The sequence below is a fragment of the Vitis vinifera genome, chromosome 1 (genome assembly GCF_030704535.1).
Source record: "Vitis vinifera cultivar Pinot Noir 40024 chromosome 1, ASM3070453v1".
NCBI classification, from domain to species: domain Eukaryota; kingdom Viridiplantae; phylum Streptophyta; class Magnoliopsida; order Vitales; family Vitaceae; genus Vitis; species Vitis vinifera.
The window spans coordinates 11040828-11112916 of record NC_081805.1 but is presented as its reverse complement, the minus strand read 5'-3'; the positions used below and the strand labels follow the sequence as shown (position 1 = coordinate 11112916).

Genomic DNA, 72089 nt, shown 5'->3' with positions numbered 1-72089 from the left:
TGTAGGTGTGATCCTCTTTCCTAAGCCGTGTTTTTCTTCTTCCCTCCTAATCTCAAGCATATTAGAGCACAAACCAGAAGATATAATCCAGAAACAAAGACATAGATTTGACATCCAATACATAGATGAATGGCCCGAGACAAAACATGATCAAAAGAACAAACAAACAAGAGACTTGGGAAGTGGAAATCCATTTCATGCTAAAATCAATGGGTTCCAAGATCAGTGGTACAACTGAAACTATATCCAAGTTTATCCTCAAATGAAAATCGAAAGAAAATGAGAAAAGGGGCATAACAATATCACATCCATACCCAAACAATCAAATTGTGATAAAAACAAGAAAGACTGAAGAACAAAGTGACAACATAACTCTCAACAAACATACTTGAAAGTGTTCCCCTTTAGCAAGATTTGTTAGGCTCCTCGTCCCTGTTTTTCTTCCTCTAAAAAAAATAGAGGGCCTTCAGACGTGTCCTCTTCTCTACTTCTTCATTTTCAGGCTTCTCCGTATCTATTTTGTCTCTACTTTGCTCCATTCCAAAAAACTTTTTGAATATCCTCTCGTAATCTACCAACATCTCATTCCTGATGGCCCCTTTCCACCTCCCCACCAAACTTTTTAATTCTCTTAAAAATCCAACCTAAGTTTCCTTCCCCTATGGTCTTTTTTTCATTTTCCCACCAAAAATTCATTTTTTTGTTACCTAAATAAACGAGTAAATAAAATAAAAATAAATAAAAAGGTATTTTGGAAATATAAATTAAAATAAAAAATATAATATAATATAATAGTAAGAATAATATTAATAATATCAGTAAAATAATAATAATCTTAATAATAATAATAATAATAATAAAAATATACAATGACTAATATATAAGTAGATATGAAAATGAACAAATAAATTAATAAATAACTAGATATAAGTGCGCAACATATATTTATAAAGAAAACATGCAAGCTACGTAAGCCCTGTAAGTCACGTAGGCCATGCAAGCCACGTAAGTCATGCAAGCCATATAAGCCATACAAATGACTTAGGGGTGCTGGAGCAAGCCTTAAAGGACTAAGCGTACCTAAATGGGCCAGGTGTGCCTAATGGGCCTAAATAAGTCTAAACAAATCGTCATAAATGTATATCTAGTATCCAGAATGACTCAAAGAGGTAAGATATGTGAGTAACAATAGACTTTCAAGAATTTTTATAAAGTATTTAAAGAGTACTTGATCAAGGTTTGTGCCAATGGGACAAAATGGAGGGTCTACAAATATGCCGTCTTCGGTAGAGATCATGAGTATAAGGAATGCGAGTAGAAATACGAGTAATGAGTGGAATGAAGTGAACTATACCGAAGAACTAAGAAAATACCAGAAATTTTGTCTTAGCACATGACCTGATAAGTCGCAAGATAGACCAATCACAATGGAAGAAATACCCTAAATAAGAGGTTATAGGAAACCAAAGCAATGGGCTGATCGACATGACAAATACAATGGAATGATGAAGACAAAGAATGGAGACTATCATCTCTAAACACTAGGAAACTATGACTTTAAATGCTAAGAATGAGAAAAAGAACGGTTCTGAAAGCTTAACAGAGAAATTGGCTCTAAGCGCCTATGAGAGTGATAGCTCTGAATGCCTATGGAAATGGTGGCTTTGAACGCCTATGCAAATGGTGGCTTTAAACGCCTATGGAAATGGTGGATCTGAACACTTATGGAAAGGATGGATTTGAATGCCTATGGAAATGATAGCTCTGAAAGCCTATGGAAATGATGGCTCTAAACGCTTATGGGAGTAGTGACTCGAACGCCTAAAAAAAAAGTGGTTCTGAACACCTATGCAAATAGTGGCTCTAAACGCTTATGAAAATGGTGGCTTTGAACGCCTATGAGAGTGGTGACTCTAAACGCCTATGGAAAGGATGGCTCTGAACGTCTATGAAAATCGTGGCTCTAAACGCCTAAGCAAATGATGGCTCTGAACGCCTATGAAAATGGTGGCTCTTAACACTTATGAAAGTGGTGGCTCTAAATGCTTATGAAAATGATGGCTCTGAATGCCTATGAAAATCATGGCTCTGAATGCCTACGAAAATTATGATTCTGAACGCCTATGGAAATTGTGGCTCTGAACGCCTATGGAATTTGTGGCTCTGAACACCTATGGAAATGGTGGCTCTGAACGCCTATACAAATGGTGGCTCTGAACACCTATACAAATGGTGGCTCTGAACGCCTATGGAAGTGGTGACTCTAAACGCCTATGAGAGTGATGGCTTTGAATGCCTATGGAAAGGATGGCTATGAACGCCTATGGAAATGATGGTTCTGAATGCCTATGGGAGTAGTGGCTCTAAACGCCTATGAAAATGATGGTGGCTTTGAACGCCTATGCAAATGGTGGCTCTAAACGCCTATGAAAATGGTGAAGAAAAATTTGATAATCTCTACACTGGGGATATGCCCCAGTATCAAAGGTGCATCAAGCTGCTAAAATGTCAAATAAAACAAGCAATTGCAAATATCGTACTGAGAAAGAAACAACACATTATGATAAAAGTCCTAAAAAAGGTGTGAACATAAATCTCTTTATATCTTAAACAGAATTCTTTATTAACTAATCCTAAACATAAAACCTAATAGATGTACATCATAGTTCAACTAAAAAAATGACTATGGCGAAAACAAATTATCTCCTAAAATCTTGACTAGGGAGTCTATCGATGCTTTCCAGGTGAAATCTGATGTGATCCATCTCAGTCTCAAGCAAAGTCATAGGTAGCCAACCACAATATCACAAATCATGAGAAAACTGAAGAATGCGCTTAAATCAAGAGGTAAATTAGCTACGAAGGCAATAACTGATCATGGAGATATCAATCCCCATGTAGAATAGGGAATCATAAATACAAGGCATAAAACTATCCATCTCATCAAAGTGAGGAATATGCCCCAGTGTCACATGAAGTAAGTAATCAATACTGACGGATCGCCCATGCACTACTGCCCCAATTAGATCTCCTCAACGAGAGAGGGATGTGCCCTAGTATGGCACCTGATGTGGGAATGAACAACATCGATTATCCATTTGTGCATCCAACAGTCAAACAAATCTTAGCATCCCAAAGGAAAGGTAACATGCCCATATAATAATGACCCAAAGTACTGGGCCAAGGTGTAATAGAGTAGATGCATAACATATGACAAAGGTTTATCATTACCAATCAAACATCCCCACAAATCATGGATGTGGGAGTCGTACAAACTAATGACAACTAGGAAAAATCCCATGATGAGGGTAATATGCCCCAATATAGGCATCTGGTGTGTCAAATAAACGAAACTGATATCACCAACTGAATACTATTTCCATACTCAAGTTTTGCCAAACATCATCTGACTAAGTAGAAAATGAACCAAATGTTACTCGAAGCATCTTCTATAAGGGAAAACACAACAACACCCATATTTCAACCAATTGCTAAGACCTGCCCAACTGAAGACTATTGAAGATAACATTTAATCTCATGGCCTCAGGGTGGTTTCATGACACGAACCGTAATGTAGGCTTAGGGTAATAGGGTGAAAGAAATGAAGGAAAACTAAGCTCAAGTATCCAATGATCAAACCCAATACCCTCGTGTATAACATGTAATGTGCAGAATAATCTCGTGAGCCAATGAACTCGATAGCAAACAATGGAAGTGTCAATGATGAAATATAAGAGAAAAAAGAAAAAGAATGGTCAGGTTGTCAATGTAGTATGCAATAGATATGGAGAGGCTAGTAAATCAAATACGTGTATCAATGTAAGAAATGAATAAATATGGAATGACCAGCTTGAAAAGAGATAATGGGAAATGAATGAGAGAAATAAGAAGATGCAAAGAATGATGACCAACTCATATTAGTGCAACCAAAGAAAAACATATCACCAAAGATGGAATGGTAGTGAAGACAGTGATCCGAAGACCCTAGTGATGAGTTACTCAATCTTCACACCCAATGTATATCAACCCTAATTCATGAAGCGAAAGATCTTATAAAACTCTCAACAAACTGTTGTCACTCTGAGAACATCAGTATCACAAGGAGTGAATGCTCTAAAAAAGGTCACATATGAGCTCAATGATAGATAACCTAATGAACAACTCTCAAATATCAATGAATGCTCATTGGAATACGCTACTATAAACAAACTTATCATCGCTATTTTTTTATTTTATTTTTTTATGAGAACACTAATATTAATAAACTGGAACTCCATTGAGCAAATAATAAAAATGAATAAACTCTCATAAATCGCCAATGAAAATTTGAATCATACACAAACCCTAGAAGTATGTTGACTCTAATCACTAACACATATATAAAGCCCCAACCCTAAGGTCACCTTTCAAGCTAAGGTATCCAAATCAAAGTCAATGGGTGGAATGAAGGGTGTGACATGACTACCTTGATGCACTAAAAATGCGAAAAGTCATCGATTAAAGGAAATAAAGATAGTGAGACGAAGCAAGAGAAGACAAAACACAAAAATAGAAGGAAAATGAACAATAATAAAACATAATTGAAGTGGAATAGTAAGAAAATGGTAACAAGAAAAAGAAAATAGATCAAAGAGTTGAAACTCACGAGACTATCCAAGTAAAACATGCATACACAACCAAGGGCCTTTACCTAGGTGATGAAAGGTAAGCAGAGCTATAAAAAAGAAAAACTATAATGTACTCGTGAGGTTCAAGGGGCTAGTAAGGGATTATACGTGAAATGGGTGCGACAAGATATAAAGCTAACCGAAATGATGACCACCCATTCTTTGACTACGATCTTAAACGTAATATTTCTTCAGTTGATTCACGTTGGTTGCCTCTAAAAATTGGTTTCCATCCAGGTTAGTCAACCATGTAGCCCCTTCTAGAGTTAGTTCTCGAATAACATAAGGTCCACTCTAACTAGGTCTAAACTTCCCCCTAGGGTCTCTAATCAAACCTTTAAGAATCCTTAAAACCAAATCTCCTTTCTGTAATGGCCTAGGCCTGACTAAACTCCGGAAGTCTGTCCAATTGTCTAATAATATCTAGGGGGCCTCGGTCTGGTGGCATTGATGGCATTAACATCCCTTGATCTCTATCCAATAGCTGGTTTCTTCCCCTTCGAGTCTGAATGGGAAGAATCAAGCCACAATCCTCTAGCAATACCCTTTTCAATACTATATAATGCATGTACCAAAGATCCAAAGTCCACGTGTGGGAATCCCATCAAATGCCTAGCAAATCGAGGCTATAAGCTCCTCATAATCATACTGACCAATCCCTCTCAGATGGCCTATCAATGATCTAGGCAATCTCCCCCTCCAACGGGAAATGAATGATGTGAAAGTCTCATCGGGCCTCTACCTCAAGGCCTCCAACTCCCTCCGTGAAACATCTATGATAATGTTAAATGCAAACTGTCGTAGAAACTCCTGGGCTAAATCGTCCCATGTATGACAACGTCACACATCCAAAAAAGCAAACCAACGTTGGATCGCCCCACTCAAGGACATGGGGAATAACATAATCATCTGAGCCTCATCCACACCGTGAGCCCTCATCATAATACTATATAGTCTCAAATGAATGCGGGGGCATCCAATCCTCATGTATCGCTCAATCTCTGGCATCTTGAACTTGGTCGATAGATTGGCCATTGGTAGTCCATCAAAAGTGAAATCTTTAAAAATTATTTAAGAATGAAATTTTTGAAAATTAGAACGGAAATAAAATTATTTGAAAAATCGGAATTTTGAAAATTATTTAAAAAATGATTTGTGAAAATTGAACTTTGACATGTAAGGATAAATAATAAAAAAAAATAAGAGCACGTGTGCTTCAAAGATGGCTCACCAAAGGTGGCCATGCATAGAGAGCTTTTATGCATTCAAGATGACATGTCGAAATTCTTCCAATTGGGGTTTAGGATGCCTTATAAGGTCAAGATGTTGTTGGATATCTAGGATTCAGTGGTTGATTTGGGCCAAGACATTATCAGCATTTCAAAAAAGAATTAACAAACTTTGAAACTCGAAAATTATAATATGAGATTAACTAAATTAATTAACTAAAACTCTAAACCAACTACAAAATAAAAATTGATGGATCAAAGACTAAAAATTAATAAACTTGGAACACAAACATTATATTATGAGATTAACTAAATTAGTTAACTAAAATTCTAAAACGATTACAAACTAAAAAGAAAATGAATCAAAATAGCAAAGTTTGCAATTTTTCAACTTACCTTAGCATGCGTGTTGGAATTTTCTTTTTTTTTTTAAAAAAAAAAAAAAACTTACCTTAGTATGCGTGTTGGACTTTTGTTTTTTTTTTTTTTTTTTCAAAAAAAAAAAACACAAACAGAATCTCCCCTACATCCCACTATGTGCATGTTGTGCACAAAATGAACACTTCTTTCCTATTTGTATACATGTAAGTTGCTCTCATGATGCATGTGACATTCCTCTCAAAGTGACATGCTGCATGTGCATGTTAAAAATACAACCATGCCTTCCAAAAAAATGAGTGGTGCATTGTGGAGATCCCCTCAAGATGGTGCGACTATGCTATTTTCCAAGCTTTCAACCAAAATTTTGATTTTTATCTCCCAAATTCTCAACTGAAAATTCTAATTTTTATCTCAAAAGCTCTCAACCAAAATTTCTGATGATGTGTGTCTTCTCTCCATTTAAAAAAAAAAAAAATTGTAGCCACACCAGGAAAAAGAAAAATCTAATTCCTATTTCTCAAAGTAAAAAATAAAAAATAAAAAATAAAAATAAAATTTGAAGGTTCTCTACCTCTTTTCTCATCAAATCTGGTTTCCTCCTAATAAGAAAATTATCTCACCCAAATGCCCACACCTTTTCATCCAATCTGATCGTCTTCCTCTTCACTTCATATCTTTCTTTCAAACCATGCACTCATTTCCAACAAAAAAAAAAATTATATTCAATTTCTTCACCAAGTCATGCACTCATATCCACAAAAATGTAAGGTATTCTTATCATCCATTAACTCAAGAAGATCATCCCACCTTCAGCCATTAAAAAAATGAATTCACACATTCATTCCTCCACCAAAAATCACACGCCCCCTTCTTTTCAATCTATCATGTGGTTGCTACTTCTCATACCCATATGCGTTCGTACGTGTGTGTCCATCTCACATGGTAAGACTATGATTGGAGCTTCCTGGAGAATCATGCATTGTTGCCTCCATAGAATACCTAATTGCGAGCCCCCATGACTAAAAAAAAAAAAACTCCCCCAAAATCAGGTCATGAACCCTGTATGCAATTGACTGTATCATTCTTTCAAAAAACCTTCATGTAGTCTCCTCATAGTAGCCCCCATGGAGACCTACTATAGATGTGATCCTCTTTTCTAAGCCGTGTTTTTCTTATTCCCTCCTGATTTCAAGCATATCAGAGCACAAACTAGAAGATATAATCCAGAAACAGAGACACAGATTTGACATCCAATACGTAGATGAATGGCTCGACAAAGCATAATCAAAAGAACAAACAAATAAGAGACTCGGGAAGTGGAAATCCATTTCATGCTAAAATCAATGGGTTCCAAGATCAATGGTACAACTAAAACTATATCCAAGTTTATCCTCAAATGAAAATCAAAAGAAAATGAGAAAAAATGCAGAACAATATCACATCTATACCCAAACAATCAAATTGTGATAAAAACAAGAAAGAATGAAGAACAAAGTGACAACATAACTCTCAATAAACATACTTGAAAGTGCTCCTCTTTAGCAAGATTTGTTAGGCTCTTCGTCCCTGTTTTTTTTCCTCTAAAAAAAACAGAGGGCCTCCAAACGTGTCCTCTTCTCTACTTTTTCCTTTTTAGCCTTCTCCTCTTATATCTATTCTGTCTCTACTCTCCTCCATTCCAAAAAAAAAAAAACTTTTTGAATATCCTCTCGTAATCTGCCAACATCTCATTCCTGATGGCCCCTTTCCACCTCCCCACCAAACTTTTTAATTCTCCCAAAAATCCAACCTAAGTCTCATTCTCCCACGGTCTCTTTTCCATTTTCCCACCAAAAATTCGTTTTTTTTTGTTACCTAAATAAACGAGTAAATAAAATAAAAATAAATAAAAAGGTATTTTGGAAATAGAAATGAAAATAAAAAATATAATATAATATAATAGTAAGAATAATAGTAATAATATCAACAAAATAATAGTAATCTTAATAATAATAATAATAATAATAATAATAATAATAATAATAATGGAAACAATGGTAAGAAAAAAAAACAATTCTAATGATGATAATAAAAAAATAAAAAATAAAATAAAAAGACAATAATAATAATATACAATGACTATATATTTATATAAGTAGATATGAAAATGAACAAATAAATAACTAGATATAAGTGCGCAACACGTATTTATTAAGAAAACATGCAAGTTACGTAAGCCATGTAGGCCATGCAAGCCACGTAAGCCTACAAATGACTTAGGGGTGCTGGAGCAAGCCCTAAAGGACTAGGTGTACCTAAATGGGTCAGGTGTGCCCCACGGGCCTAAATAAGTCTAAACAAATTGTCATAAATGTATATCTAGTATCCAGAATGGCTCAAAGAGGTAAGATATGTGAGTAACAATAGACTTTCAAGAATTGCTATAAAGTATTGGAAGAGTACTTAATCAAGGTATGTGCCAAGGAGACAAAATGGAGGGTCTACCAAAACATTTTTCTCATCTATAAACATATCCCTTTTTGCACCAAATTCAAGTAAAAAAATGCAAAAGCAAAAAAGATAAATGAAAAACCATTTATCTAGTAGGGTAACACCCAGAGGAGGGTGAATGAGTGATTTTTAAATATTATAATATAACAATTGAAAATATTAACCCAATTTAAACAATAAATAGAAATTAAGCCTTATGGAAACAATTAAGTCCTATAGGAAATTATTAATAGGCAATATAACACATACACATAAGAGACAAATGATTTTACATGGAAAACCTCCACACCACCTACAGAAATAAAAAACCATGGGGTCTAGCAAAGAAGAAAATATCACAATATGTCGGCGATATATCGTGTATCGAAGGGTGCTATTTCATGGAGAAATATCATGGTCAACGTAGGTCAACATGGTCAAACGCGCTATAGTGCCTAGAAAAAGGCCATTCCTTTTGCTATTGAGGGGATTCGAACCCCAAACCAAAAGGTTTGAGGTTCAACCCACTTACCGTCTGGGCAAACTTGTCTTTGTTATATAACACACACTAAACATATATATAGTTAAACTCATTATATAAAGAAAATATTAAAAGAATATTTTAAAGAGCAAATTAATTATAATTATTTTATAATTAAATACAAAATTTTCTTTTAATTGATTACCAAAAATATAAAAATTATATAATTTTCTTCATAGTGTTTTTAATATCATTAATAATTAATTAAATATTAAAAAATTGTACATATATCATAATTTATTTTATATTGTTTAATACAATTGAATTAAATGGATCATAATTTTAATATTAATATATATTTTAAAATTAGACATATTATAATCAAATCTCATAATATTAGATGTAATTTAATAATAAATGTACACTTATAAAATTCATATTTTTATCGAAGCATACGATATTATTATCAAATATGATAAATCATATTATAGATATATCAAATTATTTAATAAAACAACTTAAAAATATCATTATACTTCTAATTATATTTTTATGATGTTTTTCTTATATTTTTATAAAATTTGATCAATTTTAGGCTTATCGATATTTTTTTTCCAAAATATCTGCCGATATATCTCCGATATATCCGATATATTCGTAAAATCGAAGTACCAATATATCCGTGATTACCGATATTTTCATCCTTGGGGTCTAGGACTTCTAATCTAATAATCTAGTATATGATATCAAGATACATAGATTTACTTGGCTACTTATCTTAAAGACTTACTCTCTAGTACCTATATCATAATCCACATCCACGATGTAGCACCTTTAATGCTCCAGTGGATTCGCCTTAACCTATAAGGGAATGTAAGTCCTTCTAACAACTTGAAAATTAAATCTACGATTCTTGAGAGTTTAAGGAATGTTAGAGCAAGTTTTTTCTTCGTGGAGACATCAAAACCTAAAATGGGTTTAGAAAAAGTATATATAGGTTTTGAAACCTAAATGATTGAAATCAATTTTTTTAATTAAAAAATGAATCATGAATTTCCAAAAAATAAGTATTACCAAAACATGGCAAAGATGGAACAACTGCTTGAGTGGATTTAACCATTGCTCAAGCACCATGAGTGCTTATTTAAGCATTGAGCGATGGTTTCAACACTCAAATGCTTTAGCCAGCTCTTAAGCGGTCCTATTTTACCAAAAATAAAAATAAAGCAATTTTAAACCAACTTTGAGAAATCGATCTAATACTCTGTCATAACCTAACTTACCTTTAACAAACCTTTTCGAACTTACTTGTGACAATTCAATTAATTAATCAACAACCTTGAGTCTTCAATGAAGAGTAAGTCACATCTAAAAAGGTTCCTATGCAAAAATGAAAAAGAACAAAATTACCAATACGTAAAAATGTCTAACAATCTCCCTTTTTGGCTATTTTGTGACAACCAAAACTCTCAAGTGAAGTTTACATAACACTTAGAACACTCGTCTAAACCTAATCATCCTATAACATGCATTAAATGGTGTGAAACATCCAAGTATAGCAAGATCCCAATACTTGTAACTTGTACACACCAAAACCACAAATACCTAAGGAAAAGTAGTGTGTGGAAAAAGATATGAACAAGAGAATCAAAACAAGATAATAGGAAAAACTAATAAAAAAAAACCATCAAGATCATGCATGCTAACACATATCAAAACAAAAACAATGAATCAATCCATGTCATCATGTCTCCTACTTTTTATTGCAAATAGACAAAGAGAAAAGATAGAATAAGAAAACGCAATAAAAGTGAGAAACATGATATCCATATATATAATGAAGGTTTTGGATACAATAAGAAAAACAAATGAGGCATACATCTAAACCATAAATAGAACATAATATCCAAAAAATACTAAGCCAATAATAGGCTTTAGTGGACAAAAGATGGAGCAAAATAGAAAATGTTATCGACTATTCATGATCAGTTGGCAGAGGTGGAGGGACAAGGCTCAAGTCACCTTGTGACTGAATCCATGAAATAATGTATGAGAGTTGCCCCTCAATGTCATGAAAACGAGTATTTATCTCATGCTCATGAACCTTTAGATTGGTAGTCAACTTTACAACATGAGTGCCTACAAAATCGATACAAAGGTGAAGCTAGTCTAAATGTTCATCACTTACTAAATAAGAAGAACATCCCAAGAAAAACCAGGTAGAACATAAGAATAAGAAGATCTTTCACATTACCCATGACTAATCATCCTCGAAGAGTAGGCTTTAGGAAATTAGGCTCCTAAAGTGGAAGATCCTATAGAGAGGGATCCTGTAGTGAGGGATCCTGCTCCATGGCACAAATCTTCTTCTCCTCGGTAACAACCTCTTGTGCAACCTCTTGAGTTGCAGAAGCCAAAGGAGTAACTAAGGAGCAACTCTAGATAAAGTAACAACAAGTGGTAAAATAGGGTCATAAATGTGACTATCGTGCTTGGACCATAATCTCACATCAATGAAAACCCTAGGTCTAGGGATAGCATGAGTAGGATCTAACGTAAAACCAACATTAGTAAGGATCCTGGTAATGATTAAGGCAAATAGAAGAGTGCCTATGTGAGAAGTGGAGTCCTTGAAATGTGTCATAATGTCAAGAATGACTTGAGCAATGTTAAACTATTGCCTAAATAGAATAACATGAATAAAGCAAGTAACAGATTGCTTGATCTTGGTTTGATGGGAGGTAAGATAAAAAAAATAAGATAGATAAGTGAAAAGAATCCAAACCGACTTAGTTATTTAGATTGAGCCTCTAAAATCAAGACATGATGTAATAAAATGAAACTTTATTGTCCTTTTGTTATCCTTCTTATGCATTAACATTGATTTGAGGATTCAACCTATATCTCTTACAATGTACATGACATAGGTGAATTAAGAATTGCATAGAGAATACAAGTTATGGGTTCTTTGTAAGTAGATAAGTTGTCCACAATCAATTCCTAGATTTGGGCAATCCAGTAAAGACTATAGTATACTACCTCATAATTAGAGGGATGACTTGTCTTGGCCATTGGGATGGGTTTCCCATGGTGAGTACACTAGTGTATGTGATGCACACTGGATATGACTTATGGTGAATTATGACATAAGGCTATCAATTGTCATGATTCACCAAGCTACTATACTCTGAACCTTGAGAGGATATTGAGCTTGTGCCAAAATCAAAAAAAGGCTTTGAACCTATGGGTGAGACCCTAAAGTGGTCATATACCCCTAAGGATTGAGTCACTATTAATGGAGGCTCAAGACAACAAGTATTATAAATAGAGACACTATGATATTTCATGGGATTGAGATAGTATGTCCTTTTAGGTGCTTCAAAGGACATGTGATTATGAAATATGTGGCCTCAGTAATTCCTTTAGTAGAATTTGACATATGATCCTTAGAGATATAGTATGTCAGTTGATCACATACTAAGTGGGATCTATAACTTAAGAATTAAAGAGATAATCTTGATAGGTGATATACTATCTTGTTAGGTTACGAATACCATTTCATGAGGAGTTTGCATGTAGTGGATAGTAAGTTAAGAACCCGAGCTTCATTTTGTTGTTATTTACATAGGGTACTGGAGTGTAGTTGATTTTCTAAAGTGGGATGTTGAATCAACTTCAGAATTAGATTTTGAGGGAGTTAGCACTCTATGAGTCCCAATAGTCCTTGCTTTGAGCTCATATACTATGTTGGCATGATTTATGAGGGTTGAATTGACTCTAAGTTCACTCTTATGCATAAGAGCATTTTGATAATTACACAAGGTTGCATAGGGAATAGTGAACAAGGTCTCTAAATTGGGCTAATTGATTAATTAGATAGTCCTATTGGGTTAATTAACTAATTAGAAAGACAATTATTTTTATTTTAAATTTTATTTTGATAATTATGTTTAAATTTTTAATGTCAAAACTTATGGATGATGATTGAATATTAGAATTTTAATTAACCCATGCTAATCTAGTATCATTTTAATAAAAAAAATGAGGTTGTATGATGATATATAATTTAGAATATTTGATGGTTTAAATCTATGTTTATGATTGAGACATGGTTTTAAAAAATATTTTGATTTTACAAATAGACAATGAGTATGATGAATTTTGTTTGTATTTGTATACTATTTAGTAAATATGGGTAAGTTGGAATAAATTTTTTCTTCACCTAATTCTTTAAAACTCAGTTCAATTATACATTAGAGTAAAATAAATAAATAAATTTTAGAAATATTTTTATAATGTTAGTTATGAACTATTGATGTTATAGGTTATTTTTCATGCTAATTTTATTTTCCTTCAATTTTTTCTCTAAGAACCAAAAAATAGAAAACATATTCCTTAGGAATTCAATTTTATTTCCCTTAACTTTTCCATGGATACGTAAACAAGGGAAAAAAATTTATATTTCTTCCCTTAATTACCTTTTTATTTTCTTCCACTTTTCATCTTCCTCTCTCTTTTATTTCTTCTCTTTCTTTCTCTTTTTATATATATATATATCATTTTCCAAGAGCCAAAGCATCATTCAAGAAACAATCACCCTTGTTTAGCCATCAAGAAACATAATATCTTCTAAAATCTACAAAATTTTGGTTTCTAATGAATAATAAAAAAGAACAAAACCTTGAAATTGGGGTTCATTGAGGAAGACCTTAGACATAAAAAAAATCAAGGTATGAGGTTATAAAGAGAAATGAGTTTAAATTATACACAATCTAAAGACATGTATTTGAGCACATTTATTAAATTTGATGAATACATTTCATCCATTGTAGCTTGTGTATCTAAAGAAGGTAGGTTCTCGAAGGTACTTAATGGTTGTTAAAGTGATAGTGGTGGCCATTCAAAGGCTTGCTAGTAGTGGGAAGTCATGGCTAGAAGTAAAGACCGATGAAGACTCGTGAATAGGAGTTTCAATGACGAGGGATTGGAAGCAATGCCCGTGAAATTTTCCCTTAAGCTTTCCTTTGTCTTTATCTCATATTTTCCTCACTATCTGTTTTAGAATAGTATTACAGAAAATATTTTAATATGTTCTTTTTTTTTTCCCACCTTATTTTCTATGTTGAAGAAAAATGATTTTTTTCAAATTTTTTTCCTTTCCCTAATATTTTCTGAGAACCAAAAATTTACTTAAGCTTTTAGTCAAAACACTTAACTTAAGGCTCCAAACCCACCATTTGAAGGGCATGTGAATTGTTGTCATTAGTGATCAACTGACCTACTAGACTGCCTTTAACACTTGTTTTGTGCCAGTTCCATCTCCCTTTTGGTTGTAACAAGGTTACCCAATAAAGCCTTAGCCTTGGCCCTGACTATTTGAGTCTTGCTCAATGCTTCTTTAGCAACAATCTCGTTGGTTAAGGGTTGCTTATTTTTCCTTAGAGCTCTTTTAGCACATACATTTAATTATGTTAAACTTATATATTAATTTGACATGATAGTATATTAAAAACAATAACAAGTTTTTTTAAAAAAAAATAAAAATAAATGTACTGATGTAATAAGAAGAAAATATATTATTTTAGTTTTAATTGATATAATAACTTGTTTAATCATCAAATTTTTAAATAAAGAGATTTTATATATTAGATTGTAAGTTAATGCACCTATTATATATTTTAATTTATTTGGTTTAATATTATTTTTTTAATAAATTAATAATTAATACAAAATTAGTAAGGTAAAGCATGTAAAGTTACATTAATGAACAATAGTTTTATATTTATTTTTTACTTATGTAAATAATAATAATTATTTAAAAAATATTATTAAAAAAAGATTAAAAATATCATTTTTACTATAAAATATAAAAATTTATTGAATTATAGGAATTTAAGAATGATCATCCATATTGATGTAAATCTCTATCTTACTATCGATAAAAAATGAGACATACTAATGAAGTGAAAATGAATCTTTCAAGTATTTCAATTTCTTTGTCTTCTAATTCTTTTATTTTATAACATGTTATCCATATAATCTTCAAGTCAAAGAAGTTTGCTTTCCTCTATAATAGAAGAATCCTCCATGTTCTAAACTTTCTTTTTAATTTCAAGTAAAGAAAAGTAAGACTTTCTACTAGTTACTTCTTGATTCAAGTAGAGAGTTATTGTTTATTTCAAATACTCTTACATCAAATTTCATGGAAAGGTATATTACAATATTATTTTTATTTTTATTTTTATAATTTGCTAATTATTTTATAATTTTTACATCACTCAATTTTAATTATTTTGTATTGTGAAGCTATATAAGAGAAAATTAGTAAATTAATAAATATTAAAACTTATATAGTAAAAAAAAAAAATATATATATATATATATAAAACATATTTATTATAAACTAAAATTTACATAGTGGTTGGAAGCTATGTAATTGTTATTAATAATAACCAAAAGCTATAAAAATGAGAAAATTAACATTTTTTGTACTTGACAAAAGCAATATCACAATTGTTAATATGGTTTTTCTTATGACCAATATTTTTTATTTGTTTGTAATAAATTTCAAATTTATAAATATTCTAAGAAACATGTATATGAATTTTTCTTATGTTGAAAAAAAATTCAAATTATGTGTTAAGAATTTAATGATAAAAATTTTGTGTTATAAATATTGAAAACAATATGAGAAAATTATGGCTCTATTTGGTAACTGTTTTTTAAGAGAGTTTTGAAAAACAGTTTTTAAGAACGGATGGGATCACTATTGATGGAGGTTGATGGAAATATGTGTTCTCAATAGAGACACGATGATATCTCATGAGATTGAGGCAGTGTGTCCCCTTGGGTGATCCAAATGACTTGTGATTATAAAATTTGTGGTCGCAATAATTTCTTTAATGTAATTTGACATATGCTCCTTAAAGTTATAGTATGTCAATGATCACATAATAAGTGAGATCTATGACTTAAGTATTGGAAATGTAATCTTGATAGGTGATAGCACTTTCTTATTAGATTACGAACACTAGTTCATTGAGAGTCTACATACAATGGATAGTAGGTCACAAACTTGAGTATTTGGTGTCTCATTATAATATACATAGGATACTGGAGTGCAATTAACTCTCTGTAGTTGAATGTTGAGTCAATTTCAGAATTTGATTATGAGGAAGCCAATACTTATATGGGTCCAATAGTTCCAGCTCTGAGCTCATATTCCTTGATGACACGGTTTATGAGGGTTTGATGGGTTTTTAGTTGATTTTTGTACATAAAGGCATTTTGGTAATTATGCAATGTTGCAAAAGGATAAGTGAGTGGTATCTCTAAACTAGGCAAATTGATTAATTAGGGCCCTGTATGGTTAATTAATCAATTATAAACCTTTTTGGGCTAGATTAAGTGACCAAACCCATAATGGGCTTAAGTCACTTAAGTTTAATAGAAAACCTTTATATACACCTTTAGGGGTTAGGGTTTCAATGTCTTACCATTTTCTCCCTATAGTTCAAATAGAGAATCTTAACCTCCACCCTTGGGATCTCCACCATCTCAGTGCCTAAATACAAGGAGAAGTCATTGGCTAAAAGATCATGGTGTTTACAAGATCAATCCAATACAACTTCGGAGTTATTTACATTAATTGAAATTGATTTAGGAACATCTAGATCAAAGGTATGTGGCTTTATTATCTAGATTTATGATTTATGTGGTATCAATATTGGTTTTTGAATACCTACTTATCCGCTACGATAGATTTAGAGAGCCTAGGATAGATTTTTCATGCACCCTATGAGATCCAGGACATGAGAATGAAGTGATTTGGGGTTCCCAACACTATCCTGATCAAATATTATAGGATACTAGAGTGTAGTTGACTTTCTATAGTGGGATGTTGAGTCAACTTTAAAATTGGATTTCAAATGAGCTAATATTTTCCTATAGATCCTAGTGGCTCTCGCTTGAGCTTGTATTCCTTGACAACACATTTATTGAGAGGCATTTTGGTCTTTTATTCATAAGCATGCATAGGGGTGTTTTAGCAAATATGCAAGGTTGTATAAAATCTTCTAAATGGTTTTTTTAGATCAAGCTAATTGACTAATTAGAGTTTAATATGATTAATTAATCGATTAAGACCAAAGTAGGTTGGATTAAGTGACCTAAGTTCAAGATGGGGTCAAGTCACTTAAGCCCATTGGAAGCCTATATAAACTCCCCTTAGGGGTTAGGGCTTTAGAGTAGTCTTCCTATTCACTCCAAAGATATGAGAGCCCTAGCCATTATCTTTGTAAGGCTTTCTCCACCTCCAGTGCCAAGGACAAAGGAAAGAGAGCTATCGGGTAAATGACCTCTTGGTTTTCAAGATTTGTATTACCTTTTCATCGATTAGATTGGATTTAAGAACATCTAGATTACAGGTATATTATTCTGAACACCTAGATCTAAAGTTTTATGTTTTAAAGTTTTCATTATGCTTAAATCTAGTATCCTTAGGATAGCTTTGCATACATTCCTACCATCTAGGGCTTGGAATGGTAATATCCAAATGTTCCAACCATATGTTGCTCTTCTACACAACATATTAAGTGAGGTATGACTAATACTTTTTTTATTTTTTTTGGGTTGGTTTTAACTCTCTTTTTATAATAAGATATCTTGAACTTTTAAAGACTACATTTTTATAACACACTTTATGGATTGTCATTTTGATGAAACCTCTATCTCATCAATTATACAACATTGATAACAACTAATGTCAAGACCATATTAGATAATGAAAACTTAATTAAAAGCTTTATAAGAATTAACATTATATTACTAGTGGTGTATGATTTTAAGTGAATGATACTTAACATTCTATTAGATTCTTTTGAATCTAATATGACCAATTTGGTCCCTCGAGATAAGTAATGATGCATCAACTCATTGCAAAGGTGTAGAAACATAAGTTATAAAACTAGAAGTTTTTATCTAGTAACTAGTCTATTTGTTGTCTTATCAAATGTTGTAGGAATTACCATTTTGATAAGACAATTTCTTATTGTTAATAAAAGAATGACATGAAATTTCTTAAATTCTAGAAGAATAATATGATAGTTTTCAGAATATTTCTATTATTGTACAAGAAAATATGAGTTAATGTCCCTAAAAAAACAATAAACTAATACTATAAAAAATAAATCTAAAACAATTTGAAGTGTGATAAGTTGATGTTTTTGTAAGGCAATAAGAGATGGCTAAACCATTGTATGCATGTGAGCTTAAATGACATATTTCATGGAAGTGGAAAGGACACAAGGAAATGTATATGGTCCTCTCAAAGAGTCCATACCATTAGAAAATGATAAGAAATGTCGATTAATCTAGAATTGATTAAATAAATAGTCCTTAAAAAGGCAACCCTTCAAAATGCACAAAATTGAAGAAGAGGAACAACTTAAGATAACACTTAAAAGAGGAATAGATACCTAAAAGTAAAAAGATCTCTATTAGTTATGTAAATGTTGGGAGGAAGATATTATCAAATAATATTGTTATTGACAATATATCTTCTTTCGAGATGACTCTTGACATCATACGAAATGTCGAAGATTCAAATAATGAATTGTAGAAGAATATTAACATAAAAATAATTGGTCAAAGTGAAAATGAGCAATTGAAATATAACTAAACTTGTTTATGGAAGCATTGTCATGATTCAAATAGACTTGGAGTTCAATATCTAAAGACATAAAGTCTAATGAATATAAATAGATTGAAGTTTAACGCCTAAAAATGCAAAAGTTGTTGAATACAAATGGGTTATTTTATGAAAGCGCATTTGAAATAAAGCAAGAATTATAACCAAAGGTTTCTTGCAAATACCTTATATCAACTATCATAATAACTCAATCATAAAATTGATAATCCCTCAAGAATTCAAAATGTCATAAGCAAATAATTTGCTAAAGGATTAAAATATATGAGGAAATGATTGAAAATCTCATATCATATTCTAGATCAAGCCATAATGATAATATATTTAATTAAAATTAAGTCCTTATATGGATTAAATTAAGGGTTTGTAATTGTTGCAATCTTATTTGAACTCTTGAAAGTTCATAAGAATAATTATCTAAAGAAAGAATTTGAAATAGAAAATCTTAGAAAACCAAAATTTTGCCTTGACCTATAGATCAAGTATTTTCTAAGTGACATGTTGGTTTATCAACTCATGTGTATAAAAAGTCCTAAAGTGTTTTTTTTCTAGACAAATCACACTCACCTAACCCTTTTATGGATTCACTTGAAGTGAACAAAGAAATGTTTTATCCTAAATAAGAAAATGAAGAATTCATGATTTAAAAGTACCATATCTTAATGTGATTAATACATTAATGTATCTTTTAAATTATACATAGTCAAACATAATATTCTCTATTAATTTGCAAGCAAGATACAGTTCTACACCAACTTGAAAATATTATAATAAAACTAAATCTATACTGTGATATCTTGGTGAAACAACTGACATGGGTTGATTTTATTCAAAAAGATCAAAATCTCAGTTGTTTGGATATGCAAATGTTGCCTATCTTTCATATTTTCATAAAACTCGATGTCAAAGGGGATATGCATTTACATATGATATTACAACAACATTGTGGATATCAATTCATGTTTCTTGTATTCATATTTTGTCCTATTGGATTTTATTGGTTATGTTTTTAACAAGGCAATATTAATGATTAAATCATATAAAGAATATTGTATTTTAAGAGGTTCATGTTTCTTTCCTTCTCATTTTGATTTTACATTTCTAATTTTTTTACTTCAAAAGTTTAGTGCCCATGTGGATATACTTTATGTTTTTTGTTTTTAAAATTTATAACTTCTAAATACAAGTAGATCATGTTATAGAAAAAATAGAGATTTACCTCAAGTATTTAAAAATCCCTAAATTTAAAAGTTTGAAGTACTAAAACTTTTTTGATATCTTAATTTTTTTAAATAATAAAATCATGACCTTTTCAATATAAACCTCATAAAATTCTTATATCTTATATAAAAGTTATTATTTTTTATTTAAAAAATAAATAAAAAACAGAAAGTGTACTCAAACGGGTTAAACATGCATCAAGACTGAATTTTTAAAAAAAAAAAACCTTAAAGGTGGATTTTGAGGGGAAATTTCTGATGTTCATCCCCTCCGATATCAAAACGGATACCACTTGTGGGAATGAAGGTAAGAGAAGAGAAGCATCACAGCTGGAGAAAGGGGAGGCAATTGTACAACAGTCAATGGGAAGGATCTGAATCAAAAAGGGATGGAACCCCTAGGCACCCTTCCCTTGCCTTGGGATTAGAGGACAGTTTTGGCATATTTCTTTTGGTTTAAAGGGCAGACCTCCAACATTTTGTTTGAAATGCAATGTTTCCCGCCTGTTTAGATTTGAGTTCTTTTTATCTCCTAAGATGCCCTGAATCTGGAAATAGACAGATTGAGAGAAGAAGGAAGCCAGGGATGGAGGTATATTTCTTTTCTTAGTTTTTATTCCCCATCTCCTATTTTCTTTTTCAAATATTTTTCTGTTATTTTATCTGTGTCCTAGCTTTTTAAAGCAAAAATGGAAGTACCTTCGAACAATTTTGATTAAAACTAACAATTTTTTTTTTAATAATTCTTTTTAAAATTCTTTCAAATTAAAAACAGAATAGTTTCAAAAAAAAAAAAAAAATCAAAATCAAAATGGAATAGTTTTGAGATGAGTTGATTGAGGTATTTTTTTACTTTTTTAAAAAGAGCATTGTATAGTCTTAAAAAAAGAAAAAGAAAAGTTATTTGGTTCATTCATAAAAGAAAATGAAGGAAGAAGAAATAAGGTAAAAAGAAATAAGCTAGAAAATAAAAAGTATTATTTAAATAACATTTATTACAGAGATACCAGAAACCGGAATTATATAATTATTAACAAAAAGAAAATAAAAGAAAAGAAGGCAAAGAGAAAGGTAGAGTGATTGTTAACCAAATTCATTAGAAGCTCTAACAAAAAATTAGTATTTAAATATTTCTGAAACATTTCTTGTGACACCCAACAATCCCTACACATGAGCAAAATCTTTCATAAATGCGCTGCTATTTATGCAGAATTATTGAATGAGTGCATGACATTTCAGACTATTTCAACTCATCAACAGCGTTGTATAAATTTTCATTCATTCCATTGAAGTGTATGCAACAAATGATATTCTCAGATCAGGGTCTACAATATGCAATGTGAGACTGTATTTTCATAAAAAACTTACAAGACAATTCTTGTCACATTAAAGAAAGAACAATTACCTTGGTGCTACTCATCTGGATAGCCATGGAACAGCCAATGCTAGCAACAAGATGAGTTCAACAGTCTGGATGTTTCCCACATTTGAACAGAGAGCTTGGTAGGAAACACGAATTGGAACTGATCCATTCTAAACAATCCCAGTGGAAATGCTGGAAGTTGCATTGATCTTCAGAGAATGCTCAGGGATGTAGGTATGACCTGTTACACAAAAAATGTGTATTTTTTCAATAAGAACTTTCACATTTCTGATAGGCTTTTGGAGTTTTATGTTTTGGGATAACTATCATAGAACATGTAATAATGATGATAAGGAAAGGAGGCAAATTGATGGAAATTCACCAAACCCTTCTTACATTTACCTGCCAATTTCTTTTTATAGGAAATATTTACTTCTCTGCTCAAAAGCCTTCAGTAAAACTAAAAAAACAGATAGCAACTGCTTAAAAATTCAAACAGAGCACATAATTATGAGCCGCAGCTGACAACAAGATTTTCATAGATATGGGTTATACCGCTAACTTTCTAAAATCTAGGCATGAGATACTGCAATAGATTTATATCTGTGCACATTTGTGCAGAATACCAGAAAGTGATCTTTGGTAGGCAACTCCAACCATGACATGTGCAGTTTACTCTTTTTTTCTTGTGCACATGCTCATGCAAACACAAATATGGAGGCATCAATGTATAAAATAGAAAAAAGGCGAGCACCTACCCCACAAAAGAATGTCACCCTTTCCCAATCTATCAATGAAATCTAAAAGACATTTTCACCTCTATAACTCCCCTCAACCTAGAAAGAAAGAAGTAAACAAGAAGCACCAAGTACAAAACAGAAAAATAGAAAGCATCTACCCCACAAAAAATCCTCACCCCTTCCCCAAGCTATCAATGAAATCTAACAGACATTTTCACCCCTTAGAAGGCCCCTCAACCGAGAAAGAAAGTAAATGAGAAGCACCAAGTGCAAAACAGAAAAACAGAAAGCACCTGCCCCATAAAAGAACCTCACTCTTCCCCAAGCTATTAATTTTATTTATTTATTTTTTGTAGGCAAATAAGAGTATGTATATTAATAAATATATAAAGGATGTCAAACTGAAGTGGCAAATACGGTATACAGGAAGTATACGAATGAGAAACAAAAAACCAGTTATGGTAGCTACAAACCCACTTTAAAAAGAAGAGTCCGCCCATTCTATAAAATCTAATAAAGAGGTAGGGCCTTCCTTCCCGTCTCCTAGAAGGAACCCTTGAGACCACATATACAAATTAGTTATGAGGGAATCTTTGAGGGCTTGGATAGTGCGTTGTTCCCCTTAAAAAGTTCTTTGATTTCGCTCCTTCCAAATTATCCATAAAAGGCAAAGAGGGGTTGTTCTCCAAACCTTCCTTCTTTTCCTATCCACAAAGCTATCGTGCCATCCCTCCAACAAATCCTTAACAGAAAAAGGAAGAACCAAAACTCACTTTATTAGGAGCCTAGGAATCCCAAATTATCTTTGAAGGGAAAGTCGCTTCACCTCCCATCTTCCAATGCATTGTAGAAAGACCTCACGGAGAACACCCCATTCTTGCTGGCTTTCCAAACTATTTTATCCTCCTCTCCTCTAAATCTACCAAACTCACTAAGTTTCTTGAAAAACAAGGGTTCGAAGTGACCATTCCTCCTTCTACCTCCTGAGCATCATCCACCCATGTCTACTTAGCAATAAAAAAAAGTGAATAAAGAAGGAAACTAATCCTACAAAGGCATATCATCACACCACACGTCATGCCAAAATTTGATTCTTCTTCCATTGCCTACTTCAAATCTTATTTTGACTTTAAAAGTTCCCCATACTTTTTTGATCGACTTCCACAAGCCAACTCCATGGCCAAATTTCCCTTCCCAAGAGCACCAACCTCCCGATTCTTCGCCAAAATTTCCAAATATTAGTTTTCCCCAAGCTATTAATAAAATCTAACAAAGACATTTTCATCACAACCACTGATGGTGCCAGAAATTTGATTTACAGGAGCAGACTTCATAAGAACAGCAACATTAAAATTTTAAATTAATAAAAAATATACAAACATGAAATTAATCTATGATACCTTTATTCAATAAATTTAATATTATCATCTACAAGATTTTCTATTTAAATAATCTCATTATCAATGCAATTAATCTTTACAGTATTATATTAAAATGTTATTATATAAAAGCTAGAAAAAAGGCAAATGATAACAAGAATTTTCATCCTTATTTTTCTAAAAAAATAGTAGACAACCATAAATAACAAAAATTCAGGAAATAAAATTTTTAATTTGAAAACTAATGTCTTGTGCAATGATAATATTTATTTATTTATTTATTTATTTATTTTAAGTGATTTTTTATTCTATAACTTATTAAAAATGTGAAAATAACAACCAATTGAAATTTAAAATATAGCTTATTAGAAATAATACAATTTTTTAAGAAGGTGTGGAGGAATGAAATTAGGAAAGTCATGATTTTGAAAGGAGAATTAAACAAGTCTTGAGAAACCTTCAGGTACCTACTCATTGGCACTTTTAGGTAAATTTCCTATTTCCATTGGATTAAAAGTCTCAGATAAAACCTTTGGCAATGCTTGGGTTTTAGATTTAGGTGCCAAAGATCACATGACTCATTCATCACACCAATTTAATAACTATAACCCTTGTCCAAGCAGTAGCAAAATAGCCACAACAGATGGTTCATTAACCACTATTGTAGGTGTAGGAGATGTCAAAATTAGTCCTACACTCACAATTAGAAATGTGTTTCATGTTCCAAAGTTGTCCGCTAATCTTATCTCTATACAAAAGCTTACACAATATACGGGTTGCAATGTGACTTTTTACCCTACTCACTATGTATTTTAGGACCAGGACTTAGGGAAGATGATTGGGCCTACTAAGGAACAGAACGACCTATGCTACCCTAAAACACCAAGCGAGTCATCCATATCTTTTCTTTATGAACACCACCTTTTCAATAAAGAAAAAGTTTGGCTTCATCATTGTAGAGTCAGACATCCGTCATTTAGAACTCTTAAGATCTTGTTTCCTTCTTAATTTCGGAAATTGGATGTTAAGAGTTTTCATCATGATGTATATGAACTTGCCAAACACAAGCGTTTAACCTTCCTTACCAATAATAATAAAAGAAGTTCAGAGTCTTTTCATTTAAATCATACTGATGTTTGGGGCCCTTCCCCTGTCCCTAATATATCTAGGGCACATTGGTTTGTGTCTTTCATCGATGATTGTATTAGGGTCTCTTGGATTTTCTTCCTTAAACACAAATCTGATGTGAGTTTGTTCTTCCAAATTTCTATAACATGATAAAAACTAGTTTGGTGTCACTATCAAGAGGTTTCGGTCCAACAATGCCAGAGATTATTTCAATCAAGTCCTAATACCATACTTTCAACATGAGAGAATAATTCATGAGACATCATCTATCAACACCCCACAACAAAATGGAGTTACTGGGAGGAAAAATGACCACCTCCTTGATACAACACAACCTTTTTGGTTCAAAAAACATATGCCTAAATCTTAGAGTGGAAGCCATCCTAAACCGCCACACATCTCATAAACCGATTACCTTCCAGAATCTTAGGTTTCAGAAGTACCATGGAAATACTCTTATCATTTTATCCTAATATGATAACCACAAATCATCTCATTCCTAAGATATTTGGATGTGTATTCTTTATGCATGTTCACAATCCAAATAAGGGAAAATTGGACCCAAGAGTCATCAAATGTATTTTTGTGGGATATTCCTCAACTCAAAAGGGATATAAGTGTCACCATCCACCATCAAAATTTTTTTTTGTCTTAGATGGATGTTACCTTTAACAAGAGTGGGTCTTATTTTTTCACTCCTTATTTTTAGGGGGAGAATATTATCAAGGAAGACAAGGATCAGGATTCCTATTTCATTGATCCCTTTATCATTGACCCTCCTAAAGTTTTTGATCCAGTGTCTAATCCAATATCTATACCCTCCTTCTCTGAACCTGAATTGTCATCCAATGAGTCTACTCTTGAGAATTGAATGACCAGCAAGGTGTACTTAAGGAAGAAAGTTGCAATCCCTAGACTTATACAAGTCTAAGAATCTAAACGACTTCTGAAAACGGGGTAATAATCTCTCATCCACCCTTACAAACTGAGTCAGAACTTCAGTTTGAAAAACCTATAGATCAAAATCTCCCTATTGTCATCAAGAAAGGAACAAGAGAATGCACTGAACATTCTTTGTATCCACTTTCCCATGTTATGTCATTCAAAAAGTTGCCTCAATCTCATAAGAGTTTTCTTACAAATTAGAACAATATTCATATTCCTACCATTTTATTCGAGGCTTTATCTAATGAAAATTAGAGACAAGTCATGAATGCAGAAATGGAGGCCCTAGAGAAGAATAAAACTTGGGAATTGGTATATTTGCCTGCAAGAAAAAGGCTAGTGGGATGTAAATGGATCTATATTATTAAGTATTAACGCAGATGAGATATTAGAGAGGTACAAGGTGAGATTGGTGGCTAAAGGATACACTCAGACATATGGCGTGGATTATCTAGAAACATTTACTCCAATTACAAAAATGAATACAGTCATAATTTTGTTATCATTGGCAACAAATTATAATTGGGATCTACAATAGTTCAACGTCAAAAATGCATTTTTGAATGGAGATTTATATGCAAGTCACTCCTAGGTTTGACATTGACCTAGCCACTAAATAGGTGTGTAAACTAAAGTAAACTCTATACGAACTGAAACAATCTCCAAGATGGTTTGGAAGGTTTGCTAAAGTGATGAAAAACATGGGATACAAACAAAGTGAGGGGGATCATATGTTGTTCATCAAACATTCAGATTCAAGGGGAATTACAACTCTATTGGTAAATGTAAACGACATCATCATGACAGGAAATGATGAAAAGGAGAGACAAACTTTAAGGTAATGCTTGACCAAGGAAAGATTGAAATATTTCCTAAGAATTGAGGCTGCACATTTTAAACAAGGAATTTTTATTTCTCAGCAGAAATATGTAGCGGACCTTCTCAAGGAAACAAGGAAGTCAACACGTAAACCAATAAGCACATCAATAGATCCTAATCATAAGCTTGGAGAGGCTAAAGAATATGTTACAACAGATAGAGAGATGTATCAATGTTTGCTAGGAAGACTCATTTATCTCTCTCACACAAGACCAAATATATCATATGATGTGAGTATGATTAGCTAGGTCATGCACCACCCAAAAGAGGTTCATCTGCAAGCTGCTAACCGAGTATTACAATACCTTAAGGGGTCTCCAAGAAAGGGCCTCCTATTTAAATGAAGCTCAAGACTAGTACTTCAAGCATACATAGATGTAGATTATGCCAGATTTGTGGTTGATAGAAGATCAACCAATGGGTATTACACCTTTCTTAGTAGGAATCTGGTAACATGGAGAAGTAAGAAACAGAGTTTGGTAGTGAGGTCTAGTGCAAAAGCAAAATTTTGTGCAATGGTTCAAGGAGTTTGTGAACTACTATAGTTGAAGATCATTTTGGAAGATTTGAAGATTAAATGGGATGACCCAATGGGACTTTACTACGACCATAAATCTACAATCAGTATTGCACATAATCTAGTGCAACATGATCGAACAAAACACTTAGAGATAAACAAACATTTTATTAAAGATAAACTAGATAGTGGATTGATTTGTACTTCTTATGTATCTACTAACCGCTAACTTGCATATATGCTCACAAAAGGTTTAAGCAATATAAAGTTCCAAGCAAGTGTATCCAAGCTGAGATTGGAAAAAATCTATTCACTAGCTTGAGAGGGAGTGTGGAACAATGAAATTAGGAAAGTCGTAATTTTGTAGAGAGAATTAGGCAATCCCATTATCAAAAGGATTTGATCTTATTCATTGCACCAAGGCGAGGGTTTTGTGAGAGCTTGTGTTTACTTTGTTTGGTGTTATTTGGGTCATTCCGCTTTCGGCTAGAGACACTCTTTTAGGTTGGCATGATTCCTTTGTGGGCAAGAAGCGTAGAAAGGCTTGGTTGGGGGCTCCTCTTTGTTTATTTTGAACGATTTGGAAGGAAAGAAACAGGATAGCTTTTGTTAATGAGGTTTTGTAGATTCAAGGTTGAAAAATTCGTTTGTTTGTTGGTCTTGGTCTAAGTCTTGTTTAGATGTAGGACTCTTACCTTTAATCAATTTTTTTGATTGGTTGGGTTCTAGTTGAGGGCTGGTGAGTGTTTGTTTCTTTTTGTTCTTGCCTTTCGGTGACTCTTGTATACTCCCTATATGCTTTGGGTTGCCTCTTAAGCGCCCTTTTTCTAAATTTTATTTTGTGTTTATCTATCAAAAAAAAATTATCAAAGGGATTTGATGAAATTAAGTTAGGAAAGTTCCTAATTTAGATGTTAGGAATTTTTTTATATATATGTGAGTCTCGCTAAAGATCAAGGAAGAGAAATTTATACCTTATAGATGTAGGACCCTTACCTTTAATCAATTTTTTTGATTGGTTGGGTTCTAGTTGAGGGCTGGTGAGTGTTTGTTTCTTTTTGTTCTTGCCTTTTGGTGACTCTTGTATACTCCCTGTATGCTTTGGGTTGCCTCTTCAACGCCCTTTTTCTAATTTTTATTCTATGCGTTTATCTATCAAAAAAAAAATTATCAAAGGGATTTGATGAAATTAAGTTAGGAAAGTTCCTAATTTAGATGTTAAGAATTTTTTTATATATATGTGAGTCTCTGTACAGGCTAAAGATCAAGGAAGAGAAATTTATACCTTGCATTCCTTTCATCTCTCTTCTTCTATAGAAGGTATTATTGTAAATAATACTTTTTTGGGAATAGAACCTTTTTTCCTGCTATTTCCCTAAGAGGGGGATTCAATGGGTTAAGGGGGCACATGCCCCTCTTGCCCCACCTACTTTGGCTTTGCCATTGCTCCTTGACAAAGAAAGGGGCACAAAAACAGAAACACACAAAGAACCTACTCCACAAAGGCACCTCACCCCCTTCCCTAAGCTACCAATGAAATCTAACGAAGACATTTTCATCCCTCAAAACTCCCCTTGATGAAGAAAGAAGAGATTTAAGCATGAGTTCTTTCAAGTAGACATTCATAACATTTAAACACAATTCTAAACATTCCAGAGGGTTCAAAGGTAAGTAGCATAGGATTTCCTAAGCAAGGTCCCACTGGTTGATGGGCATTGGATGAACTTGGAACTTTTCATCAATCAACAGGTTATATATACACTATGACATAAAGAATAGTCAATCTGACAGCACTTCAAGTATATGGATGAGAAGAAATCAAATAGCAGAAATGAGCAGAAGACTACCTTTCTCCTTAACATCAATCTGTAAAGTATCAAGTGTGATTATGCCATCAGTTAAAGGAAGCAGCTCCAGCTTGATGGTAGCAGTAGATTGAGAAGGAACACATCTGATTTGGCAGTAATAGATTAGTCATCTATATTGAAGAGGAACAAAAGGATAGTGGTGAATAGCGTATTACCCTAATGGAACTCTACTCTGCAGCCATAGATGCGTACAACCCAAACCAGTATTTGGGATGATATCAGATAGAGGAGCAGCCTGCTCATTAGAAGAAACAGATTGAGCTCCAAAATCACCATTCTCTTTGTGATTCTCTGATAGCATAGGTGCCGAAGTCTGCCTTGGCATGGCAGTATCATGTCTCCCATCACCTAATTTTCCTGCAAACGAGGAAAAACCAACGGACGGTCTCATTGGAGATGAGGGTGCAGAGTTCAAGGTCATCACTGAAGGAGGTGAAGTAAATGAGGCCGGAGCAAGAACTGTTAAGGTTAGATCTTCGGATGTTAAATTTGAAGCCTGAAGGGTTAACACCTGATGATTTGAACCAGTTAGATAAAAACTTGTTATTTTAGCAAAAGTAGAAAACAACCAGCTAATCATATTCACATAAAAAAACCTGAACAGGAAGCTCAGAGACTCTTCCATTGGGTCCAAGAGGTTGTCTTGACATTTCAGATGCAACAGAAATCATAAGATCCCTTGAGATACGTGGTCGCCAGCTTGTTGGCTGCTTGAAAAACAATCTCGATTCTATATTTAATACATAAACCTCAGGATAAAAATGTTACAATCATAAACTACAAATTCCTGAAGGTATTTCAGATAATATACTGAACTAGAGCAAGTATATGTACCAGTGTAGTTGCACCGACATGAAACTAAAACAGCATACTGATCAGAAGTTAGAGTGCTCCTTTTCCCTTCAACGATCTTGGATGGAAGGCCTCCTTTTCCCATCAATGATGCTGTATTTCTAACAGGTAAATGAGATGATTGAGAGCTTTCACGTTGAGCCTTAAGACGCTTCCAAGCTGAAGTTGCGGGTTTGAGAATAAAAGAGTGTTCTTCACCTCTCCTGCCATTAGAATGTCCCAAATAAGCCCATGGAAACAAGAAAAACCCATGAAAATGGTTCAAGAAAAGCATTAATGTCACCCACAAGATGAAAAGCATGGAGCCAATGCTGACAAATCTCTACTTGCTGTTGACTATATAGGTTACAAAGATGAAAAGCAATGTTTAATATATATTAAACCCACAATCCAAAACTGCTTTTGCTATAGGACTCAAGTCTAAAATATCACTCTATGATTGGTAGTAAGTCCATTGTCAAGGTTCCTAGCCATGGATCAAGAACAAAGGGAAAAGTGGGTTTTGACTCACTAATTTTGACAAAAAAAAAAAAAAAAACCCTCAAATTTTATAAATTAGTTTTATTTCCATCCATTTAAAAATATTTAAAATACAAGCACTTTTTCATACATCAATAATTATTCTTAAAATGAACCTTCAACAACACTAACAGACAAGTAAACTCCTCCATATGGATGTTTAATTTAGATAACCGATCTCCCTTTTAGTTCATTTTTTTTTTTTTTTTTTTTTAACTGTGAGAACTGATTTGAGGTTTTTTTTCCCTCCAAAAACAAACCTCCTTAGGAATATTGAACAACAACAAAATAAAAAATTTTAAAAATTAAAAATAAAATTTAAACTAAAAAGAACTTAAAAGCTAAAAATAAAAATAAAAAATATTAACTCACTTTGCTAAGTACACTAGCAAAAAATATAGATATTCAGAAAGAATTGGAAATACAATAAGAGTCAATATTTTATTTTTTAATTTTTAAGTTTTTTGGTTTTAATTGTATTTAATTTTTAAGTATTTTAGTTTCAATTGTATTTTCAATTTTTAAAATTTCTTATTTTATTGTTGATATCATCTAACTTATTCAATTTTATATATATATATATATAAGAAGATGAGGGAATTTATATAATACAAAATATAAAATCATGATCAGGAAAAATTTTATTTATCACTTAAGGATTGTGAAGAATTTTTCCACAATAATTTGTACCTCATATTTTATAATAAAAAAATAATATTATATTTATTTGTAAGATATTTCTATTAAATTAAAATAATAAATCAATTTTTAATAATTTTATTTAATATTAAACTAAAAGGGTCATTTTAGAAAATAATTATGTGACTTATGAAAAAGTGAATATATTTTAAAATATTTTTAAATGAATGAAGATAAAACTGATTTATAAAATTTGGTGTTTTTTTTTTTCTATATTTTTTCAAATTAGTAAATCAAAACTCACTTTTTCCAAGAACAAACATTACTTCATAGCCAAGTGGGGCTATTGTGTGTATAAATATGAAATTGATATCAATAAGCATGAAGGAAGCTTCACCACATACGCTGCAACTCTGCAAGTAACATTCAAGAGTAAAATTTGTTACATCTCATGCAAATACTGAGAAGCCCCATGTAAAAATGAATTGTCCAGAACTAGTTTTCAGCTTAGCCTTAATCCAACCTTTAGGGTATGCCTACAGAATAAAATGTAATATTTCTAAAGCACCACTAGACTAATAGGAAAAAATGGCGAAGAAACCTCTTTCAGACTCTGGCTATTGTTTTTCTATATTATGTTTGTATAAAAATATAATGACATCTATTAATATTTAAATTTCCAGGTTGATAATCAGCATTGAACAACTGAATGACATAAATTAAGGAAACTAGGGTGGATAACAACCTGAGGGGTAAATTTGGCAAACTGTGATCATTCCCAGCTTCAATACATGCCATTGGTAACGAACAAGGTGATCCCCCTTTTGAAGCCTCCTCAAAAACAATTGTTATAGCATCTAAGAATACCACAATATCAGGTGTATGCGCTGGTGAAACATTCTGCAAAATAAATTTTAGAACTTAATAGTATTATTTGCAGAAATAAACCTGATAGCTATGTCATTTCCACATATCTAGATTAAATACTTCACAGAGATATTCTAGGATAAAAACAGAATTTTAGGGGCTTGTTTTCAATGTTTTCGAAAACACTTCTCAAACAACCATTTTTACAAACACTTCTTAAAAACAATTCTCAATTATTTTCAGGAACAAAATTCTATTTGTTAACTCAAATATAAAAAATTGCTTTCTCAAAAGTTTTCAAAGTATTCTCCATAATTTCAATTATGGCATAGAACAACACACTGTAAAAAATAACTGAAAACACCAAAAAAAAATTATTCTAAAAAATAATCTATTTTTAGAACAAATTCTCATAAAACTATTTTCTGTTAAAAGTTTACCAAACATGTTTTGTGATTTAGAAAACTATTTTCTGTTCCAAAGAACAAAAAAAGGTTTTCAAAAAGTTTCCAAATAGGGCCTTAATTTAACAGAGCATTGACCCAACTAATTGGTTTGGCTAAATGAACAATTTTTTGCCATTTCACTCCATACAGAAAAAGGAAAAAGGAAAACTTCACATAAATACAATTCAGTAAAAATTACAACTCACACCTTTATCTGAACACATAGAAGGTCATCTGTGTTGCAGTCAGCAGCAAAAGAACGGATCTCAACAGGTTGAATAATTTCAAGTTTCCTCCTCCACCTTCTTCCTGGTATATAGATGCCTTCCAACCCACAACAAACAGAAAACCTTTTTGGCTCTAGTGAGACACCTCGAAAAGATAACAGCTCTTCACTTCCAGTCTTTTTACTCTTCACAAACTTCTGAGGTGAGGACCGATCCCAATCTTCAAGTTCAAAGTTTGGTTTAGAGCTTGGAGTTGCAACAGATGGAGGTGGTGGAGGAGTACTTTGAGGAGGAAGTGATGACATGGAGTAACTTCTGAAGTGGCCAAAAGAGAAGAGTTGAGAGCCAGATGATGCAGAAAGAGTGGATCTTTGAGATGTGCTACCAATGCCAGAACTGGAACTCAAAGGAGGAGGAGACAATGCAGGGGTGGGAGGGGGAAGAGTATTATCCAAAGGAAGCAACCATTTTAGTAGTTCCCCACATGGATCCTGGTTTGCGTAGACTAAGCTGTCCTTGTTCTCAGAAGAAAATTTGTCATTATTATATTTCTCAAATTGAAGAATCTCAAGGACAGGATCTCTCTGAGAATCAACAGCAACATTCACTTGTAAAAGAACCTGCATCCTTCCAAACAAGAAAATGAAATAAGAATCAGTATTAGTTGGTAGAACAGCTTTACTCAGCCATAGATGTAAGGGACCTTTCTTTTAATAGGCAGCCTAAGATTAAGGAATGCAACAACCAGGACTAAAATGTTTTTGAGAGTTAAAAGGCATAATAACCAAACTGTAGTGTCATGTAGTAAAAGACCAAACCAGGACTAAAATGTTTTTGAGAGTTAAAATGCATAATAACCAAACTGTAGTGTCATAGTAGTAAAAGACCATATCAGATATTGTTTTTGCTAACATTCACAAATGAAGGCATGGTATTTAATGGTTGAACTTTCATCCTGCAACATCATATACTTGGTGGACTTTGTTGGCAGCACCAGATGGAAAAAAAGGAGATCTTGCTCCAGTTCTTGATTGCCATTGTCTCTGGTGGTATTAAGTAGGCTCATTTGCAAATAAGCGGAAAGTAATTTTCTCTGCATATCTTGACTTGGGATGTGGCTGAGATAATCTCACAAGCATTTCATAAATGATATCCTGAGTTTTTGTTAACCTTCTTATTCTACGGATGTGTTAGATATCCAACCTAGTTATCAATAATTCAGTATCAAATATTTCGTTATTTATGTATATAGCCTTGAAAATTAGGGTTTAGATAAGACAATCCTAAAATATATTGCAATATTGCAGACAGTCCTAAAATATCAGTTATTTATGATATTTCATTGCATTGATCAATATTGCAGACAAAAATTCATAATTTCATCAAGACTATAAACTTTCCAATGTTGCAATAGAAGTAGTTACACAAGTAACTGGAACTTACACCTCTAAGTATGAAATATAGCATGTACGATGTAAAGGATTTCACATAGTATTTGATTCTGCAAAAGGGTTTAAAATTCTCTTGAAACAAATGCTGTTGTTTGGAACTTCAGAAGAGTGAATTGCCAAAATCGAGAGAGGATTTGAAAGGGCCAAATCCTCTCTTCAGATTGGTTACATCTCAAAACCTCTCTTTAAATCTAGCCATCACACCATCACCATCAGCACTGCAAATCATATCACCATGCCACAGCCACTATTTACCTCATCCCACCACCACCAACCATACATGCCACCACCACTATTGCCAACACACTTTCCCACAGCAGGTGAACATTCCACCACCACAGCCTCTACCACTGTCACAACTATCATCAGCTCCAACCATAATTTTGCAGCTTCTGCTTCTAATACTGTCCAGTCACCACTATCACACCATACAATAAATCAAAGCCCAAAATACTCATCCAAACAATAAATTGAATATTCTAGAGATTTTAATTACATGTTTTTAAATCCCACATTTAAGATTTTTTTCCCCAAATTCCTCATATAAAATGCAGCATCAAATTCTGAATATTCATGAGATATTTATGGACCTCTAAATAGTCAAAGAGGGCCAAAAAAAAAAAGGCTCCATTTAACAATTAAAATAAGTAAATAAATAAACAAATGATATCAAACTTTGAACTCTACACCAAAAATTTTGTTCTCCAAACGAGCCAAACAAAAACAAAACAAGAAGATGCTGTCTGTTAATCCTATAGACTTTAGAAAACAGCATCAACAAAGTTTCTGAGAAAAAAATTTGAAATTGATTTTTCTAGAAAACAGTAATCAAAACCAGTCAAACTATGAACATATGATATATATCCTACATTTATGTTCTGAAGAAGAAAGCGGTTAGTAAAGCCCACTTTTGGAATGGGTCTCTTTAGGGCTTAGAGACAATAGCTCAGTCTTTTACTCTGCTGGAGAAGTTAGGGTGATGTTTTCGCGTGCTTCGCTCGCTGATGGAGGAACCCTTCTCAACGAAGCTTCAAGGTTTCCAGATGTTGCAGACGATGGCCCCGTTGATGGCAGCAGGGTTCCATTGCCTTTGTCCTTGTCCCTTTGCCTCCTGCTAATTGAAAGGGCCCTCGTGGAGGAAGCAGCAAGATTTTCAGCGGAAAACAGGTAAGTCTTCAGTTCCAGATGGTTCGATAGGAGAAGGGTCTTTTTCTTCCGCTTTCTCTTGGTCCAATGACGAGAGTTGTTCTTTGGGGAGGACTGATAGTTTGATTTCTTGGAGGGAGAAGGACGAGGGTTTTTTAGAAGATGTTTACAAGCCTTTGTGTATGTTATCTGGTGAGGACATGGCTGTAGAAGCCCCCGAGAACCAGCCCAAGGTTGCCAAGATTGCAACCCTAAAGGAGAGTGGTGAGGAGGGGGCTTCGGGTTTTGAGAGCCCTAGTAGGGGCCTGTCAGAAGGAGAGAGCCTCTCCGATCTCTCCTATTAAAAATTCATCTCGTTTAGCAAGTTTATGGTTTTGCCAGTGAATGAGAATGAGAAGGAAATCACGTCCCTACTAAAAAAATTGGAATCCAGAAAGCAGCACAGAGCTTCAATTGTGAAGAGGAGGGCCCCCTCCACATCCCGTCTGGTTAGGGAGCTTCAAAATTTCGAGTGCTCGGCTAATTACTGTAGCTCAAACAAAAAAGAGAAAAACCGGAGCAAAGGGTGGGAGTTGGTTTGTAAGTGACCTTATAGGTTGAGTTTTTAGGGTTGTGTTTGGTGGGTGTAGCTTCTTGGTTTTGGTTTGTCCAGCAAGGAAAAGCGATGGTGTTTCAAGTTTCTCTCACCCAATTTTTGGTTATGTCTGGTTTCTTGTTTTTCTAGGCTTTAGGGTGATGTCTTTCAATTTGGGTGTTGGTTTGTTCTCTCTTTTCTTTGCTTGTATTTGGCTGCTACTTGTATACTCTGTGTGTATTTTGTGTGCCTTTTCCAAGTGCTTTTAACATATTTTCTTTGTTTACCTATCCAAAAAAAAAATCCTACATGTATCATGTATATATTATATCATATATTGTCAGCTACAGGCAGATGCAAAACACAAAGGAAATAAATATTGCTCTTCTTTTTAATACATTGCATGTGTTTATGGAGGCATTTACTCAAAAACTTGATAACTATACCTAGCAGTAATATACTTTCCCTCAAGAACTCAGTTTAGCAAGCAAAGCCAGAGGAAAAACAGCCAACCCAAGCTAGAACCCTTGGAATCATCTGCTGATGGTGATGGCAAGATTAGCTTAAGTGGCCTGGCTTTCCCTAATCTTAACAAATTTACCCATCTAGATATACTTCAGCTAATGTTAATAGAAAGGCATAGTGCTGCCTCACAGATCTGAAACATAGATTCAATGCATCTCAGATATGAGAAGGCTGCTAAAGTTGATGGAAAGGCATAGTGCTGCCTCACAGATCTGAAACATAGATTCAATATATCTCAGATATGAGAAGGCTTAACAAAATTCAACATCATGAATAAACTATAAACAATATATTTACCGCCACCAGTACTTGCATGTGCTCTTGCACACACAAGCAGCAAAATTTCCAAACAACAAAATTTTATATTCAGGGATTTTTATCTGGGTTTTCAAACTCCTTCATTTTCAAATTCCTCATCTAAATGCACCTCAAGGTTCCAGGTTCTGACCCCAAATTTGTAAAACTTTAATTAGTAGAAAATTTCCATATATCTTTATAAATTTAAGGAAGTCAAAACAATTTGATTCTTCTAATTTACCAATTAAAAAAAAAAGAAATAAAGAAAGCAAAAACAAGAAGAATGCTTTGTTTTTAATATTATAATTACAGAACTTTTAAACAATAGTGTTAACGAATTTCCAGTAGGAAGAAGTAGAAAGCAAAAGAAAATGAAGTTGTTCTGATAAAAATAAATAAATAAAAGATAGATAGAGAAAGATAGAGACAGAAAAAGAGAAGGAAAAATTCAAAATGCAAGGCAGTCAAATACCGAACGATGTATGTATCCTAGGCAGAACATATACCAATGTACATTGTTTTTCATGTAAATTGTATTGCACATATGCAAGGTTACATGTAGTCTAAGGAACTATAACTACACCCAATACTAACTTGTCCCCTGAAGAACCCTCACTTTAGTCTAGCAATTCAAGCCCAAGCCAAAATCCCTAACCCAATATAAAACATATGTTACATGCCAGTGGAAATGGCAAGATCAGGTTGGCTCATGTGGCTATCCCCTATCTCAACAAACTTACCCAACTTGTTAAAGCTAACAGAAAGATGTAGTGTTGCTTCATATGTTTAAAATATGGATTCAGTAGTTTTCAGTAAGGAATGAGAAGTCTCATGGAAAAAAAAAAAAAAGAAGGGGGAAAAGAAGGAAAGAGAAGCAGAGAAAAAAAGAGTAAAAAAAAAAGGTAAACAGAAAAGGCCAAATAAAATTAGTTTCACTAATTTGCAAATGAGTCTACTTAATGTCAGCCAACCACCCATGATAGTATCCACTGAGGACCAGAACAACCAACACTTTGTCTCCATCCTGTTGTGCTTGATAAAAATGCCCAACAAATATCCAACAAACAGTAATAGATAAAAATCCTCACACCATGCATTCGTTCATTCATCAAAAATAAAAATGTAATTCTAATTGATACAAAAGAAAATTGGAACAAAAACAATCAAAGATCATGAATTCCTTTATTTACTAGATGAAAAACCAAATAACATTATATATTCATGCTTTTTTTTTTTTCACAAGTGAATAAAAAGCAAGTTGCATGAACCGGGATGTTTTATGAAACGTACCACTATGTCTCCATTAGAAAGAGAGCAACAATCAACGATGTTTCTTGCTACACCACCAGAGACATTGGCATTAAAATTCCCTTTATCAATAACAGCAGTAAGAGGAGTAATTTCTTTAGCAGTCTTTCTAGTTTTAATCGCAGTAGACTTAGGAGCAGACATTTCAGAAAATTGTAGAGATGTTTCTGCAGCATTTCTTTTTGACCAGAGAGGCTCGCCTGACTCGGCAATCCGAACAAAAAAATGAGAGTTCTTAAATTTTTGCAATAAAATTTCAGTTTGTCTTTTGTGATCTTCCATCCTAAGAAGAGATTCACTAGCAGAAATATCCTTTTCTGAATCAATCTTTTCTTTTAACAGGTTTTCACCATTGTGATAAGTATCTTCACCAGCAGGATTCGCTTCCACTTTTCCTAACATCGAATTGGTTTCATCTTCAGTCTCTCCACTTTGTTTCTTTGTGCTTTGCCCTATGCCATTTTTACTCATCATTGCAGCAACTTTAAATGGAGTAATAATTTGTGTCTCCTGCTTAGAGGATGACAGACATGCCAGTATATGAACTTGTTCACCTGGAGTAGAAATAGAGTTCAGATCCCACAAAACAAGTACAACACCCCTCAAATCAGAAACCATTGATGCAAGTCACAACTGAAAGAAACAAGAGTTTCAAGAAAGATACAGCTACCAGGAAAAACAAAGGAGCGGTCAAGGGAGCGAAAGGAACATATGTCTGGTGCATCTCTCCAATTATCAGGAAGTTCCTCTACAAGAACATACCGATCATTAGATATACTAAAGAGAACATCACGTTGATTTTGCACATTAAATACCATACTGGTGCAGCGGAAGGTTTGTTTCAAAACGAAACAGAAAAACACTCAAGAACCAACACAAAGATCACAATAGGATCTGAAAATTAGAGAATAATTCTGAAAAAATATATTGAACTCCTCTCTAACGATTACAATGAGTCTTTAAATAATGTTTGTTATGCAAAAATAAAGGAAATAACTGAAATAGGAAACTAGAAATAGGAAACCAAGGTGATTGGAATCTAGGAAAACTAGGAAGGAAATATGAAACTAATGGTGAACCTACAATAGAAACTAATAATGTAGAAAATAGAAGCTAACCTAAAATAGAAACTAATCTAAAATAAAAACTAATGATGTAGGAAACTAAAAATAGAAACTAACGAAAATAAAAACTAATCTAAAATAGAAATTGATGATGTAGGAAGCTAAAAATAGAAACTAATGATGATTGTGTGCTACATCAATCCCCTCCACTTGAAGAAAACTTGCCCTTGAGTTTTGTAGCTGCAAAGAAAACTCATCCAGAGGGCATTATTCAAAGATATCAGCAACGCTGAAAGTATTGGAAATGTTCATATCAGTTGGAAAATCAATCTTGTAAGCATTATCTCCAATCTTCTGAAGGATGCGGAAAGGACCAATTTTCTTGTCTTTAAGTTTATTGTATGTGCCACTATGAAAAAGATTTTTGCAGAGATGAACCATTGCCAGATCACCTTCATTGAACAACTTAAGGCACCGCTGTCGGTCTGCAGCAGTTTTGTAACGAAGATTCCTCTTCTAAATTCTTCTTCACTTCTTGATAAATATGTTGAATACGCTCTACAAACTCCTCAACATTAGGATTGACATCATGAGAAAGGGGAAGACGAATCAAATCCACTATATGCCTTGGAACACTAGCGTAGACAACTTCGAAAGGAGTCTTCTTAGTAGAATGATTAGGCATACTATTAAAAGCAAACTCAATTTGTGGAAGGGCAGCACCCCATTGCTTTGGCTTATCTCCATTAACGGATCGTATCACATTGCTAAGAGTGCGATTAGCCACTTCAGTTTGCCCATCAATCTGGGGATGGCTCGTGCTACTATACTTCAAAGAAGTGTCAAACAATTTCCATAGAGTTCTCCAAAAATGACTAAGGAATTTCACATCCCTATCTGAAGTTATTGAATGAGGAATGCCATGCAGGCGAACAATTTCACGGAAAAATAAATTGGCCACATAAGAAGCGTCTGAAGTCCTTTTACAAGGAAGTGAACCATCTTAAGAAATCGGTCAACTACAACCAAAACAGAATCAACTCCACGTTGAGTTCTTGGGAGGCCAAAAACAAAATCCATGGTTAAATCTTGCCAAATCGTCTCTGGAATAGGTAAAGGAGTATAAAAACCAGTACTTTGAACTTGTCCCTTGGCTTTCTGACACGTTGGGCAACGCTGAACGAAACGCCCAACATCCCATTTGAGTTGGGGTCGATAAAATCTCTCGTCTACCAAGCTGATTGTTTTATCTCAGCCAACATGTCCTCCTAGTCTGCCAGCATGCAATTCTCTAATCAAATGTTCACGCAAAGAAGAATGAGGGATACATAATTGTGTACCTCGAAATAAAAATCCCTCCTGAACAAGGAAGTCAATAACAAACTCCTTATTGTTGCATTGCGCCCATATGCCACCAAAATCCTCATCAACAGCATAAGTATCCTTCAAATAAACAAACCCCACCACCTCAATACTAATTGTTGCTAGTAAAGAGGCTTGTCAACTCAATGCATCAGCTACTTTATTTTGTTGGCCAGACTTATATTTGATAATAAAAGTGAACTTTTGTAAAAAGGCGATCCATCGAGCATGCATTCGATTCATCGTCTTCTGAGAATTGATGAACTTTAAAGCTTGATGAACTTTAAAGCTTGATGATCTTTAAATAGCACAAACTCTCAATGTAACAAATAATACTCCCAATGCCTTAAGGCTCGAACAACTACATAAAATTCAAGCACAAAAGTGGACCACTTTTGTCAAGGTTCACTAACTTTTCACTAAAAAATTCCACTAGGTGACCCTCTTGAGATAAGACAACCCTAATTCCCAGAACTGATGCATCATATTCAACCTCAAACACTTTCTCAAAATTGGGGAGTGCTAACACTAGTGCAGTGCACAACTTTGCTTTTATCAATTCAAAGTTGTCTTCTTGCGCTTTGCCCCATTGGAACTGGCCTTTCTTCAAACAATCAATAATGAGCGCCATGATTGTACTAAATCCTCAAATAAAACGCTTGTAAAAAGTAGCTAAACCATGGAAACATTGCACTTCACGCACAGTTTTAGGAGCTGGTCATTCCCGAATTGCCTTCACCTTTGTCTCATCAACTTGAATACCATCCTTTCCCACTATAAATCCAAGGAATAAAAAATGGCTAGTCATAAAGCTACACTTCTTAAGATTGATATACAATTTATTAGCTTGTAAGGCTAAGAGAACTTCCCTAAGATGTGATAAGTGCTCTTCCTCGTCCTTACTGTAGATGAGAATATCATCAAAATAAACCACCACAAATTTTCCAATAAATGAATGAAGAACTTGGTTCATCAACCGCATGAAAGTGCTTGGTGCATTTGATAGCCCAAATGGCATCACTAGCCATTCATAAAGGCCATCTTTAGTCTTGAAATTTGTCTTCCACTCATCTCCTAATCGAATACAAATTTGGTGATAGTCGCTTCGTAAATCAAGTTTGGTAAACACCTCATGACCTTCTAACCTATCAAGTGTGTCATTAAGACGTGGGATAGGAAAGCGATACTTGACCGTTATTTTGTTGATAGCATGGTTGTCCACACACATGCGCCAACTACCATCCTTCTTTGGGGTGAGTAAAGCTAGGACTACACAAGGACTCATGCTCTCACAAATCAAGCCTTTATCAAGCAACTCGTTAAGTTGTCGTTGCAACTCTTCATGCTCAATTGGGCTCATACAATAATGAGGCAAGTTAGGCAAACTAGCTCCACGTACTAAGTCGATATGGTGTTGAATATTTCACATAGGAGGTAACTCATTAAGTAATCATTGGGAGATAAATCAGGAAAATCAGCAAGTACCTCTTGAACCTTGGTGGGGATATCAATAATTGCTTCAAATTGGCCCTTGACCACCAATGCTACAACAAAATTTGGCTCCTTGACTTACTTAAAGAAATCTAGGCCCGTTATGTTGGTGAATAGCGGCTTATCTTTCTTAGTAACCAAATTGTTTCCTGACGATTGAGCCTATGGCATCAAAACAATCTTCTTGTCAAACCACCAAAAAACAAAAGTATTATCCCGACCCTTATAAGTGGCATCAACATCATAGTGTCACGGCCTCCCCAATAAAATATGACAAGCGTCCATATCCATCACGTCACATACGATCTCATCTTTGTAATACTTTCCGATCGACAAAGGAATTTTGCAAACTTCTAGCACTTGAACTTCCGGACCCTTCTTAATCCATGCAATCTTGTATAGAGAAGGATGTTTTCAGTCTTCAAATTTAGTGCTTTCACCAAGGCCTTGGAAACAACATTCTTGCTACTTCCATTGTTAATGATCATGTTGCACGCTTTATTACAAATAGTGCATCGAGTTCGGAATATTTTATGTCGTTGAGAGTCATTCGACTTTTTTGGGGTAAGCAAAAATCGTTGGACAATGCACGCCACTTCTTCTCCCACATCTCTTTCTGCAAACTTAGCACCCTCGTAGATATCTTCTTCAAGCACATGTTCCTCTTCGCCACCACCTTCTTCTACAAAGTTAACATATCCTCTATTCGGGCAATTATTTGAAAGATAGCCTGGCTAGTTGCACTGGAAACACTTCCCTAGATTTAGACGCGCATAAGGGTCATTATTGATTCGTTGTTGTTGCTGGTTTCGGCCTTGAGTATTAGATCAAATAGGGGTTGAAGTTCCACTTTGATTTTGTGTCAAATTTTGAGTTGAAGGGGCATCTTTATTGTTGTTATCATTGTTGTCTGAAGTTGTCGACCCCTTTGGAGCAAAAGAAGCTTCTTAGGTTGGTCGGTGAAAGTTACCCTCAGTGCGCACCATGGACCTATTGATTTGACTTTCCACTTTCATTGTCAAATTAACTGCATCTATCATGGTCCAAACCCCTTGAAGAGCCAGTCGATCTTGAATGACCAGCTTTAGGCCCCCAATATAATGAGCAATTAATTGATCCTCCGTCTCAGACAAATTAACTCGGGCATTTAACTGATAAAATTCCTCCATGTATTTGTTCATAATCCAGAGGGAGAAATCGTCCTTGTAATAATTGTTTCATCTTAGGCCAAGTACAAACACGTTGTTTTTCTTGTTGTTGACAATTATATTAAAGTTGTTCCCACCATGCAGAAGCTCCACCTTTCAACTTATATGCCACAAGCTTTTCTTGATTTTCTTCTGAAATATTCAAATAATTGAAAAAGTTTTCGACGGTATGGACTCAATCGAGAAAATCTTTAATGTTTAGTCGACCATCGAAACTGGGTAAATCCATCTTCATCTTAAATTCTTGGTTATTTTGACCCCGATTGTTAGCTCGATAATTGAAACGAAAATCATCTCCTTCTCCAAATGAATAATCCAACCTCCGTTGTTGCCTTTGTTGAATATTCCTCCGCTATGGAAGTCAAAAATCATCACCATCTTGAAAAGGTGAACAAAACTCATCTTGTTCATCAAAAACCCCTCGTTAGAGGTTGTCGTCATCATGGTGCCTAGGAGCTTCCCGATTTTGTTGATCATATACTCGTAACAGATAAGGATCATGAAAATCGCGATTTGTGGTTGGATTCGTGCAAATCATGCCTCCGCCATTGATTTCGTAAACAACCTGTGGTCGGCGTTGGTCGTCGTAACCATCCTCTTGCCAATCACCACGTTGGTCTGGTTGTCGCTTCATGGGTTCACGTGTCCCTTCAATAGTCAATGCAGCCACCATTTGCGTGAGGTTGCGAAGAGTCTCGTTGATCCTGTCAAGTCATTGCTCAATTTTTTTGAACTGTCGTTCGTCATCGATAGTTTGTTTTCCACTAGAACCGTTGTTAGCCATCAGACCGAGGTAAAAATCCTTACTCTGATACTAATTTTGGTGTAGCGAAAGGTTTGTTTCAAATTGAAACAGAAAAACACTCAAGAACCAACACAAAGATCACAATAGGATCTGAAAATTAGAAAATAATTCTAAAAAAATTTATTGAACTCCTCTCTAACAATTACAATGAACCTTTAAATAATATTTGTAATGCAAAAATAAAGGAAATAACTTAAATAGGAAACTAGAAATAGGTAACCAAGGTAATTGGAAACTAGGAAAACTAGGAAAGAAATAGGAAACTAATGATGAACCTACAATAGAAACTAATAATGTAGAAAATAGAACCTAAACTAAAATAGAAACTAATCTAAAATAAAAACTAATGATGTAGGAAACTAAAAATAGAAACTAATGGAAATAGAAACTAATCTAAAATAGAAACTAATGATGTAGGAAGCTAAAAATAAAAACTAATGATGATTGTGTGCTACATCACATGCACAAGCTAACAAAGAAATAAAGTAAAAATACGACTTAAATATGATTCAGAAGATATAAAGCAAAATTAATCAAGCATATAAAAAAGTGCAAAATTTAGGAATACAAATGCAAACTATTAATTAAATATGAAAATAAAACTGAAGAAATGAAGCATAACGACCGAGTTAGGAAACAACATTAGATGGGTATTGACAAGGATGCAGAACAAAAAAAAAAAAAAATCTTAAGATTCATGAGACCTTCAGCATGATCAAACAGATGGTAATATTCTGATCATAAACTTATGTCTGGATAACCTTATATTTGGTAAGAATGTTATAATGTCTTTAAACAGAACAAGGAAATTTCAACTTGAAGAGCAAGCTACAGCAAGTTTGTTAACATCTTGATTATGATATTAGTAAAACAATAAGTAACTTGTTGTTCACTTAATGATTCTTAGATTTACTTCCCATGTTGGTTCAAACTGTTCAACTGAGTCCATTCAAATTAGCTATGTATCAATAATTAAGCATCAAATTATTATTTTTTTTTATAGATAAAGAGAATAATATTAAACAGAAAGAGGAAACACCAATCTAGTGCCCTCTAGGTATACAAGGAGTATACAAAAGTAGCCCAAAGGCTCGAAACCAAGGGAGGAGGAAATAAACAACAGCCTACCCTTACTTAGAGCCTAGCCACTCAAAAAAGCTAAATTAAGCATCAAATTATTAATCTGCACAAACAATAGAAGCGTAAGCTTTAGAGTGATTTATGCCTGAGCTGATTGCAAAGCAGCACATCAAGGATATGGATGATTGGAGGAATTGCATAAAAAGACAATCTGTTTAAGCCATTCCCTATTTCTCCCAAGAGATGATTTACATAGTTTTTTTTATCAAGGACAAGGAGCGCTTCAGAGAGAAGAAATTCAAGAAAGAAAGGGTAAAAGAAAACCAAGCAGAAAGCAAAAACAGCCACCTCAAACCCAAACCAAAGACAAAGAAACTGCTGAAAAAGTAAAAAATGACCTGAGTTCTTCCCTTGGCATAGATGCTCTCCAGGCCAAGAAGGGCCAGCCAACCTCTTCTTCAATTGACAAGGGCAACCCTCAACCCCCCCAGCCCACTTCATCTATGTTTCCTTCTGCCCCTTAAATTGCATTTTTTATTTTTGGGGGGAATGATGGGGAGTGAAGGCTTGTAACCATCATTTTGCCTCTTCTATGCCCCTTGAACATGTAATGGACCAAAAATATGAACTGCAAAACAATAATCTAGGTTGTTTGTAACTGACAAGGAGAGGGAAAAGGACAAAACACGATACCAAACATACTAGGTGCCACACTCATATATTTTGGATAACATATCAAGATTCAATCCTAGAATTCCCTCTTTTCCTTAACTAATACTCAAATTTTCAACCATATTGGAATTTCATCTGCTTGGTTTAGCGCAAATAAAAGAGATCATGTAAGCTCCCAAAAAGGCTGCAATCAAGTTTATGTGCATTTGACCACATCAAACTTTATGTCCAAACCCAATGGCAAAGATTTACTATGAAGATCATATAACAACCTAGGAAGGGGAATGAAGAAAGATGAGGTATACTTGGTAACAAAGACAGTATCTCAGAGGAAACCTTGAGTTTTTTTGGAAGATTTTATCGTAGATCACATGAAGATCCTTGGAGTATAGTGTGTTTGCATTGCTCCCTCATTTTCTAGAAGTGCTAATCTGTGGACCATCCTTCCATGGAGGATGAAATTCCAAAAGTGGTCTTTCAGTTCGATTAGGAGAAGGATTTAGATGCAGAAGATTTTTTTTTCCTTTTGTACCAGGATTGTTAGAATCTATAGTCGAGGATTTTGAAGGTATTTTCAAAATTTTATAACAGCAACACTAATGCCACCTCGATAACTCGTGTCTGATAGAGGAATCAAACTGAGAGACAGGACCTATCAAGGTGGCATTAGTGTTGCTGTTATAAAACTTTGGAGGAATCAAACTCCTTTTGTAGCGTCTTGGGTGATATCCTCCATGGTTAGAGAGACTTTCTTAGAATGACACGGCTCCTTCATGGGGGAAGAAATGAGAAAAGACGTGACAAGCAGCTTCTTTGTGCTTTTTTTTTTTTTTTTGACAATTTGGAAGGAAAAGAATAGAGCTCATTTTAAAATGAGGAACATTCTGATCAAAGATTGAAAAAACACTTTTCTTTGCAATCTTTTGTTGTAGGCAAAGTTGTACATGGATGAAAGGTTCATTCTAAATTAAATTTACTAATTGATTGGGTTCTCACTGAGGGAGGGAGTAGGTTTTGTAGTCCCTCTTGTTTTTTTTTTGTGCCTTTTGATGACCATTGTATATGTCCTATGTGATTTGGTCCACTCTTTTTGGTGTGTTCTTTATATTATACACTTTATTAATAGAATTTCAGATTTTGGACACATCATTTAAGTGGCAAGCACTTACAAGATTATAGTCAAGTTTTTGTCTCATCACATTTAAGAAGACTTGCATAAAACCATTCATCTCTCCAAGTGAACTTTTATTAAGGAAATAGATTTTGGTGGCTAATGAAATCATAGAAAAGACAATCTAGAGAAGAGAGAATTGTTTTCAAGATTGGTTTTGAAAAGGTTTACATGATAATGAGGATTGGATGTTCTAAACCATGCTTTAGAAAGAAAAGGTTTTAGTTCAATATGGAGACAATACATAAGGCGAATAAGAAGATTAAAATAAGGTGTTCCCCTTTCATGTATCCTTTCTACCACTGTGGCTGATGTTTCAGCAAACTAATGTTTCAAATGGGAAAAACTAGAACTAGGGTGTCTCACCTATAATTCACAAGCAAAACCATATTCTTTCAGAAACTAGGTAAGAAATTACCAAATCTTAAGCTCATTTTGATGGTTTTCAGGCAAATATCACGTCTTAAGATAAGTCTAGATAAGAGCCTATTGTCAAGGTACAATATTATCCAAAACCAAATTATTTGATTGTTGGAATATAAGGCCACAAATACGTGGGTCTCCTCTTGAGAAGGAATGACAAAGTTGCTTCATTTTAGGATTCAGTAGTAGACAAGATTTCTTAGAGACCTGATGGTTGAAAGAAAGCTTACTTGTCCTTTAGCAATGAATAGCCCTTATGCGATCTTGTTTGTCTCATATTTCCATTTACTTCATTCTTATGTTACAGATTTTAATCAAAATGACTTGTAAAGAATTGAGAAATTGCAAATGCGTTTTCTCGATAAGGGTGTGGGATAAAAGGAAAGACCACCTCCTTAATGGGAACTAGGTATTTAAGTCTAAGAGAATCAGGTATTGGTTTACAAAAGATTTCTTTGAGGAATGAAACCTTTTTAAGGTAGTGGGCATGGAGGTTTCCCAATGAGAGTAATGCTTTATGCATGAGGCCATTTTAAGTATCTAGAAATCACATTCCAATAATGAGAACAATGTGCTCAGGTGGTTGCACCATTGCCTTCGGACGACTATCATCCAAATTTTCTTTGATTTTTCGTTTCACGCATATTTTTATTATGGATAATGATATTGAAGATTCATTTTTGAGAAGACCTTTGATGGCTCATTTTTTTATAGGCAATTCAAAAGAATATATATAAAGACGTAAGAGAAGCGTTTGAATCAAAGGCGTAACCAAGTACACGGAAAGCGTACATAAGTCACCTAAAATCAAGCAAACATAAGAGGAAAGGAACAAAAGAAAGACCCCTCACCCCTTCTCCTTACTTTGAGCTAATCTAATCTAAAAAACCTGTCATGGTCATGGAAAAATCATCTACAATCTAACCCATTCTAAAAATGTATTCATAAAAGAGAGTTTCATCGTTTGTTTTGTTAGCTTCGAATCTTCAAAGACTCTTCTATTTCCTTCCACAACATCCAGAACAAACACATAGGAGTGGCCCTCAAAGCTTTTTTCCACTTCTTACCCACAAAGGAACCATGTCAGCTTAATAGAGGTTCCTCTAACTGTTGAATGCATCACCCAAACCACTCCAAACAAAGAGAAGATTAACTGCCATAAGACACCTGTGATAGGACAGTGAAGGAGCAAATGATTAGTTGTTTCTTCATTCATTTTGCACATATAACACCTGTTCAGCATACTTCATCCCCTCCTTTTAAGTTGATTGACAGTCGAAATTCTGCCAGCAAAAAAAAAAAAACACATTCAATGGGATCCAAGGATTCCAAACACAACTTACAGGGAAAGGCTTTCTACTTCCCTAGAGCAGTGAAAGGTAGAAGGATTTGACAAAGAACTTGCCACCCTTGGAATCCCTCCACTCCAAAGTATGATCCTCCTTTCTCCTAACTAAGCAAGCTTGTAGTTATGTAAAAAGCCATTCACACCTTTAATGAAACTGTCTAGAAAAGCAAGGGCTCCACCAAACACTTTCCCCATATTACTCCCACATATCCACTACCTAGAGATCTTTGTCTGAGAACAAAGATGGGAAAGATTCTTCCAAAGAGGAGTCACCACCACATCGATCTTTCCAAAATTTGATCATTCTTCCATATTCAATTTCCAATTCTTTTCAAAGTAATGAAAACAAGACACTCAACCTTTTTTCTTTTCTTTCTTTCTCCCCACCCCACCCCCCACCCCCCCCTTTTTTTTTTTCTTTATTGCATTTCTTTTACTAGTGAAAACAAGAGAGTCTCCTATTTGAATCTCCTTTTTCTTGTGTCTTGGAATGTTAATTTCTACTGCAACATTTTTTATCCAAAAATAGAGGCCTTGAACTTCTCATTTTGTCTTCAATCCATGTATACTTTTTTCCATCTTTTTTTTTTTTTTTGATAAGTAAACAAGATTGCATTAAAAAAGGCTAAACGCCACAAAGCATACAGGGAGTATACAAGATGACTACAGCCTCAAAAAAGGAAAAGGACCAAAAAGAACTACCTCCCCTCAAGTGGAAGCTATCCACTCTAAGAAACCTATAAGGGAGAAAGCCTCCTCACCTAAATACACTTTGGCCCAATTCCATAAGTTACAAACAAAAGAATTCTTTAACCTTTGAACATTCACCACACCCCCCCTAAAGGCTAACCTATTCCTCTCCTTCCAGACCGTCCAAAAAATACACAACGGAATGGATTTCCATATCTGTTTCCTTTTCTTTCCAACAAATGAACCCCTCCAGGAGGTTAAAGCCTCCTTAACTGTTTCTGGGAGGACCCACTTAATATCTAACAACCCAAAAATAATATCCCAAAGGGCTCTAGTCACTATACAGTGTAAAAGAATATGATTTACATTCTCTTCTTCACAACCACACGAAAAGCAACAATTTGGGAGTTGCACCCCTCTTATCTGAAGCCTATCCAGAGTGAGCACCTTCCCCCAAGTAGCCTCCCAAGCAAAAAAACAGACTTTAGTTGGTACCCTATCCACCCATATTCCCCTTGCGGGAAACAATGTGGCATTAGGTTTATCCAACATCCTGTAAGCTTCTTTAACCCTGAAGAGACCATCTCTTCCTTGCCTCCATTTAACTGAGTCATCCTCCAGGGAAGGCCTATGACCCCTCAAAGTACGGAGCAAATCACCAACCATATCCAGCTCCCAATCATTGAAGTCCCTCACAAAAACCAGATTCCAATCTCCTTGGCCCGAATGGTGGTCCCACATCTCCTCAATCGAAGCATCTCTATGCACGGCAAGGACAAAAAGATGGTTGAAACATTGGGACAACGGAGTATCAGTGCACCAGCTGTCTTTCCAGAATTTAATTTTGGAGCCCTTCCCAACTAGAAAAGCCAAATTTTCCCAGCACCATTCAGATTCTTTCATAATCTCCTTCCAGACCCCAACTCCAGCCGCCCCACTAACCTTCTTAGCCCTCCACCCATAATCCTCTTGCCCATATTTCGTAGAAATCACTTGTTTCCAAAGGTTATCCCTTTCACACGCAAACCTCCAAGTCCACTTGCCCAACAAGGCTCTATTCAGAGTGGCTATTCTCCTTAATCCTAGCCCTCCATTGCGTTTTTCTGTGCAGACCACATCCCATTTTACTAGATGAATTTTTCCTCCCAAATTTCCACCCCCCCAAAGGAAATCTCTTTGGATTTTCTCCACTCTTTTAGCAACGGACTTAGGCATACGGAAGATAGACATTTGGTAAATTGGCATACTGGCCAAGGCACTTTTTATAAGAGTGATCCACCCCCCTTTGGAAATGTACTGTCTTTTCCAAAGCGCAAGTCTCCTCCTGACCCTCTCTTCCACTCCATCCCACATAGAAGAAACCCTATTGGGGACCCCTAAAGGGAGACCCAAATAATGGGAGGGTAGAGACCTCACCCTGCACCCTAACTTAGCAGCCAACTCCAGAATCTCCTCCACTTCTCCAACTGGAATGATTTCGCTTTTGGCTAGGTTCATACGAAGACCCGAGGCTGCTTCAAACCAAAAGAGAATCCAGCTTAGATGAGAGACTTGATCTTTGCTTGCCTCACAAAACACAATCGTGTCATCAGCAAAAAATAAGTGGGAGATATGCAATGAAGTTCTACTACCGCCCCGAATGTTGCATCCTGAAAAATATCCCCCCTTCACTGCTCTCCTAATGAGAACGTCCAGAATCTCCATTCCCATAACAAAGAGGTAAGGGGATAGAGGGTCCCCTTGACGAAGCCCTCTAGTGCTAGGGAAAAACCCAGCTGGCACTCCATTAACAAGAATAGAGAATTTCGCAGAAGATACACAGCTCCACATCCATCCCACCCACTTGTTCCCAAAGCCCATTTTTTGGAGGACCTTCATTAAGAACTTCCAATTAATGCTGTCATAAGCTTTTTCTATATCCAATTTGCAGATAAGGCCCTTTTCTTTTCTCTTCTGCCACGAGTCTATCACCTCATTAGCAAATAAGGACGCATCCAGAATTTGCCTCCCCATTACAAAGGCATTTTGAGCACTAGAGACCACCTTACCAATCACTCTTTTGAGCCTGTTAGCTAAGACTTTAGCCAAAAGTTTATATAGGCCCCCCAACAGGCTGATAGGTCTAAAGTCTCCCAAATCCTCCGCCCCGCTTTTCTTAGGTATCAACACCAGAAAAGTATTATTGAGGCTCCTAACAAAGGTATTATGCTCATGAAATTCTTTAAACATCTCCATGATCTCCTCTTTGGCAAAGTCCCATGCATTTTGCCAGAATGCTACAGTAAACCCATCCGGGCCAGGGGCTTTGTCCCCATTCATCTCCATCATCGCCAAGTGAATCTCAGTTTCTGCAAAAGGGACTTCTAGACTCTCTGCATCTTGCTGGCTGATACAACCCACCTGAATATTGCCAATATCAGCCTGCCAAACCATATCTTCAGTAAGCAACTGCTGAAACGAATTCACAATGCCTTCTTTCACCTCCTGCTCCTCTACCAGCCACTCCCCATTAACCTTAATTCTGCCCATAACATTGTTTCTTCGATGAGCACTCGCCATTCTATGAAAGAACCCCGTATTTCTATCCCCCTCCCTTAGCCAAATCTCCCTTGAGTGCTGTCTCCAATGTGCTTCCTCCAACAGGACCCATTTCTTCAAGGAGTCCTTAGCTCCCTTTTTTAGCTTAGCCTCCTCCACAGTCAAAGTTCTTTCACTTGCCACCCGATCCCAAAAGGCTACTTGTTCTAGGGCTGAGGCTTTATTGGTTTCCAACCTCCCAAAAACCTCTTTGTTCCAAACTTTCAACCTCTTCTTAATTTCCTTCATTTTAATAGCCAATCTGTAGCTAGCGCTACCCCTGACATCAATCCCCTGCCACCATGTTCTCACAACATCTTGAAACCCCTCAACCTTCAGCCACATATTTTCGAATCTAAACGGGGTTGGACCTCTTCTAATTCCACCCCCCTCTAACACGATTGGGAAGTGATCTGAGATTGGCCGAGACAATCTGATCTGAGTGGCACCATTAAACATCTCAAGCCAGGTAGGGGAAACTAAAAATCTGTCTAGTCTCGCCCATACCTGATTGTTGAGCCCCCCATTCCAGGTGAATTCTCCCCCCTGAAGAGGCATGTCCACCAGCTCTAACTCATCCATAGTCTCTGCAAATCTCCTCATAGCTGTGGTGATTCTTCTTTGGCTACTCCTTTCTTGTTGGAACAGAATGATATTGAAATCCCCACCAAGACACCAGGGATCGTCCCAAAGCCCTCTGACCGCCCCCAATTCCTCCCACATACCCTCCCTTTCCATTTTAGTAAAGGGCCCATACACTCCCGTGAAAACCCAAGTAACCCCATTTTCTATAGTCTTGAATCTACAAGACAAAGTGAAGTGACCCTCCTCCCAGTCCAAGATATCCAAGACCCTCTTGTCCCAGCATATCAGGATGCCACCCGCAGCCCCCTCCGCATTTAGAGCTCTCCAGTCTAAAAATCTCCCAGTGCCCAGGCTTCTCACTATACCCTCCGACATCTCCTGAATCTTGGTTTCCTGAATACACATTAGATCCACCCTCTGGCTCCTGATATAGTTCTTAATAATTTTCCTCTTAGAGCTATCATTAGCTCCCCTCACATTCCAACTTATAATCTTCAGCTTCATTGGACAACTATCAATTGGTTCCCTTTGCCCTGTGAGAGAGCTTTCTGCTTATTCCCTCTCTCATAATTGACAGAGCATTCCAGCCTCTTTAGTTCCCTTTCAAATTTGGTCTTCTCCAAGAGTTCTTTGCTGTGAATCTTTTCCCTCCTTTTCCTGATTTTAGTCAGGAAATTCAATATCTCCTTTTCTATACCCTCCGTAGAGAAACCCAGAAATTGGCTAAATTTCGCCAAGCTACACTCCTCCCATAATTACCCTTTCTCATTTTCAATGACTTGAATCCCTGAGACACCATCATTTCCCTCCTTACCCCTAACCTTGTCTCTGTTTTTGTTAGCCTCTCCCAACTTCCAGGATTCATTCACAGTCTCGTCATTCCCCTCATAGACTGTTAGCCAAGTTGATTTGTCCCCCCATAATTCCTCCTCTACTTCCCCTGGACGATCGAAAGACTCCCCCTCCGTAGCCCGATCAAAATTAGAAGAGAGAAGAAGAGACGTCCCCATAACCTGATTTCCTTTAGGATAGAAATGCAGGGCATACCTCTTAGCTTCTTCTTGAAGCGCACTGTCAGTCGTGGAGAAACCATCAACCCTCTGTTCCCTACTGATCTCCTCTGGCACCCAGCACGTCAAGACATCCTCTGGAGTGGGTCTTTTTCTGGAAGATAAGCAGCCCAATAACACAGCCTTCTCCTGGTTAGCATTAGGGCCCTCCCTTTCCAATCCTTCCATCGCAGCAGAAGAATGGCAGCCCAGTCCAGCAGCCCAATTGCTAGACGATGGGCCTGCCTCTGGCACACCAGCCACCTTTAATTTATCCTTTAATTTTTGGCCCAAAGACCCATCTCTCTTAGCCAGCCCACCCTCCTTCTCCTGCTCTTTAAGGCCCAAAGTTGGACCATGTGAGGACGACCCATTCAATTTACCATCCAAGCAGGCCCATTCCCGGGACCTCAAGCCATGATCCTTGAGTTCCTTAGGTTATTTTATGTAACTAAGGTCTTTCTCTTTAACTCTTTCATTGTTCATGAATCTAGCCAATCTCATTTGAAAATTTAAAGCTTCATCCATGACAAAGACCTTTGCATGGATTTTGGTCAATAAGAAGGCAGTAATATGCTACAAGTAAGGAGGCCATGTGAACTTCTGGTGGCTTTAAGGTTTTGGCATGCATTGTTCAAATTTTCTAAGAAACTATTTTCTCCAAGAAGCATGATAGATAAGATCATCTTCTCTACAAGTTTTGTGCATCTCTTAAAGCTAAGCTATTTTGAAGTAAGGCTAGCCTTACTAAATTCAGATAATGTAGAGAGCAAAGAATATCACAATTTTCTACAATAAATGGTGGTCTGCAGACACTACTTCAGATGTGGTATTTTTCTATGCTTTTCTATTAGCTTACACCTTAGCAGCTTTTGTTAGCATTCCTTTGTGCCTTTTGCAACTTCCCGATTTATATGTCCAAGGAATTGGAACTGGAGTTGCAACAAATCTAAATCCACCTCTAATTCTCTTAAGTTAATTCTGAAGATGTTTTTTAGGTAATCATGGTGGTCTAAGGATTGAAGGTGCATTCAGATATGAAACCATGTTAAGAGCCTTTCCTAAACCAGCAAGGAAAGGTTTGGTCATTGAGGCAAATATTTTAGCACTTTTAAAGGGAGTTGCTATAAGTTAACGCTTTAAGTCTCTACAAACAATTGAAAAAGGTAGACTTGGCTATTGAGATAGAAGTTCATGAAAGTATAATGAATGGCTTCATTATAGATGTCATTAGTCACTTAGGGTGCTCTTTCTCCTAGGATCCACAGTTACCTAAACACATTGCAAATCAATAAGCCAAACAACAATTTCTTTTCTTTTTTTGGGGGGGGATGAATTTTTATCTCCTAAGTTATGTAAGAGTTTTTTTTGCTCGTACAAGTTTTTGTTATGCCTTTCAATTGTCCAACTTGTTTTATTAGCCCTTCTGAGCATTCTATTTACCTTTTACATTCCTTGACCAACCTTTATATACTTTGGAAGGACTTCTTGTCTTTTGTTGAATTTATCAATTCATATCAATAAATTAGTTTGTTTCTAATGAGAAAAAATTACTATGCTCAAAGGAAACAAAAGATGAGTGGACACACCATAAATTCTTTAAGACTTCCCCTCAATTTCAAAAAACTAGATCTTATAATGTAGTAGATAGTAATTGCATATAGTAGGGACAACAAGCATAGTTTTAAAAGGTGAAGGCGCACTTAAGGCACAATGTTATCTTGGAGCTTAGGCACAAGGCACAACCCAAGACACGAGCTTGAGGTGCATCCCTAGTCACATGTACAATTTTATATAATATAGGAATATATATTCAAAAGAAATGGATAAATAGTTTAGTAGCTTTAGTTATCATTATAAATAAATAGATGGATAAATAAATAAATAAAATATTATATAAAATAGAAATACTACATAATTCAATTAATTTTAAAAAAGAAAAAGCATGCAAAATAATAAGAAGTTTCAAAATTTTAAAACTTTCATCATATAACTATCTTAGTAAATGAATAATAAATAAATCAAAATAATTCACAATATATTCAATTTAAAAATAAAAAATAAAAAAAGTAGATAAATAAGTATTTCAATTTTCAAATTATAGATCTTCAGTATCTAATTATCGCTTTATCATAAAAATAAATTAAATAAACAAATAAATAAAATATAAATATATAGATATAAATTCATAAATACCAGTGGGTTATGAGTATTCTATGCATGGGAGGAAAAAAGAAAAATGAGCCCTCTCCAAGAATTGCCAGCAGCCACCAGGTATTGGACACCCTTCTCTCTTTCCCTTGTTTCTTCTTCTCCACTACTCATCTTCCATCTTCTCTCCTCGGCCTAAGAAACAGTCCAAAATGACGTCGTTTTTTAGCCAGGAGAAAAAAAAAAAAAGGGACAGCACAGGTGTCCCTTAAGAGAGCCTTGCGCCTGGCTCAGCGTGCGTACCTTTTGCACCTAAGCTGCCCCTCTTCAAATGGGTTGGGTCTGACCACAAGCGAGGCACAAGCCCCACGTCACATTGTCCCATACCTAGGCATGCTTTTTAAAACTATGACAGCAAGGAAGACTTCTGTTTATGGTTGAAGTGCAAATTTGATGAGAACAAGAAGGTGGAAACAGTAGGTTCAAGTAGTTAGTATAATAAATAATCTTTGCCTGCTTATAAGCCAAGCTACACCTTGTCAAAACAGGTCCTGATGCAGATAAATGTATGTGAGTATACCCATGCATGAATATGTGTTTGTGTAGGTGGAAATGCATATTGCTTGATAAATCAATATAAACTAGGTAGCTAAAAAGGCAAAGGAATACTTTGTGGGATAATTATCCATCCTTCTTCTTCTGTAACATCTGAGAGGTTCACCAGGTCAGGAGAGTCACTTTTTGAACTTAGACCTGCAACACTGCCATTTTCACCTCCAACTTCACCATGAATTTCATCCACAAAATAATTTGGAAATGAATCTTCAGCTATAAGACCCTCCAAAGTTGCTGTAGGTTTTGTCACATGTTGTGTGCCCTTAGAAATTTCATGAACAGGTGGCTCATCTGCATGTGCAGTATGCGAAGGTCGCATCAAAAAATTCATTTTCCCACTGAAAGTAATATCTGCAATATCATAGAAGATGCCTTATGATTGTGAGAAATATGATAAAAAGATAAAGTAACTAAGGCATGAACTGCACCATTGCCATTATATGTATCAAAACAAAAATGATCACTCTGTACAGAATTTCAAAAAAGTAAAATCTTCTATAAACAGTAACTAACAGGAGTAAAGAGATGAACCCCAGTCTAATGAACCAGAGGCTGTGATGGATCATATAAAGCTAGATGTTTATTGTTTGCAATAGAGAAAACTACAACCATTAAACTACAAAGTTTAGAACCAAATAAACAAATTAAAGAAGTGATTAAGCAAAGAACTGCTAAAATACAGATTCCTCAAAAGAAAGTTACTTGAGAAATAAACAACAATGCAAAGGTAATGCTAAGCTGAATATGGTTCGCTATTGTATATTGAGAGGCATCTAAGATGTAACATGAAGTGGAAGGCGAAACCACATCTTTTTTGTAGAGGTGCTTGGCTAGAACAACAATGCAATACACTTATTTTAAATTTCCATTGAAAACAAATGTAAACAGTTTAATTCTATACACACTAAGTACCAAGGGCTGATCGCAATTTGAATAACAGAAAGATTACCATACATTACAAAAATTTCCTATTCCAGTTCTTTCTAGTTGTACCTCTGGCTCCATAATAATCTATATCTATATCATATATAAACGCATGAGGAGTTTGTAAAAATTTTTTCCCAAAGTATCCCTACTATATCACTTATTTCCCCTCGTATTCCACATCTTTATTATTTGACTGTAACAATCATAATATATTCACCTTTTTATTATTTATTGGTCATAATTGATAAAAGTAAATGCATTTTACTTATTTTGCATTTTAAAATTCTTCCTTTTCTTCTTTCAAGATAATAGTCTATACTTTCTTTTTTTTTTTTTTTTTTTTTTTTTTGTTGTTGCTTTTCCTTCTATTTCACAAGCTTCGATTTACAGTGGGATTCATTGACAGCATGGTAGGTACCATTTATCTTTTCATTGGAAAATTAGTGAAGTAGGGCAAGCCAAATCTTCCTTTTATATATAATTGTATAAAACAATGTTAGTAAGTTAATTTTACAAAAAATCGTCCTTGAGCTGTAGTCGAAAATGAAATCCTAGAATTAAAAATGTTCATCAATAAAAGCATTCAAAGAGAAATCCTAGCTATCTGTCTGGTTTCCAAGAAAATAGAGCAATAAAAAAGAAAACATATGTTATCTATCATCTTAGAGGGAGACAGAGAAAGAGAGAGAGGAGAAGTCGAAACCCCTCCGATCAACTAAATCAAACAGACATTGTCAATTGCAACTAAAATGGCATTTTTCTGTATTCCCAACTCATTGCTAGTGAAAATTCTGCAATTCAAAATTTTAATTAATTTTCTCAAATTTTCTCCACATCTAAACTAAATCTTCATACTAGAAAACATTCCCAAATATCAAATAAGGCTAACAAAAAATTCAGTTTGAGTTGTAATCCAAACTGACAATAGTTCCGCAGTTGATCGAAGAGAAACCTAGATTCTAGAATTCAAAATTTCCGAGTTATAAACCACTCAGAGTGAAATCTGACCCTCTGTGCGGTTACCATGACAATGAAGAAAAATAAAAGAAAACCACATTTTGATTCCTATGCCATTCTCGAGCCTTGATGAGAAAAATCTTCAAGTTCAAAATTTTTTTTCATTTTCTTGTCATTTTCTCAGGATCCAAACTGTTGCATCTAATATAGAAGTCGATTGATTGAATTGTAATAGAGATTGGAGCGATACCTAGACCTCAGATCGGTTGAAACGCGGAGTTTGGAGAAGAAATGATTGAATGCTTTTGTGTAACTCTAAACGGAGATCGGGACTCATGAAGTGATGATGGTTTGCGCCTGGCCGGCCCAATTTTTAAGAAATAATAAATAATTGATTAAAAGGATGAAATAAAGAATAAACAAAAATACCCTTAATTTCATGTGTTTATAATATGTTTTAAAAGAAATGATTATTTGTACGAAAAAAAGGAGGATATTTTTATCAAAATGAGACAAAAAGAGATGAAGAGTTAGATTTTCAAAATTTGGATTTTCAATTACCCTTTTAATCGAGTAACTCATTAGTTAAATGGGATGGAATACTCTCGTATAGTGAATATTCCTATATATCTTTTTTTTTTTAAGTAACTCATTTTTCATATAAATGTATATGATTATTTCAACTATTTACATATAAGTTTTAAAAATAATAATTATTTTTATAATAAAAATAAGGATATTTTTGTCAAAATATGACAAAAAAAAAATGAAGAGTTAGATTTCCAAAATTAGGTTTTAATGACTTTTTTAATCAAATAACTTCTTTTTTTTTATTAATATGGAAAAATGACTACAAATCTTTCTCAAAACAAGTTTTAAAAAACCATTCTAAAAATAAAATATTTCCTTGAACACGATTTTATTTATTGTAGGTTGTTTTTATTTATTTTTTATTGTTTTTATTTGTTTTGTAAGGTTATTTTAAAAAATAATTATTGAAAATAAAACATTACATAGCTATAGTAAATAAGTTAAAAACATTTTAAGTTTTCAAACAAAATTTTGTTTTCAAAAAAATATATATATAAAAAAACCTATTTTAAAAAACACTCTCACTCATATTGTAATCCTTCTCCCTTCAAAACATGGTTGTGTAATATGTTTTTGTTCTTTCTCACAAGGGTCATCTTTAATGTTTTAAAATGAAAAAGTTTTTCAAATATAGGCATTATTTCACGGAAAATTATCAATATATATGCTAAAAGCTTCTTTGCATTTGACATATTTACACATCCATCTAAAACACTTTTCCATTATTCACTCCCTAGACTTTTCTTGTTCTTCTTCTTTTTCTCTCAACCTATTTCTTCTCAACCACAAACAGTAACTATAAATAACATAGAATATAGAAATCTTTTAAGGCTTATTTATGTCTAATTTTTTACCCAAAAAAAAAACTTATTATAAAAGTGGTTGAAAAACAATTAGAAAGAATATAAATGTGATTTAGAAGTGAGAAATCGTAAAAAATTGCAAGATAAATGGAGGAAAAAAAATGGAACCTATGGTGTCTGATCCTAGAAGGCTAGGCATAGTTGAAATATCTAGAACTATAGAGTCAAACATCCTTAAGAGTGTCTAGAAGTATACGATTGAACATTCTTAATAGCGTTTAGAAGTATAGGATCCAACATAGCTATGATATAAGTTAAATTTTTATGGATTTCAATAGAAGACATTTATATCTCAAAATTTTTATTAAACGAATCAATACAAATAGAGTTTTGGTGGATACATTTATAATCTCCCTTATTTCAACCATCTTAACCAAATAACCCTTTCTTTTTCAAGATTTTCATTCCATAATCAATGATCAATTTAAAATGGTTAAGGTTAGAAGTAATTAAAGCTAAGTTAGAAGTTGTTCTTACAAAATTTAAATGTTTACTAACTTTTTAGAGATGATCTTCTAGAAACAACTCTTTGTTTATATAACATCATACCAAAGACATTATCAAGACAACTTTTTAGGTATATCCAAATATTAATGAAAGCATTTCTAACATAAACATCATTATAATCAAAATCACTTTCAAATCGGCTTTTAATCAAATTTATGTGAGGTTTCATAAATTTGATAAATAATTTTTTAAAAAACTTATATTACTTATATTCATTAATATATTAATTTTATAATTAATTAATTTAAAATACCTCAATAAGTTATAGATTGATTTTATATCATTTTATCTTATATAGCTTCATTTTTGTCTTTTTATTTTATCTTTTGCCATTTACAAAATGCTTTGTTATATTTATATTGCAAAAATACTTCATTCACCTTTTATTAGTTTTATCATCTTAATTTTAAAATAATTATTTAACAGTAAGTATTTTATTTTTCTAAAATTTGTTTCCCATATTCATTCCTTTTAATAAATTAACAAATAAGGTCTTTTTAATCATTCTATTCATATTTAACATTTTCTTATTAAAATTAGAATATTTTTAATTACAATTAAGCTATTATTGAATTACATTCACCCTATTTTTAAAATCATTATATTCTAGTTACATCATATTTATATCATTATATTTGCAAAATTAATATCTTCATTTTAGCCTCTCATACTATTTTTTTTTTACATGTATAAAATATTTATTTATGATATTACAAAAGATTTTATTCATTCTACCCATATTTAATGCTTTTTTTTATTAAACTTAGAATATATTTTTTATATATTGATGTTGTAGGACCTCATACGCTACCAACTCTCCTAAAAGCAATTGTTGTTAGGAAATGCGCATACCTTAACCTTATAGTGCATTCACCCAAGCGCCCACGGCAAACACAAAAGGAGTTGATGGACGCAGCCAACCCTCCGATCTGCCAACAGATGTTAAATATATAAAAATTATATTTTAATAATAACCATTAAAATGATTATTTTGTGGTGATTATGATATTGAGACCAAAATCCTAAATATATGAATTATTATAAAATACCTAATTTACTATCTTTTTTCTTTTTTTTATTTTGACTCAAATGGTTAAAATAAAATTTTTCACTAACACAAAACTTTTGTTTTCATTGCATGTAAGGTGTTTATATAAATTTTAAAATGCTATATTTTACATTTTGTGAATTATCTTTCTTTAAATATAAAATATTTTGTATAAATGCATTACTTGTACAACTTTATCTTTATTTTTATTTTTTTATATCTTATATAATCTCTTTAAAATGCATTGTCATTATATGTAAGAAGAAATGAAGGATTGACATTAAGAAGTTATATGATATTAATGGACTAAGTATAATAACATGAAATCAACATTAATTTTGAAAAAAGAACTTTGCAAGCCTTACTTAAAGAGTGAGTAACCAAGAAAGATCCCAATATATGATTTCAAGTAAAATTTTCTCAAATGGTCTTTTGCATTAAGTATAAATTAAGCATTTACAATCAAATATCACATTTATAAGGCTCAAGGCATACTAAGACGCAAATTCCTCTTAGAACCTAAGGTACAAGGTGCACTTAAGGTGTGAGTGTTAGTGAAGTGAGGTACACTAAGGGCCCAAAAAGGTACCTCTATTTTTTTTTTCTTCATTATAATCATCTTTTCTTCTTAATCTTTACAAGTTCACAAAAGTTAGAGGCTAAGGGTGTTTTTTTTTTTTTTTTTGTTGGCTTTCAAAACTTGTGTTTGGGGGCTGCAATACAAAAACAAGGTCCAAAACAACATTGTTTTGAACAAAAAAAAAAAAAAAAAACAAGGTACCAAACGACATCATTTTGGAGACAACAACAAAATAAAAATCTTAAACTCTTCATTGCTCTACAACTTAGTTGTGTCGAAGAAGAAGAAGAAATAGAATAAAAGAGAAAATGCACTTGTGTGGGGCTTTGCGCCTAGCTAGAGGTAAGCGTCTTGCGTACCTAATCAGTGCCTCCGTAAAAAGGTGGCACCTAGAGTTAGGTGAGGCATCGGAGCATGGCGTCACATTGCCTGGAGCCTAGGCACATATTTTACAACTATGCCAAAGACTTTAAAGTAACCAATGTTAGGGTTTTTGTTTTTCCAAAGCTCATTTCTTTAAAATCATCCACATTAAGACTCTATTTAGAACATAATATGTGGTGTTAACTACCTCAACCTAAAAATATTTCAGTAAATTATTCTCATTTAAATTGGTTTTTACCATTTTTTTTTTTTTGTAAAATTTCATTCCTTCAACTACTCCATTTTGTTGAGGAGTTCTAGGTAATGAAAATTCATGCTCAATTCCATGCTTATTACAAAAGGTTTCAAAATCATAAAATTTCAAATTCTCAACCATGATTACTTCTAATACAAGTAATGATAAAACCTTTTTTTTTTTCATTTTGAACCTTGTATAAAATATGGACAATATAAAGAAGCTTCATTTTTATGGCTAAAAATATAAGCCAAGAAAATCTAGAGAAGTCATCTACAATTATATAAGCATAATATTTTCCTTTAAGACCAAGGACCAAATAGGTCCATATGAAGAAGTTCCAAAAGTCTTGAAGTTGTGATATTAATATTTTTGCTTTTGAAAGAGTCTTTAAATTACCTTCCCATTTGTCATTCATTACAAATATTATTATTTTTTTCAAAAATGATTTTGGAAAGACCTCTAACAAGTTCATATTTGTTGAGTTGTCTAATAAGGTTCATGTTAGCATGACCCAACCTTCTATATCACAATCAACTTTGATCATGCATGAAAGCAAAACATTTTTCATGACCATTGTATTTTTTAATATCAACTATTTAAACATTTTTCATTTCTATGACCCATGAAAATAGTTTTACCATTTTGAATATCCTTGATAATGCAATAAGATGGTTCAAAAATCACTTGAAATCCCTCGTCACAAAGTTGACTAATACTTAAAAGATAATGCTTCACATCATTAACTAATAGAACATTTCAATCAAGGAAGAAGTGTCATTACCAATAATTCCATGTCTATTGACCTTTCCTTTTGTATTGTCTCCAAAGGTCACAAATATACTCTTCTTTAATATGAGACTTGCAAAAGGATCTCCGGTCATATGCTTTAAGTATCCACGATTTAGAAATTATGTGTCTTTCATTTGTACCTACAATACAATCAAATTGTTTTAAGTACCCATACCTTCTTAAGTTCTTGAGGGTTAGTTTTTATTTTCTTTGGAAACCACGAATTTAGAAGTAGATGAAACATAGGATGACTTTCTGAAAATAGAAGAACAACTTATATGATCGGTTTTTTTTGCAAAAATTATAAACAGTAGAAGGACTATTGTCTTTCAACTCCACATTTTCTAATATTTTGTGCTTCTCATGTATTGCCAATAGCCATACAAATACATATTGTTTACTTAGCATTGGAAGTCTGCTACCAAGTCTTGTCTTAAAGAGTCAAGGTCCACCTTGGCTTACATAAGCATCGTACTTAGTCAACTACACTCATCAACCACCTTCTTTCAATCAAAAATGAGAAGTTTGTGCTTGTTCCAGAGATGATCACATTTGAATTGGAGTTGATCGTGGGCTTGGATGATTTTCGCTATATGTTGAGTCCATTTGTCTTTGTAGCTTAGTAGTTTGCCCTTAAGTTGCCTTGAACTCGACTTCAAGCTTCTTATGCATTTTCACTAAGTGAGCCACATGGGTCCTCAAGCAATTAGTCGCTTCTAGCTCATGATATATATATATATATATATGTATGTATGTATGTATGTATGATGTTAGTGCATAATAGTAAGCTAGCTCAAATTAAGGTATAGGGGGCAGGAATAGTATTACTTCAGTGATATAATCATTGTCAATTTGGGCCCTTTATTGCCATAACAAGTTGCACCACTTGGATGAGGGTACCAATTGGGATTTTGGCCACAAAGTTCAACTTGGGGTGGTTAAACACCTTTACCTATACACTTTGTTGAGGAAGAAACAAATCCTTTAAGCCTCATAAAGGAACGTCATCACTAATAAAGAAAGAAAACTCATCCAAAATCATAGCCAACTTCTCTTTGGTAGGGGTTGGACCATTTTAGGTGAGTAAATCAACTAAGGCCTCAATCAAGGAACAAAGATGGAGGTGGAAATAGAGTGAAGTGAGTTCACTTGCATTGTCTTACCCAGCCCAACAAAAAGGGTAAGGGTCGGAGCTTTCGATGCTCCTAGCTCCTCTCCCATGAGACTTAGGTGTTTCTCTACTCCTAGAGTCCAAGACCTAAGCCTAGTCATTCTTAGATTTCTTTCTCTTTTCAAGTGGTTGTTAAGAACTGGGTTAACCCTCTTCAACCACTATTTTCTTGAGCTTTTCGCAAAAACCCACATATAGATTGATAGACATATCATCTTTCTCTTTTGCCTACTTTAAGTGCACTATCAACCCATTGGGTACAAAAATGTTAGTGTCACCATTCCTGCCTATTCTTAGGCATTTAAAGGTGGAACCTAAAGAAGAAAAAGATGCAAAAAGTAAACGAGGTGAATTTAGGTGGCTAGAGTTGACCTTTTAAGTATGGATCTGATGAAGGGGTACCCTTCTTTTCTCTTTTACTTAGAAATCAATGCTTGTTGGGTTTCAACATCCATCATTCAAGCAACCTCATAGTAGTAAGTCAAATATGCTCCCTAAGAATCAAATATTCGGGGATGTTACATCAACACTTCCCTTAAATTACTTTTGAAGAACAACAAAGTGTCTTCTCTACACTAAGTTAGCAATGTAAAGACAACTTAGGTGTTCCCAAGAGGCTTTCTCTAACTACTCAACTAGTTGATCCCACTTCTTTTTACCTACAAAACACAAATGGGCAACATTAAAAGTTAGAAGTGGTAGAAACATCACAAAAGTAAATGTGTAGGGTGTACTTGGAAAGTTTAGAGTGTGATTTAGATTAAATTATGCTTAAGGATTTCCCTTTGAACACTCCTAGAATCTAGACATAATAAAATTCTCCTTTGCCTACCCCTTACTAGAATCAAGAAATTCTACTATCAATTGAAGTGAGTGAGTGTGCATAAAAAATAGGAATTTGTCACTTTAGTTTAGTTTGACTATATATATGGACTAAACCTTAAAAGGGCCAAGTTGGTATAGGTGGTTTAGCATGTTGCAACTCATCAAGATTCATATTATGTTCAGGTGCACATAGACTGAGAGATGTAGGAATAGAATTGAAACTATTGCACTAGTGAAGGTAATGACAATTAGAGTTTGACATTAAATTGTTTCTTTGTGAAATACATGGTCGTGAAACCAAGGTTTGATTAATCTTGGTTGTGATGATAACAAAATAAGGTTTAAAACTAATGATTATATTTCAAGTATGATTAAGCAAGATGATTTCCAAAGTGGCAATCACAAAGACAAATCAAGTCAAGGAGAAATCATGAAGAAGACCACCTCAAAGAGAAGTGTTTTTCAAGACCCAAGTTTCATAAGATTTCTTTGTAAGGTTGTTGGTGCATTAGGATTTTCACGCATTACATTCTTTACTTATGCACCAAAATCATCAAAGAGTTATTTTGTTTTAAATATTTTAAAATTAGATGATTTCATGTTTTCAACTAAAACCTTGTGTCAAATGTTTTTCAAACTTGTTTAAAAGGTTTTAATAAGTTGAAAAAGTTAGTTGTTGAGCCAAAAACGGCTCAACCGGTTGAATCGGATGAGGAACCAGTCAATCACCAGCTCAATCGGTCTAGAAGCAGGTCGACCCCCAGTTCAACTGGTTAAGGGTGTGAACAGTAACTAGTCGATCGTCAGCTCAACCAATTGAAGGGTGCAAAAAACCTTCTCTCTCCTCCAGAATGGTTGTTTAACCAAATAAGGAATCGGTCGACCTACACCTCAATCGGTCAAGGTCTGGTCAAGGTCCGATTGAGGTCCAACAATCACCTTCCAAACATTAAATGCTAACGACTAGTCAACCAGTCGAACCCCCAACAGCTAGTTTGACTTTTTTCCTCTATAAAAAGGCTCTAAATCTTCATTGTTTATGAGCTCAACCTTTCCAAACATTCTTGAATATATGTGAGCCTTGGAAGAGTGTTTTGAGTGCATCATTATTCTAAAACTTGCATATCATTAGTACACCTCTCAATCCTAGTTTTCTTGTATCATTTGAACTTAAAGTTTTTGTATTAGGATTTTGTGATATCAATTATTTGTATATCTTTGAGAGTAAGATTCTCAAGTGTGGGGTATCACTTAAGAGGATGTTCAAGAGTGGGGTATCTCTTGAGGATTGTAAAGGGTGCTTGGAGCCAAAAATTCAAGAAGGTGGATTGGAACCATAATCTAATTGTATTACTTGAAGGCTTGGTTTGGAAGCCTTGAATCAGTGAAATCTCAAGCTTGGGATTGAAGCTAGAGGAAAGTGTATGTAAACCGGGTTGCGTTGAACCACTATAAAATCTTGTGTTTACATTCTCTTTTCCTTACTCTTTTACTTTATATGCAATTGCCTTTATATTGTTTTATTATATACTTGCATATATTTGTCTCTTACATTCACATAGTTTAAATTTGCAAAAAGAGATCATCACCCTTTTCACCTCCCCCCCTCCCCCCTCCTCTAAGGTGATTACCATAGGTTGGATTAACCTATTTTTTTTAACAATGGTGTTTATAGAGTCCCTAGCCATGGATTGAGCTATGAAGTCACTAGTTAAATGAACACCCATGTTGTTCAAAATAGATAACCTAATCAAAATCCGTATTGGCTAATGGGCAACCCCTCTATTGTGGATTATCTATTGTGCACTAGAAGGCCCTCTCACTTGTTGATATGCTACCCTGCCTTTCCATCTGATTGAGGAGTGGCAAAGTCTTAATTAAGTTTAGCCCTAAACTAGTGTAACATACAAGGTTATATGTTAATATTGGCCTTAAAGTTGGCTAGTCTATTTTGCATAAGTTATAAAACCTAACTCCACTCTTTTCCCAACTATGGGAAACTTAAGCTCCTTTAAATTAAGGGGCCTCCTTAGAGATTCCCATAACTACAAGCTGATGGAAAATTAAAAGTGACACTTAACAATAAAAGAAATTTTCAAGAAATACTGACCTAAGAAATTGGCATGCCTTTTTCGGCAAGGCTTTTCGATGTTATAGACAATGAGGAACCCATGATATCATCAGGCTTGTAATAGTAAAACAAGGAAAACGGAAGAACCATAGAGGCAATAGGGATCTTAGTAGGCAAAAGTGAAGAATGGAACAGAGAATGGCCTTGTATACCTATAATAGTTGCATTGAGAAATGAAGGGGGCACACTTACCTAAAATGATTGAAGTGACATGGGAAGAAGAGAAGACAACTTCGAAAAATGTGAAACCTTTAAAAAAGGTGGCTCATGATTCAGCATGCCACACGTTGTTATCATATTAGACTCCCGATTTTGAATGCTAAAATTTCTTGTCATACGACTTGATTTCTTGCTCGCTCCCACCTTTAGACATAGTTGAGGTCAAACGATAAAAGTAGTTATAAAAGCTATGTATAATCGGGAAAGCCCTCAAGTAAAACATAGCACCCTAATAGACATAGGGGACAAACATGATGTTTGGATGAGTACGTGCTAACAAGTACGACAACAAGATAGAGTGAGTCATACTATATAACAATGCCTGATGTCAGATCAAAATTACTCCTACTACCTTGATGGACATTAAGGAAGAAAAGAACTATTGCGACATATGCTAAACTCACCAACCCTTACTTTATAACAATTAGGGCAAGTGGATGGCTAAGGTTGGTTTTGTTGAAAGACCCCAATCATAAAGGGAAAACAAAAGGCCTATAAAGAAACCTAGGGAGAGAAAATAAGTACACATACTCTTCTCTAAATAAGACTCTCCTTGAAAAATAAGCTAGGAAGAGATTACTGATTTTACCATCAAAGAGGGTCATTGGGTTGTAAATCAATTCCTATTTGTAGGTAGCTAAAATACATTGGAGTGTTGTTTGACTATTGGAGGAAAGTGTAGCCCAAACAGTATTATTAGTTTGAAACATCAAGTAAAATTTGGGATAGTTGAAAAATTAGTGCTACTAAGTTAATTTATTTTAATTTGATATTTGTTTTGACTATATTCTAAATAATATTAAGATTGATAGGATCAAGATCTCTTCTCTTATCATGTGCCTAATATTTAGGGGGAATGAAGCACAAAGGAAATTTTATGCTCAAAATTCTACAATCTTGTTGACAAGTTGCAATATTGATTTTCCTTTTATAGTGTATACCTTTGCTTTTTGTCAAGTTGTAGCACTAATGATCCCTTCTTCAGTGAGATTTCGTAGTTCCATTAGGACGGACCTTTTTTTTTTTTTTTTTTTTTTTGTTACTAACAATGAACATTTCTATTAAGAAAAGATTCCCTAATATGGCAATAGTGAAGACATTGATGAAATAGCTCATCTAATCCTCAAGCATGATTGCAACACTTCATTTTCTCTACTAAGCTCTTCATTGATTAAACTATTGTTTAAACTATTTATGTTGATGTTGAATTTGACTCTCCAAGTGCTACTACGGAGAAGAAGGATTTTCCTAAACTACTAGTTGGGTCATTTTAGAGACATATCCCCTATTTTTATTTTATTTATTTATTATTTTTTTAGAGATTTTTTTCCATATAAGAAACCAAGACTAAAAATTGGTAATCATGGAGTGATTCATTTTTCCTTCCTGTTTATTTATACTCAAGGATTTTTTTTTCCATGATTTCAATTAGACATTGTGTAGACCACCAAAAAAAAAAAACGGCTTTACAACCCACTTCTTACAGCCCCTAACCTACAACCCACTTTTTCTACCCCCCTTCTTCCTTTTCTCAAATATCTTTTCTTTCATTTTCCCCCATTAACCCATAACCATTCACGACCACTTATTCATATATTTATTTCTCCCTTCCATCCCTTTCACAACCACTCTTTTTTTTTTCCCCATACCCATTTCCACCTATCCAGCACCATCGGGACCACACCTTACCATTGTCAGCAGTAGTTCCGATAACTACCAGTCACTCACTGGCAACATGCCACAACCAACCACTCCATTCTCTCTCTCTTTCTCTCATTTCCCCAATTTTTTTCCTTTTCTCTCTCATCCCATTTTCTTTTCCTTACCTCCACTACCATTCCACACACAACCCAGTATCACCATGCACAATCGCATCATCCCTTGCCACTTTCTAGCCATGGGTTTTTTAAGTTCAGGTAAGGTGCATTTTTTATTTCCATAATGATCGTTTGTGTAATCTGATTTTTTATTGTGGTTTTTTATTTGAGTTTATGTTTATAGGTATCAGACTTAGGATTGTAGATATTCTGTTTTGGTTTTGATATTGGAATTTGTTTTGGGTTTATTTAACTGAGTTTAGACCTTATTATGATTTTGGATTGATGATATTCTTGTTGGGCTTATTTGTTTGGGTTGAAGCCTCATTATTTCATCTTTGGGGTTATTTTAATGGGCTTGCAATTATTTAATTTAGGCTTGTTACTTGCCTTCTTTTGGGCCTACTTTGATTTGGGCCTACTTTGATTTGTGCATGAGTCAATTCTATTGCAATTGGATTCTTTTTTGCTAAGCTCTAGATGTCCAACATGTGGAGGGTTGGATTTCCTAATAGAAAGCAAGCTGGTAACTTATATAAGGGCACCAACCCCTAAGGCACTAGCAAAGGGATTTGGACGGCTCGTATGAGTTGGTAGACAACTCATCTTTGGGAGGAGGATTTTAGTGGCTCTCTTTTCTTTATTATTTGAAGTAGAAGAGAACTCAACTATGAGATTTTATTTCACCCACTGTGTATTGGGTACACTTTCTTTCTTCTTCTCATTTTTGTTTCTTGTCATTTATTTGTTTTATTTTCATGTTCAATTTCTTGTCAGTTTTTTTAGTTTAATTTATTTGTTTTCATTGTATTGTTTCTATTTTCTTTCTATATTTATATTTAATAAAGTTGTTCATAAATGCTTTTAATAAACTAAAATATATCCATAATTTTTTTTAAATAAAAAGTACAAAAAATTTACTTTCAAATAAAACATATCTATTTTTTTATTATTAAATAAACAGTAAGGTTTAGAAAATTTTCTATTAAAATAAGTGATAACTCTAATTTTTTACGATAAAAAACAATTATCGTCATCAAACAACAACACACATTAAAAATTCATAATAAAAAGAATGAAAGTAGGGATCACAAATGGTTTAACTTGCTATAGTAGCACTTGAAAAATACACTCTTTCTATATAAACCACCTAGAATTAATATTCATTTTCAAAACTTAGGTTATGTTTGGTTGTCTAAAAGTATTAAGAAAAGAAAAGAAAAAATACTAAAAAAAATAATTTTTTTAATATTTGATTGTACTATAAAAATATCAAAAAAGTATAATATAATTAAAATTAATTAAAAATATATGAATTTTTATATTAAAAAACTAAAATAAGTAAAATGAATTTAAAGTAATATATAAAAATAATTTAACTTTAAATGTTTATATATATATATATATATATATATATTTCTCACTTTTTTTTCTTTCTTTATTTATTTTTTTCAGCATTTTCCTCAAATTTTCGGAACCAAGCATAACATTTAGGATCAAGTGTCAAATGATAAATAAATTTTTTTAAAAATTCAAAATAGATCACTAACAAAGATTTTGGAAATTGGCGGCTAGTTTGGCCTCAATTCAAATTAAGAAATTTACCATTTGAACCCAATCTAATCTCAATCCAAAATACTTAATTCAAACTCAATTTTTAAACTTTAACTAAACTTTTATTAATTGGATTAAGCTTGAGTTGGTTTGATTATATGATTTAAAATACATGTAGAAAATAAAAAAAATAAAAAAATTTGAATATATTTATAGAAAAATGAAACAAGTATATAATATAATTCTAATTTGAAATTTTTACTCAAAAATCTAAAAAAAATAATAAAAATGAATATTATTATACAATATATATTAATTACAAATATTACAGAAATATTAAATCGAATTCAAGTAGATTCAAGTTATATAAATCTTAACCTTAACTCAATTCAACCTAAATTGAATTTGGATTAAAAAAACTTTCACAACTATTAACAATGATTATTTAAATTCATTCAAAAGTCAAATTAAATTTGGACCCGATCCACACAAATTACGATTCTTACTTATGACCCATGAAATTGTATACTTTATTTAAGTAATTTTAAAATTTATAGCTAATTATATTTAATGTTTATTTCTAATTTTTTACTTATTTATATAAAATCTTTTATGACGTCCTATTGGATAAAGGAAAAAAACTTCTGATGTTATTTTTAAAGATGCATTTTAAAAAGGGTCACAATGATGATGTGGCGTAGAGATGTTTTCTGATATCCCATATTAAACAGGGGAGAGTTGGTATCGCTACATTTTTACTCTTTAAGTATATTTATGTAAGTATGACTAAAATCCTAATACGTATCTAACATGAAAATTTCAAAAAGAAAGTGTATGTACACGTATAATCGCATGAATTCGTCGTCGTTAATGCAAATTGGTTGCGGCCGCCCTCAGTTAAAGAAGGAAACAAAAAACGCCACCGGCTATTAACGTCAAGATGACATGGATGGATAAGAACCAGAGTGGATACGCCTGTCGCCAAACATGCCAAACCACTGGCGGTTCTTTTGAAAGCTTCTCGGCCATCGATCTTATTGACTTCTCATCTCTATCACATGTTCTCCTACGCCCACTGCTCCTCACCACACTTGGGGTGGCTTCCCATTTTTCCCTTTACTCAATTATTGATTTCATCTGGGCCCACATAAGAGGCTATCCAATAACCCTCTTGGATCATGAAGGTAAGGCAAAGTCCTAATCCATCACAGCGTCTCATCCCTTTATTTGTTTATGTTTCTTGTACAGAGAACTGTACTTTTATGTCACAGAATTAAGTCTGTGATTAGATCAAAAGTAAATACCACATAAGTTAATAATTCTGAAATATGGAAGAAGTTTCATCCCCTCCACACAAAAGTATATGTCCACATC

The 72089-nt window shown here is 33.9% G+C and overlaps 1 protein-coding gene across 3 annotated transcripts; it reads right to left on the bottom strand.

Annotated features, from left to right (window-relative positions):
• Positions 1 to 21403: 21403 nt before the first annotated feature.
• On the bottom strand, positions 21404 to 58410 carry LOC100255337 (uncharacterized). Of its 3 annotated transcripts, XM_019220790.2 has the most exons (12): positions 56169 to 56262; positions 55803 to 55926; positions 55545 to 55694; positions 38494 to 38571; positions 37806 to 38377; positions 32504 to 33142; positions 31728 to 31882; positions 29807 to 30027; positions 29569 to 29702; positions 29128 to 29483; positions 28952 to 29055; positions 21404 to 21757 (listed from the first exon to the last, which is right to left on the bottom strand). In XM_019220790.2, exons 5-12 carry the CDS (start codon positions 38295 to 38297, stop codon positions 21687 to 21689), a joined length of 2172 nt encoding a protein of 723 aa, XP_019076335.1. In that variant the 5' UTR covers positions 38298 to 38377; positions 38494 to 38571; positions 55545 to 55694; positions 55803 to 55926; positions 56169 to 56262; the 3' UTR covers positions 21404 to 21686. The 3 variants fall into 3 exon arrangements, with proteins under 3 accessions (XP_019076335.1, XP_002269942.1, XP_010652452.1); XM_002269906.4 differs by lacking the exons at positions 55545 to 55694; positions 55803 to 55926 and adding an exon at positions 58249 to 58410 and having other exon boundaries at positions 56169 to 56465; XM_010654150.3 differs by lacking the exons at positions 55545 to 55694; positions 55803 to 55926 and adding an exon at positions 58255 to 58392 and having other exon boundaries at positions 56169 to 56465.
• Positions 58411 to 72089: the final 13679 nt, after the last annotated feature.

Excerpts from the sequence above, each read along its gene's own strand:
- LOC100255337 (XM_002269906.4), bottom strand. The coding sequence starts at position 56,445 with ATGAATTTTTTGATGCGACCTTCGCATACTGCACATGCAGATGAGCCA. Across the intron at positions 30,028-31,727 it reads TTGCCAAATTTACCCCTCAG|GAGAGGTGAAGAACACTCTT; the intron begins GTTGTTATCCAC and ends TTCTAATGGCAG. Across the intron at positions 29,703-29,806 it reads ATGTCGGTGCAACTACACTG|AATCGAGATTGTTTTTCAAG; the intron begins GTACATATACTT and ends TATTAAATATAG.